Here is a 72,089-nt window from a genome sequence, read left to right on the forward strand (position 1 = left end):
CCGTTGGTGTGTGTTAGCTACCAGTGGTGTGTATTAGCTACAGGTGGGGTGTGTTAGCTACTGGTGGGGTGTGTTAGATACCGGTGGTGTGTGGGGTGTGTTAGCTACCGGTGGTGTGTGTTAGCTACCGGTGGTGTGTGTTAGCTACCGGTGGTGTGTGTTAGCTACCGGTGGTGTGTGTTAGCTACCGGTGGTGTGTGTTAGCTACCGGTGGTGTGTGTTAGCTACCGGTGGTGTGTGTTAGCTACCGGTGGTGTGTGTTAGTTACCGGTGGTGTGTGTTAGCTACCGGTGGTGTGTGTTAGCTACCGGTGGTGTGTGTTAGCTACCGGTGGTGTGTGTTAGCTACCGGTGGTGTGTGTTAGCTACCAGTGGTGTGTGTTAACTACCGGTGGTGTGTGTTAGCTACCGGTTGTGTGTGTTAGCTACCGGTGGTGTGTGTTAGTTACCGGTGGGGTGAGTAAAGGAGATAAGATGTTTTTTAATGGTGCTTTTGAAAATGGTGGTTGTGTCTGCAGTTCTAGAGTTTTCAGGCACAAGTTCCAGATTTTAGGCCCTTTTATGTACATTGAATTTTTGTGTAGATTTAGCCGGACACGGGGAATGTCAAAGAGATGTTTGTGTCTGGTGTTATGTCTATGGGTCCTGTCACAACTATCGAGAAAGTGTTTTAGGTCAGGATTAATATTGGAATTTGTGGTTCTGTAGATGTAGATGGCAGAGTAGTAAGTGTGGATGTTCTGAACAGTGAGTAAGTTTGGGTCTTTGAAGAGTGGGGGGGGGGTGTTGTCTAGCATTGGATTGCGTGATAATTCTTACTGCGGCTTTTTTTTGGGTTATTATTGGCTTTAGGTGTGTAATTGCTGCAGATCCCAAGGCACAAATGGGATATGTGAGGTAGGGATAGATGAGTGAATAGTATAGTGTGAGTAGTGCTGATTGTGGTACATAGTAACATATCTTAGAGAGGATCCCAACAGTGTTGGATACTTTTTTTGTTTTGTGTTAGATATGGGTGCTGAATTTCAGGTTGCTGTCGAGGTGTAGGCCCAGGAATTTGCCCTCGTTATGTTTAGCAATAACAGTGTTGTTGATCTTAATGTTTAATTGTGCAGTCTAACAGACTGCTAGCAGCAGGTCTAACAGACTGCTAGCAGCAGGTCTAACAGACTGCTAGCAGCAGATCTAACAGACTGCTAGGTTTCATACCTAGAAACTTCAAACACAAGATATTAGACACCATATTGACTCTAGTATAAGCCACTTACTAGACCGCCTTCCAGTTTTGGTCTCCAAATTATATAATAGATGAAAATAGACAGACGAGAACACAGAAGAGTTAAGCAGGTCGTCTCATCCCCCAGAAAAACCTTATGAAGAAATAATTGCTTCAACCTTTTCCTTCTTCAGAAACAGACACGAGATCTCATTCAGATCCTTAAAATTTTGAATGAGTCCGATACAGAGAAGAATGGTGAAGATCAGAAGGAGTTTGAGATAATCAGTCCCTCACTTGGAGTTGACTCCAGGTTGAGGGACTAACTACCTCAGACTGCTGATCTTAACTATTCATTGTATTGGACTGATGAAGCCACTGTGTGGCGAAACGTTTCCACAATAATTATCCCCAAGTGTTGTACATGTGTCTAATTTATCAACTTGTCGGTTCTCTGAACCATTTATATACATTCTCTTTTTAAAATTCTTTTGCCATTATTTTCGAATATGGTATCGTATATTTTCTCCCCCTTTTCACACATGCAGTGGCCAGAGGACGTGGAGGAGGAAGAGCCTTCTGCTTTTCTATCCTTGAATCATATACCTACATAAACGTTAATCCTTATTCTAGGCAGAAGTACAGGAGGGCGCTAATTTACAGTGTTGATGCTTTACAGCTTTTGGCTAATGCAACAGTTTTTAATTACGTATTGCCATTCTTTATATATTTAGACTTCGTACAGTTAATATATCCAGCACTCACTATATATTTAGACTTCGTACAGTTAATATATCCAGCACTCACTATATATTTAGACTTCGTACAGTTAATATATCCAGCACTCACTATATATTTAGACTTCCCACAGTTAATATATCCAGCACTCACTATATATTTAGACTTCCCACAGTTAATATATCCAGCACTCACTATATATTTAGACTTCGTACAGTTAATATATCCAGCACTCACTATATATTTAGACTTCCCACAGTTAATATATCCAGCACTCACTATATATTTAGACTTCCCACAGTTAATATATCCAGCACTCACTATATATTTAGACTTCGTACGGTTAATATATCCAGCACTCACTATATATTTAGACTTCGTACGGTTAATATATCCAGCACTCACTATATATTTAGACTTCGTACAGTTAATATATCCAGCACTCACTATATATTTAGACTTCGTACAGTTAATATATCCAGCACTCACTATATATTTAGACTTCGTACAGTTAATATATCCAGCACTCACTATATATTTAGACTTCGTACAGTTAATATATCCAGCACTCACTATAAACTAAGGAAGAAAATATTTTAAGGTAAGGAATGTGTGTACTGTATATGCATTTTTTAAGGCCTAGTTTTATTGCTGGCTTAATATATGATAGTTTAAACACATTTTCATCCTTTTATATGCTTTGGAAAATGAAAAAAATACTTAGTTTCACTTTACAGCCATCTTCACTTTACAATAGTAGTCTGGAACCAAACCTGCTGTATAAGCGGGGCCCTGCTGTAGGTAGTTCTCAGCAGATATTCTCGGTGTGATCTTCCAAATCCTGTGCAGTTTATTCTTCCCATGTTCGTACTGTAATGTACACACCGATCAAACGTGCCAGCAGGAATGTGCGAGTACCGTGTTCCCAGTTCTGACCAGAGAATGGTAAGATAGGGAAGGAAGAAGGATAGGTAAGGATGGAAATATGGAAAAAGGGTGTGTGTCCCTACCACTTAACCACCACACCTTACCTTCATCAACTCGTCCTCAAACGTACTCATCCCTTCCTTCCATCCACCTCGCACTTGTACACTTGCTCTCTGTCTTGCTTTATACTAAATGACCGAACTATCTCAACAGTCCCTCTGTTCTCTCCAATTTCGTAACTCTACACCATCTTCTTACTTCATTACTCCCTTTCCTCTGCTTAATATTCGTACTGCACATTCATCTCTCATACATCTGTACTGCCTGCAGCCTCCTCACTGTAACATTCTCGTATACCTCAGTGCAAGCACACACAGGCACTGTACACACACCGGTGCAGAAGCGGGGCCAGGGGCTATGAATCGACCCCTGCAACCACAATTAGGTGAGTACACACACACACACACACACACACACACACACACACACACACACACACACAGGTTAAGGGAAATCGGCCTGACGACACTGGAGGACAGGAGGGTCAGGGGAGACATGACAACGACATATAAAATACTACGCGGAATAGACAAGGTGGACAAAGACGGATGTTCCAGAGAGGGGACACAGAAACAAGAGGTCACAATTGGAAGTTGAAGACTCAGATGAGTCAAAGGGATGTCAGGAAGTATTTCTTCAGTCATAGAGTTGACAGGCAGTGGAATAGCCTAGAAAGTGACGTAGTGGAGGCGGGAACCATACATAGTTTGAAGACGAGGTTTGATAAAGCTCACGGAGCAGGGAGAGAGAGGACCCAGTAGCAACCAGTGAAGAGGCGGGGCCAGGAGCTAAGACTCGACCCCTGCAACCACAGATAGGTGAGTACACACAGGGAAATCGACCTGACGCCACTAGAGGACAGGAGAGATATGGGGGATGTGATAATGACATAAGATACTGAAGTGGACAGACAGGATGTTCCAGAGATGGGACACAGCAACAAGGGGTCACAATTGGAAGTTAAAGACTCAAATAAGTCACAGGGATGTTAGGAAGTACTTCTTCAGTCATAGAGTTGTCAAGAAGTGGAATAGTCTGGAAAGTGATGTAGTGGAGGCAGGATCCATACATAGCTTTAAGAAGAGGTATGATAAAGCTCATGGAGCAGGGAGAGAGTGACCTAGTAGCGACCAGTGAAGAGGCGGGGCCAGGAGCTATGAATCGACCCCTGCAGCCAGAATTAGATGATTACACATACACTTCAGGAGCTGAGTCTCGACCCCTGCAACCACAAATACATGAGTACACACACACACCTTTCTTAAATTCATTTTTTCTCTGCCTTTCTTGTAATTCTTAATAATAGTTTGCTATTTACTTTATCCAATATCCTCATTTGCCTTTCCCTTCTATTATAACATTTTCTCTTATCCCTTTTCCCTTATACATCTCAACTCTTCATGCTAGCTCTCCATCCTCGTCTTTTCTCTCTTACCTCCAGGATAAATGCACAAACCATTCCAAAACAAATCTAGTTGTATTTTGCTTCTCAGTTTTGTCTCATCCATCCTTGCTGCTCTGTTCCCTTTTGAACTCATCACTCGCTCACCCACCTCTCCTGGCCTTGCTTAATGACTGTAATATAATGTGCTAAATTTAATACTGTCCATCTTTATCTTGGGGCAGTTTAAATGTTACTGTTGCTGAGAAGCGTTTTAAGTTTCGTAATGTTTATTTTTTTAAGTTATTGCAACAATAAATGCGCACTCGATGTTATATGCACAACAGATATTTTGAATTATAGTATCTGCAACATTTCGTAGATGTTTCTCTTTAGTTAGGTACGATAACTGCTGCATTTTAGTTCATGCCGACCTATATAACATTTTAGTTCATGCCGCTCTATATAACATTATATGACAAAGTATTGGAACACCGTTATGATATAGAATGGTGGTGTTTTGAGCTATTTTCCATTGGCATAATTTTCTTTGTCATGATACCTAAGATATCTTCCGGACACTTTCTTCCTGCACTCCTTCTCACGTTCGTCATGAACCAATGCCAAGTTTTTTTTTTATTTTCATTAATGCTGCTGGCGTGATAACATTGTCTTATTACTCACGAAATCATAATACTACGATTGCAAACAAACTAGGGAACAGGTGGGGCTTGAACCCATGACAAGTGAGTCCTGATACTCCAGGGCAGTGCGTAAGCCACTGGGCCAGCTGGCTACAATAAGATTCGTCCAACTAGGTATATTCCTATGGTGTAGAAATATACCTAGTTGGACGAATCTTATTGTGGCTAGCTGGTCCAGTGGCTAACGCGACGGTCTGGAGTTTTGAGACTCTCTGACCGCGGGTTCAATCCCGCCCGTGGTATGGTTTATACAAATACCACTTCGATATCTCCAGTGTTCGACTCAACCTGAGTAAAAAGTCATCGTGCATAAAAGGCCCCAAAATTTGAAACTCTGCAAGAAGATTCCGAAGGTTCCCTATCTACCATCTGCTTCAGAAGTGAACTGTAGACATGAATCCAAATGTACTCCTGTTAAGCCTTTGGGGCCTAGTTCCTAGCCCATATAAGTCAAGCTACAGTATGTATGTATGTATGTATATTATATATATATATATATATATATATATATATATATATATATATATATATATATATATATATATATATATATAATCGTGCCGAATATGTAAAACTGGTCAATTAGCAAGAACTCATTTAAAATTAAGTCCTTTCTAAAATATTCTCTCTTATACGTTTAAAGATATATTTTTTTCATTAATGTTGATGTAAAAATTTATAATTTTGCACCAAAAGGAACTTAGAAAACTTACCTAACCTTATTATAACAAGCGCAATTTATTTTAGCCTAACCCAACTAAATATATTTTAGATTTGTTTAAAATAAATTAATACTAAACAATACTAAACAAACACAGTGAAATATATTTTTTTCGTTAGGTTCAGAATGATTTTGGCGAAATTACTGCATACACAAATTTCCACTTGTCCTATATGGCAAGATGTGCATTGCTATTTAAGCCAAGATGGCAAGTTCTGAATTATTCGGCACGACATATATATATATATATATATATATATATATATATATATATATATATATATATATATATATATATATATATATATATATATATATATATATATATGCAAAACAACCACTCTGAAAGAATAGAGAAATTCCAAGCGCTTTCGTGACTACTCACATTATCAAGGAACTATGAAAGTAAAGCATCCAAGGAAGCTATATAAGGGGTCTGGCCGGCACCTCACTATCAGATCCCACAACGGTTTAAACACCTGACGCGCGCCGACCCAACTTGGATAGGTCCTTGGCACAACTCACCCCACAAACTATTCTACCCAAGAAATAAGAAATTTTAAAGATTATTTGTCAAGTGTATTATTAAATTCTTCCCAAATTCTATTAATTATAAATGGATCCAATTTATATAAACCAAAGGAAATATTCATATTATTGTCAAAACTGCTTTTTATGAAACAAGATTCAATTATATTCCTGTTGACCATGGACTTGCTTGATACGACTTTCTCAACTTTTTGAAAATCAATTGGATGGTTAAAATCTCTTACATGAATAAATAGAGCATTGGAATCTTGTCCAGTTCTAATGCTATATTTATGTTGTTTTAATCTTAGTTCGAGATTTTTACCAGTTTGACCGTAATAAACTTTATCGCAAATTTTACAAGGAATCTTATAGACACATCCATCAGCATTTTGGGGGGAATTCTTTATCAAAAGTTTTTTTACTGTATCAAGATTTTTGAATACAACTTTAATATTAAAAGTCTTAAGAAGAGAAGGCATATCAACCAAGTTTTCATGGTAAGGGAGAACCAACATATTTTTAGTTGAATAAGGCTGGTTGTCCCTTTTTGGATTGTAAAAAGTATTTCTAGCAACTTTAAAAGATTTATCAATTACATTTCTTGGGTATTTTAAATCATTACCTATTTCATAAATTTTGGATATTTCCTCATCTATGAACTCAGGACTACAAATTCGTAAAGCTCTCAGAAACATTGATGAGAAAACAGACAGTTTGACTCTATCTTGATGCGAGGAATAATAGTGGACATAGGAACAGTTATTAGTAGGTTTTCTGTCAATTTTAAATTTGAATTCATTATTACCCTTAATAATTAAAACATCTAGAAAAGGCAATGAGTTATTTTCTTCAAACTCAACAGTAAAGTTTATTGAATGGGCTAAGCTATTTAATTTTCCAAGGAAATGGTGTATATCTACATTTTTGGGCATAAGACACAAAATATCATCAACATATCTGAACCATTTAGCTCTATTAGGGAGGATTGTGTTAAGTAACCTTGTTTCAAAAAATTCCATGTATAGGTTACTAAGAACAGGTGAAAGAGGATTTCCCATTGCCATACCAAACTTCTGAGTGTAAAATTTATCATTAAATACAAATTTTGCATCAACAATGCAAAGTTTAATAAGTTTAATGATAGTAGGAACTGGCAATGGTAAATCATAGTTAACGAGTTCTTCAGATAAGAAACTTAATAAATAATAGATATACACCATTTCCTTGGAAAATTAAATAGCTTAGCCCATTCAATGAACTTTACTGTTGAGTTTGAAGAAAATAACTCATTAAATATATTTTAGATTTGTTTAAAATAAATTAATACTAAACAATACTAAACAAACACAGTGAAATATATATTTTTCGTTAGGTTCAGAATGATTTTGGCGAAATTATTGCATACACAAATTTCCACTTGTCCTATATGGCAAGATGTGCGTTGCTATTTAAGCCAAGATGGCAAGTTCTGAATTATTCGGCACGACATATATATATATATATATATATATATATATATATATATAAATATATATATATATACATGTATATCTTTTATATAATAAACCTATGCTATCCAACCTACATAAAAGAACTGTTAAAGACAACTAAATAGTTTTAGTAGTTATAGACTAGCTAGTTAGGAGAGTTGTAAAGTGTTGTAAATGACCACCACCATGAAAATCTGTGTAGTGTACAGAAAGGGTAACTGACGATGTCATGCCTAGATTGCATGCAATCTTTGTGGTAAATGGTCCCATGGGTCGTGAAGGAACTTTAAGCCAATGGCCACTTTTGATATAAAATCAGAGAAATGTTTTTGGGTCTGCCCAACGAGATAAACCTGTATGAGGTAATTGCCTCTATATTAAATGACAAGAACGCCAATAAAATATCCTTCTTGAAAGACATGTCAGCCTGGTATGACAGCTGGGAAAATAAAATGGGTGGGTTGGACGGGGCTATCTTGGAAAACAGTGCTCCAGAGAGTAGTAGTGTTGTCCTGGAGGATAGTGAACCAAATGGAGATAGTGGCCCTAGTGACGAAAAAAATAAAGACAACATTATTCAATTTTCAGAGGTACAAAATAGCGATACAGCTGGAGATGGAACAAAAGGGGATGATGCCTCAGGGAACAGTGTTGACACAGTAACAGTATAAGCTGGCTGAAGCACTGATGTCCATACAGGAGCGGTAGGTAGAGAGGAAACAGGAAAGAATACACCAGCAGCAAATGCAGCCACAAAAAGTCCTTGCAAACAGAATTCCAATCCATGCATTATAATTCCATGTCTTGGGTATCTGCAGGCATGGTATATCTGGTAAAACAGGTGGGACATGCGCCTTTGGCCATCCCAAAAAATGCCGCACCCACATGACAACAGGAGGGTAAAACTCCCCTTCCTGTAACTTATGTCACCCCAAAATGTATCACTCGTCACTCCATGAAAGAAAATTCTACATGGTATACTGCCAGGCACATCATCTAAAGGGGACAAGAAGACACAGACCAGCCAAACTATGGGAAACAAAATAGGGGAGCCATAACCTCTCCAGAGAAGGAGGCTTTTTAGTGCCAGGAAGGAAATGACAGAAATCTTACACAAACTGAAAATGGAAAACACTTCTGGAGCAGATGCACAGTCATTGGCCTCCACTCAAGAACAACAGATATTAGAGCCAACAAATAATCCCTCCCCCAAATTCTACCAATATAATGACATTTGTCTTTGCAAAAATACAGGGTCTAAAGCCATCAACAAACAAAAATTCCTTACATCAAGGGACTGCTCACAAAGTCAAATGCAATGTTTCAGGTTTCACAGAGACCCACATAAAGGATCATTTTGACAATGAAATATGGATCCCAGGTTATAACCTATTCAGATGCGACAGACTAAACAGGCAACAAGGGGGGGGGGGGTTAAACACCTCAAATGATGTTTAAGTTTTGGCAGTAAGATTGAAAACCAAAACCTTGTCATTGTGGTGGTATACAAGCCTCCAGAGGCAACTTCCCAGCAATTCCAAGAACAGCTTTTGAAAATTGATCACTGTCTGGAAAATATCCCAACTCCTGCCATCTTGCTACTGGAAGATTTCAACTTGAGACACCTGAAATGGAGGAGTGTAGCAGATAATATTTTAGCAGAGATCACCCAAGGAGGCAGCTCAGATGAAAATACACACACACACACACACACACACAAACACACACACACACACACACACACACACACACACACACACACACACACACACACACACACACACACGCACGCACGCACGCGCTCTTTTCAATCTCTGCACCAAATTCATCTTAAACCAACAAATATTAGAGCCTGCAAGACTAGAAACTATGCTGGACCTCATCTTCACTAACAACGACGATCTGATAGGTACTATAACCTATTGAAGACATACTCAGATCACAACATAATAGAGGTACAGACATGTATGCACAGGGCTCCTGACCAGGAAAATGTGATCACTCATGAGGGTGTCTTCACAAAAATTCAACTTAAATAACTAAAACATACAATGGGAACAAGTCAGCCATGTTCTAAATGAAACAAGCTGGGAAGATATTGTAAACAACACGGATCCGAACCTTTGCCTAGAAAAAAAAATTTACTCTGTGGTTCTTAAGATCTGCTCAAGACACATTCCATTAAGAAAAAGAAAGAGATGTTCACTAGAAAGAGGGAGATGCTCCCTCTACAGACAAAGGCAAAGTATCACAGAGCTGCTCAGAGGGGCCAATATATCTGAAATACGACGGGAGGCACTGGTCAGTGAAATAGCAAATATCGAATTAAGCTGAAGGAATCTTACAGGAGACAAGAATCGCAGGAAGAACTTCAAATCACAAAAGAAATTGAAAAAAAAAAACAATACTATTATTTTTATGCCAAATCTAAGGAAAAACAACATCCAATATTGGGCCCCTGCTTAGGCGAGATGGGACATACACAGATGACAGCCAAGAAATGAGTGAGATACTGAAGTCCCAATACGACTCTGTATTCAGTGAGCCGTTACCCAGACTAAGGGTCGACAATCCAAATGAATTCTTCATGAATGAGACCCAAAATCTGGTCATCTCAAAAATCTCTGATATTATCCTAACACCATATGACTTTGAAAAGGCAATAAATGACAAGCCCATGCACTCTGCCCCAGGCCCAGACTCGTGGAACTCCGTGTTCACCAAGAACTGCAAGAAGTCCCTGTCACGTGCCTTCAGCATTCTATGGAGAAGGAGCATGGACACAGGGGTCATTAAAAACAATAGACATAGCCCCACTCTACAATGGTGGCAGTAAAGCAGTTGCAAAGAACTACAAACCGATAGCACTAACATCCCATATCATAAAAATCTTTGAGAGGGTTCTAAGAAGCAAGATCACCAACCACCTAGACACATCAATTACACAACCCAGGGCAACAGAGGTTTAGAGCAGGTCACTCCTGCCTGTCCCAGCTACTGGACCACTATGACAAGGTCCTGGATGCTGTAGATAAACAGAATGCAGATGTAGTTTGCACACTCTTTGCAAATGCCTTCGACAAGTGTGACCACTGTGTAATAGGGCACAAAATATGTGATAAAGTTGGTAGATGGATGTATAACTTTCTGACAAATAGAACACAAAGAGTAATAATTAACAGAGTAAAGTCCGAGGCAGCTACAGTGAAAAGCTCTTTCACAAGACACAGTACTCCCATCCTCATCCTTATATCTGACATAGAGATGTCTCCGTGTCTTCGTTTGCGGATGACACCTGAATTGTCATAACAGAGACCTCCATCGAAGACACGGCAAGTCTCCAAGCAGACATCAACCAAATCTTCCAATTGGCCACTCAAAACAATATGAAGATCAATGAAGAGAAATTTCAGCTATTCAGATATGGAAAACTTGAGGAAATTTGAACTGTATCAGTTCAAATTCTAACCATACAGTAGAGCAAAAAAGTAATGTGAAGGACCTGGGAGTGATAATTTCGGAGGATCTTACCTTCAAAGACCACAACACTGTATCTACCGTATCTGCTAGGAAAATGATAAGATGGATAAGGAGAACCTTCAAAACTAGGGACGCCAAGCCCATGATGATTCTATTCAAATCGTTTGTTCGCTCTAGACAGGAATACTTCTGTACACTAACTGCCCCCTTCAAGGTAAGGGAAATTGCTGACCTGGAGAGTGTACAAAGAACTTTCACGGCACACGTAAGTACGATAAGGCTCCTAAATCACTGAGAACGGTTGAAGGCCCTTGATCTGTGTTCCCTGGAGCGCAGGCGAGAGATACATGATAATATACACTTGGAGAATCCTAAAAGGATCAGTACCAAACTTGCACACGATAATTACTGCCTATGAAAGCAAAGAACATAACCTTTAGATAATTATATGGTCCATGGTCTCCAGACCATGGAGCTGAACTGTTCTCCAGGCTGAGAGACTGACCACCTCAAATACTTTTACTCCAAGTTTGATGGACTGATTACATCATCTTTATTTCACTACTACTGATCCTTGTTTATTTGCCTACTGTGTAGGCGAAACGTTTTATCAATAAAGATACCTAACTGTTGCACAAATGTCTTAATCCTCAACTTGTCGGTATTTTATACAATCTCCAACATATCACATGTGTAGCCCCACATGTAGATGAACATGTGTAGTCCCACACCACCTCTTTACGCCTGCTAGATCATTCCATCTGGTCGCTTTTGGCTGCCGTGGTATCTGCATAGTTGAGGCGGTTCTGTTACTGTTGGCATCCAACGTTTGCGGGATACCAGTCATCATGGATTCTTCCTCTTCCGTCAGTGCGATAAACCATCATGGACAAAATGATAATGACCAAGGAATATTCAGTGGAGCTCTACTGTAAGGAAGCACTTGAAGTGCCCTAGTTATAATACGTATAAGACGTGAAGATATCCTGATCACCTTACTGAAGTTCCCTAGCTCAGCCTGCCAGTCCTTATGACACCCATCCTGTGCGATGGAATGTACAGTACAGAGTGATGTAATGTACAGTACAGAGTGATGGAATGTACAGTACAGAGTGATGGAATGTACAGTACAGAGTGATGGAATGTACAGTACAGAGTGATGGAATGTACAGTACAGAGTGATGGAATGTACAATCATCCTGTGTGGTGTATACCATCATACTGAGTGATGGAGTATACAATCATACTGTGTGATGGAGTATACAATCATACTGAGTGATGGAGTATACAATCATACTGTGTGATGGAGTATACAATCATACTGTGTGATGGAGTATACAATCATACTGTGTGATGGAGTATACAATCATACTGTGTGATGGAGTATACAATCATACTGTGTGGTGTATATAATCATCCTGTGTGGCATATACAATCATACTGTGTGATGGAGTATGCAGTCATACTGTGTGATGGAGTATGCAGTCATACTGTGTGGTGTATATAATCATCCTGTGTGGCATATACAATCATACTGTGTGATGGAGTATACAATCATACTGTGTGATGGAGTATACAATCATACTGTGTGGTGTATATAATCATCCTGTGTGGCATATACAATCATACTGTGTGATGGAGTATGCAGTCATACTGTGTGATGGAGTATGCAGTCATACTGTGTGGTGTATATAATCATCCTGTGTGGCATATACAATCATACTGTGTGATGGAGTATACAATCATACTGTGTGATGGAGTATACAATCATACTGTGTGGTGTATATAATCATCCTGTGTGGCATATACAATCATACTGTGTGATGGAGTATGCAGTCATACTGTGTGATGGAGTATGCAATCATACTGTGTGGAGTATACAATCATACTGTGTGATGGAGTATACAATCATACTGTGTGATGGAGTATACAATCATACTGTGTGATGGAGTATACAATCATACTGTGTGAAGGAGTACAGAATCATACTGTCATGTGGGTTCGATAATGTGGATGGGGTAAAAACACTCACGTAGGCTGGTTAGTACGTATAATTATAACGGAAAGTATGGGAAGCACCATCAGCCGTCCTGCCTTTCTTTGCTCTCTATCTCAGACTGACCCACCAGTGCCTAGAGGGTGAGAAGTGTTCAAAAACATGCTATGGTGAGCAGCAACGTGAATAGTGATTCACACAGACGGTTGGTAGTGAGTCATACTACTGGTAACTGGTTACTGGTAACTGGTTACTGGTAACTGGTACTACTGAGAGCTCGGTGATGCTAACGTATATCGTCCTGACATACAGCTAATACAAACTAGAGACGGCAGGTGTACGGTTGGGCAGATTCTATACAATGTCGAAGTACACAACAATTGAACATTATAACATACATAAGTAGAATATGTATTGGAACGGAAGCTTACGTAATTGACTATAATGAAATTTACTGTAATGAAACTGTAATGCATTACAAGGTATAATATAGCACAACTCATCGAATGAGACTCAACATTGGGATTACACAATAGAAGTGATAAAAAAAAATTTTGATCGATCGATCTGTATTCATGTAAAAATTCTTGAATACTGATAAGTTGATACTGTAATTATTCATCTATACAGGTTATTTACATTTAACCCCAACTCTGCTCGTGTGAGATTGACATATGAAGAATGGGTGTCATCTCTGGGAGGATCAAACTCTGTTGCACTGGCTAACTCATGCTGTATTTGAGGCAAATCTGAATTGGTAGTTACAAATGATACTTGAGGATTTCTCAATACCTGTCGTGTACTTAGGGAATAACGGCATTCAGGTTGATCGTCTGACTGAGTATCAGAGGAAGAGAGTACAGGATCAGGAGGATTGTCAGAGTCTGTCACATTAGTCTGTGTTGGAACATCATTATCATCACATACTAACTTCATATGATCTAAATGCGATTCTTTATACCGACCAGTACTAATTTCTCTAACCTTATACTTATTACCAGTGATATGTTCAACTACTCGATAAGGACCAACAAACTTTTGATCAAGCTTAGGCATTGCAGACGTTTTGTTAAAGTTAGTCAGCATAACTCTGGATTTCTTCAGTATTTCTTCAGCCACAGAGTTGTTAGGAAGTGGAATAGTCTGCCAAGTGATGTAGTGGAGGCAGGAACCATACATAGTTTTAAGACAAGGTATGATAAACCTCATAGAGCAGGGGGAGAGAGGACCTAATAGCGATCAGTGAAGAGGCAGGGCCAGGAGCTGAGTCTTGACCCCTGCAACCACAATTATGTGAGTACAAACATACACGCACATGTAGTTTGGCACAAAATTCAGTGTCAAGGGGCCCCTTCAAATTGCTTCTTTTGGGCCCCTGACAACAGTGGTAGGGGCCCCACAAGTTGCGTACACAACAAAGGTTACAACGTTGTTGTCATGGAAACCTCACTAAGCAAATCAACGACGTAGAACGGGGGCGTTGACCCCCGGAACTCTCTCCAGGTAAACTCCTGTAGTGTACTGCGACCTTATTGTTAGTGTAAACACCTGTAGTGTGCTGCGACCTTATTGTTAGTGTAAACACCTGTAGTGTGCTGCGACCTTATTGTTAGTGTAAACACCTGTAGCGTGCTGCGACCTTATTGTTAGTGTAAACACCTGTAGCGTGCTGCGATCTTATTGTTAGTGTAAACAGCTGTAGTGTACTGCGACCTTATTGTTAGTGTAAACACCTGTAGCGTGCTGCGATCTTATTGTTAGTGTAAACAGCTGTAGCGTGCTGCGACCTTATTGTTAGTGTAAACACCTGTAGTGTACTGCGACCTTATTGTTAGTGTAAACACCTGTAGTGTGCTGCGACCTTATTGTTAGTGTAAACACCTGTAGTGTGCTGCGACCTTATTGTTAGTGTAAACACCTGTAGCGTGCTGCGAACTTATTGTTAGTGTAAACACCTGTAGCGTGCTGCGACCTTATTGTTAGTGTAAACACCTGTAGTGTACTGCGACCTTATTGTTAGTGTAAACACCTGTAGTGTGCTGCGACCTTATTGTTAGTGTAAACACCTGTAGTGTACTGCGACCTTATTGTTAGTGTAAACACCTGTAGTGTGCTGCGATCTTATTGTTAGTGTAAACACCTGTAGTGTACTGCGACCTTATTGTTAGTGTAAACACCTGTAGTGTACTGCGACCTTATTGTTAGTGTAAACACCTGTAGCGTGCTGCGACCTTATTGTTAGTGTAAACACCTGTAGTGTGCTGCGACCTTATTGTTAGTGTAAACACCTGTAGTGTACTGCGACCTTATTGTTAGTGTAAACACCTGTAGTGTGCTGCGACCTTATTGTTAGTGTAAACACCTGTAGCGTGCTGCGACCTTATTGTTAGTGTAAACACCTGTAGTGTACTGCGACCTTATTGTTAGTGTAAACACCTGTAGTGTGCTGCGACCTTATTGTTAGTGTAAACACCTGTAGTGTGCTGCGATCTTATTGTTAGTGTAAACACCTGTAGCGTGCTGCGATCTTATTGTTAGTGTAAACACCTGTAGCGTGCTGCGATCTTATTGTTAGTGTAAACAGCTGTAGCGTGCTGCGACCTTATTGTTAGTGTAAACACCTGTAAACACTACCACAGGTGGTAGTTACATTGTGGGAACAACCACAGGTGGTAGTTACATTGTGGGAACAACCACAGGTGGTAGTTACATTGTGGGAACAACCACAGGTGGTAGTTACATTGTGGGAACAACCACAGGTGGTAGTTACATTGTGGGAACAACCACAGGTGGTAGTTACGTTGTGGGAACAACCACGGGTGGTAGTTACATTGTGGGAACAACCACAGGTGGTAGTTACATTGTGGGAACAACCACGGGTGGCAGTTACATTGTGGGAACAACCACGGGTGGTAGTTACATTGTGGGAACAACCACAGGTGGTAGTTACGTTGTGGGAACAACCACGGGTGGTAGTTACATTGTGGGAACAACCACGGGTGGCAGTTACATTGTGGGAACAACCACGGGTGGTAGTTACATTGTGGGAACAACCACGGGTGGCAGTTACATTGTGGGAACAACCACAGGTGGTAGTTACATTGTGGGAACAACCACAGGTGGTAGTTACATTGTGGGAACAACCACAGGTGGTAGTTACATTGTGGGAACAACCACAGGTGGTAGTTACATTGTGGAAACAACCACAGGTGGTAGTTACATTGTGGAAACAACCACTGATGGTAGTTACATTGTGGGAACAACCACGGGTGGTAGTTACATTGTGGGAACAACCACTGATGGTAGTTACATTGTGGGAACAACCACAGGTGGTAGTTACATTGTGGGAACAACCACTGATGGTAGTTACATTGTGGGAACAACCACAGGTGGTAGTTACATTGTGGGAACAACCACAGGTGGTAGTTACATTGTGGGAACAACCACAGGTGGTAGTTACATTGTGGGAACAACCACAGGTGGTAGTTACATTGTGGGAACAACCACAGGTGGTAGTTACGTTCTGGGGACAACCACGGGTGGTAGTTACATTGTGGGAAAAACCACAGGTGGTAGTTACGTTGTGGGAACAACCACGGGTGGCAGTTACATTGTGGGAACAACCACAGGTGGTAGTTACGTTGTGGGAACAACCACGGGTGGCAGTTACATTGTGGGAACAACCACGGGTGGTAGTTACATTGTGGGAACAACCACGGGTGGCAGTTACATTGTGGGAACAACCACAGGTGGTAGTTACATTGTGGGAACAACCACAGGTGGTAGTTACATTGTGGGAACAAACACAAGTGGTAGTTACATTGTGGGAATATAACTTGTTATATGCCAGCAGACAGGCTGGCTGGGTTGCATGGCGAAGAGAGACTCACTGATGGAAATGCCAGTCATTTCGTATATTCCTCTGCTTGTATTTTATTTTTCTTTCCGGTCCCCTCATTCTGTTGTCTCATATATTTCTTGAGGCAGGAGTCCCCTCTCCTGGTTCCTGTGTGAGATCGATCTCTTACCTCTCCTCTATGGAATCAATCTGTGGGGGAGCCTTAACATGGATAAGGTTTCTGGTACAGGGCTCAGCTGTGGGCTTCCTCTTCATCTCTCAGCCTTGTACGGCTGCCACTCTGAACCCTGTGCCTGGCGGCGCTCCCTCTGGACCACACGTAGGGAGCTTCAGCATATTTTTCGACATGCGAATTGTAAATATGATTGCTGCAGTAGGAGGGAAGGTCAGTGTGGTGAGGCAATAACTTATTGGTAGAGGCGCTGCTAATCATTAGTGGTGGTGGTGCTACAGTTGTGGTAATATGTAGGTATTTTTCTCACGTATGTTGTGTAGTGACTGACTCCTTGTTTACATTGCTGAAAGCTGTTTTATATATATGATACCTCTACACATGCCGTCGATGTTTATATAATTCTCAACAAAGGTTTTGGTTTGATGTCCATCCTGCCTCCTGAGTTGACTTTCTCATTTGGTTTTGTCCCTCTGCCCTCCTACCTCTTGAGCTTGTTCTAATAACCTCTCATTGGCTGGGTGTATCTCCATTATCTGCTTGCTCAACAAATCTGTTTGCTTGTTGAAGTCTTCTTGTGTTATCTTGTAGTTCTGTTTTGCTTTTATTACGTCTGTGTCATTCACAGACATTTCCATATAGAAGTCTGTTTTCATTAATAGGTCATTTTCGTATGGATCACAACAGTATGGGACCGAAAATTTACCTTTGCAGTACGCCACTTCTTACTTCTCTCCATCACTGTGGCGTGTGTTCAGTATGTGGAGTTTTGTTGGTGCCCGGGGCATGTTGGCGACTTAATTAAGAAACAGACGAACAGATGCCACTCTGTAGCAGACTAGCCCACCAGGTAGCTCAATATTACACCAGTGACTGGTTCACCAGGTGGGTCAGTATTACACCAGCGACTGTGGATCACCAGGTGGGTCACTATTACACCACTGACTGTGGTTCACCAGGTGGGTCACTATTACACCAGCGACTGTGGTTCACCAGGTGGGTCAGTATTACACCAGCGACTGTGGATCACCACGTGTGCCAGTATTACACCAATGACTGTGGTTCACGTGTCAATATTACACCAGTGACTGTGGTTCACCAGGTGGGTCAGTATTACACCAGCGACTGTGGATCACCACGTGTGCCAGTATTACACCAATGACTGTGGTTCACGTGTCAATATTACACCAGTGACTGTGGTTCACCAGTTGGTTCAGTATTACCCCAGTTACTGTGGTTCACCAGGTTTGTCAACACTACGCCCGTGACTCTGGTTCACCAGGTGGGTCAGTATTACACCAGGGACTGTGGTTCACCAGGTGGGTCAGTATTACATAAGTGACTGGTTCACCAGGTGGGTCAGTATTACACCAGGGGCTGTGGATCACCACGTGTGCCAGTATTACACCAGTGACTGTGGTTCACCAGGTGGGTCAGTATTATGTCAATGACTGTGGTTCACCAGGTGGGTCAGTATTACATCAGTGACTGTGGTTCACCAGGTGGGTCAGTATTATGGCAATGACTGTGGTTCACCAGGTGGGTCACTATTACACTAGGAACTGTGGTTCACCGGGTGGCTCGGTATTACACCAGTGACTGTGGTTCACCTGGTGGGTCAGTATTATGTCAATGACTGTGATTCACCAGGTGGGTAAGTATTACACCAGTGACTGGTTCACCAGGTGGATCAGTATTACACCATTGACTGTGGTTCACCAGGTGGGTCAGTATTACACCAGTGACTGTGGTTCACCAGATAGATCAGTGTTACGCCACTGACTTTCGTTCAAGAGGTGGGTCAGTATTTCACGAGGGACTGTGGTTTACCACGTTTGTCAGTATTACACCAGTGACTGTGGTTCATCAGGTGCGTTAGTATTACACCAGGGACTGTGGTTCACCACGTGGGTCAGTATTACACCAGTGACTGTGGTTCACCAGGTGTGTCAGTATTACACCAGTGACTCTGGTTCACCAGGTGGGTCAGTATTGCACCAGTGACTTCGGTTCACCAGGTAGATCAGTATTACACCACTGACTTTGGTCCACCAGGTGGGTCATTATTTCACTAGGGACTGTGATTCACCACGTGAAAGTATTACAGCAGTGACTGCGGTTCACCAGGTGGGTCAGTATTGCACCAGTGACTGTGGTTCACAAGGTGGGTCAGTATTACACCAGTGACTGTGGTTTACCAAGTTGGTCATTATTACACCAGTTACTGTGGTTCACCAGGTGCGTCACTATTATACCAGTGGCTGTGGTTCACCAGGTGGGTCAGTATTACACCAATGACTGTGGTTCACCTGGTGGGTCAGTGTTACAACAGGAACTGTGGTTCACCAGGTGGGTCAGTATTACACCAGGGACTGTGGTTCACCAGGTGGGTCAATATTACGCTAGTGACTGTGGTTCACCAGGTGGGCCAGTATTACACCAGTGACTGTGGTTCACTAGATGGGTCAGTATTACACCAGTGACTGTGGTTCACCAGGTGGGCCAGTATTGCACCAGTGACTGTGGTTCACTAGATGGGTCAGTATTGCACCAGTGACTGTGGTTCACCAGGTGTGTCAATATTACACCAGTGACTGTGGTTCACCAGGTTGGTCAGTTTTACACCAGTGACTGTGGTTCACCAGGTGTATCAATATTGCACCAGGGACTGTGGTTCACCAGGTGGGTCAGTATTACACCAGTTACTGTGGTTCACCAGGTTTGTCAACACTACGCCCGTGACTCTGGTTCGAAAGGTGTGTCAGTATTATTCCAGTGACTGTGGTTCACCAGGTGTGTCAGTGTTATACCAGGGACTGTGGTTCACCAGGTGGGTCAGTATTACGCCAGTGACTGTGGTTCACCAGGTGGGTCAGTGTTACACCAGTGACTGTGGTTCACCAGGTGTCAGTGTTACTCCAGTGACTGTTGTTCTCAAGGTTGGTCAGTATTAGAGCAGTGACTGTGGTTCACCAGATGTCAGTATTGCACCAGTAACTGTGGTTCACCATGTGGGTCCATATTAAACCAGTGACTGTGGTTCACCAGGTGGGTCAGTATTACACCAGTGACTGGTTCACCAGGAGGGTCAGTATTACACCAGTGACTGGTTCACCAGGTGGATCAGAATTACACCAGTGACTATGGTTCACCAGGTGGGTCAGTGTTACACCAGTGACTGTGGTTCACCAGGTGGGTCAGTATTACACCAGGGACTGTGGTTCACCAGGTTAGTCACTATTACACCAGTGACTGTGGTTCACCAGGTATTACAGCAGTGACTGTGGTTCAACAGGTGGATCAGTATTACACCAGTGACTGTGGTTCACCAGGTGTGTCAGTATTACACCAGTGACTGTGGTTCACCATGTGTGTCAGTATTACAGCAGTGGCTGTGTTTCACCAGGTGTCAATATTACACCATTGACTGTGGTTCACCATGTTTGTCAACACTACGCCCGTGACTGGTTCAAAAGGTGTGTCAATTTTACACAAGGGACTGTGGTTCACCAGTGGGTTAGTATTACTCCAGTTACTGTGGCTCACCAGGTGTGTCAGTATTACACTAGTGACTGTGGTTCACCAGGTGGGTCAGTAGTACACCAGTGACTGTGGTTCACCAGGTGTGCCAGTATTACACCAGGGACTGTGGTTCACCATGTTTGTCAACATTACGCCCGTGACTCTGGTTCAAAAGGTGTGTCAATTTTACACCAGGGACTGTGGTTCACCTGTTGGGTCAGTATTATACCAGGGATTGTGGTTCACCAGTGGGTTAGTATTACATCAGTTACTGTAGTTCACCAGGTGTGTCAGTATTGCAATTGGGACTTTTGTTCACCAGGTGGGTCAGTGTTACACCAGTGACTGTAGTTCACCTGGTGGGTCAGTATTAAACCAGTGACTGTGGTTCACCTGGTGGGTGAGTATTACAACAGGGACTGTGGTTCACCACGTCCGCCAGTATTACACCAATGACTGTGGTTCACCTGTTGGGTCAGTATTATACCAGGGATTGTGGTTCACCAGGTGGGTCAGTATTTCACCAGGGACGGTGGTTCACCAGGTGGGTCAGCATTACACCAGTGACTGGTTCACCAGGTGGGTCAGTATTACACCAGTGACTGTGGTTCACCAGGTGGGTCAGTATTACACCAGTGACTGTGGTTCACCAGGTGGGTCAGTATTACACCAGTGACTGTGGTTCACCAGGTGGGTCAGTATTACACCAGTGACTGTGGTTCACCAGGTGGGTCAGTATTACACCAGTGAAGGTTGTTCACCAGGTGTGTCAATATTACAGCAGTGACTGTGGTTCAACAGGTGGATCAGTATTACACCAGTGACTGTGGTTCACCAGGTGTCAGTATTACACCAGTGACTGTGGTTCACCATGTGTGTCAGTATTACAGCAGTGGCTGTGTTTCACCAGGTGTCAATATTACACCATTGACTGTGGTTCACCATGTTTGTCAACACTACGCCCGTGACTGGTTCAAAAGGTGTGTCAATTTTACCCCAGGGACTGTGGTTCACCAGTGGGTTAGTATTACTCCAGTTACAGTGGCTCACCAGGTGTGTCAGTATTACACTAGTGACTGTGGTTCACCAGGTGGGTCAGTAGTACACCAGTGACTGTGGTTCACCAGGTGTGCCAGTATTACACCAGGGACTGTGGTTCACCATGTTTGTCAACACTACGCCCGTGACTCTGGTTCAAAAGGTGTGTCAATTTTACACCAGGGACTGTGGTTCACCAGTGGGTTAGTATTACACTAGTTGCTGTGGTTCACCGGGTGGGTCAGTATTACACCAGTGACTGTGGTTCACCAGGTGGGTCAGTATTGCAATTGGGACTGTTGTTCACCAGGTGGGTCAGTGTTACACCAGTGACTGTAGTTCACCTGGTGGGTCAGTGTTACAACAGGAACTGTGGTTCACCATGTCCGTCAGTATTACACCAGTGACTATGGTTCACCCGGTGGTTCAGTGTTACACCAGTGACTGTGGTTCACCAGGTGAGTCAGTATTACACCAGGGACTGTGATTCACCAGGTGGGTCAATATTACTCCAGTGACTGGTTCACCAGGTGGGCCAGTATTACACCAGTGACTGTGGTTCACTAGATGGGTCAGTATTACACCAGTGACTGTGGTTCACCAGGTGGGCCAGTATTGCACCAGTGACTGTGGTTCATTAGGTGGGTCAGTATTGCACCAGTGACTGTGGTTCACCAGGTGGGTCAGTATTACACCAGTGAAGGTTGTTCACCAGGTGTGTCAATATTACACCAGTGACTGGTTCACCAGGTAGCTCAGCATTACACCAGGGACTATGGTTCACCTGTTGGGTCAGTATTATACCAGGGATTGTGGTTCACGAGGTGGGTCAGTATTACACCAGGGACAGTGGTTCACCAGGTGGGTCTCTATTACACCATGGACTGTGGTTCACCATGTTTGTCAACACTACGCCCGTGACTCTGGTTCAAAAGGTGTGTCAATTTTACACCAGGGACTGTGGTTCACCAGTGGGTTAGTATTACACCAGTTACTGTGGTTCACAAGGTGGGTCAGTATTACACCAGTGACTGTGGTTCACCAGGTGTGTCAGTATTACACCAGTGACTGTGGTTCACCAGGTGGGTCAGTATTATGCCAATGACTGTGGTTCACCAGTGGGTTAGTATTACACCAGTTACTGTGGTTCACTAGGTGTGTCAGTATTACACCAGTGACTGTGGTTCACCAGGTGTGTCAGTATTACACCAGGGACTGTGGTTCACCAGGTGGGTCAGTATTATGTCAATGACTGTGGTTCACCAGTGGGTTAGTATTACACCAGTTACTGTGGTTCACTAGGTGTGTCAGTATTACACCAGTGACTGTGGTTCACCAGGTGGGTCAGTAGTACACCAGTGACTGTGGTTCACCAGGTGTGTCAGTATTACACCAGGGACTGTGGTTCACCATGTTTGTCAACACTACGCCCGTGACTCTGGTTCAAAAGGTGTGTCAATTTTACACCAGGGACTGTGGTTCACCAGTGGGTTAGTATTACACCAGTTACTGTGGTTCACCGGGTGGGTCAGTATTACACCAGTGACTGTGGTTCACCAGGTGGGTCAGTATTGCAATTGGGACTGTGGTTCACCAGGTGGGTCAGTATTACACCAGTGACTGTAGTTCACCTGGTGGGTCAGTATTAAACCAGTGACTGTGGTTCACCTTGTGGGTCAGTGTTACAACAGGAACTGTGGTTCACCATGTCCGTCAGTATTACACCAGTGACTGTGGTTCACCAGGTGGGTCAGTATTACACCAGTGACTGTGGTTCACCCGGTGGTTCAGTATTACACCAGTGACTGTGGTTCACCAGGTGGGTCAGTATTACACCAGGGACTGTGGTTCACCCGGTGGTTCAGTATTACACCAGTGACTGTGGTTCACCAGGTGGGTCAGTATTACACCAGGGACTGTGGTTCACCAGGTGGGTCAATATTATGCCTGTGACTGTGGTTCACCATTTGGGCCAGTATTACACCAGTGACTGTGGTTCACTAGGTGGGTCAGTATTGCACCAGTGACTGTGGTTCACCAGATGGGTCAGTATTACACCAGTGTCGTTGATTCACCAGGTGGGTCAGTATTACACCAGTGACTGGTTCACCAGGTGTGTTAATATTACACCAGTGACTGTGGTTCACTAGGTGGTTCAGTATTACACCCATGACTGTGGTTCACTAGGTGCGTCAGTATTACACCAGTGACTGTGGTTCGCCAGGTGGTTCAGTATTACATCAGGGACTGTGGTTCACCAGGTGGGTCAGTATTACACCAGGGACTGTGGTTCACTAGGTGGGTCAGTATTACACCAGTGTCTGTGGTTCACCTGGTGTGTCAATATTACACCAGTGACTGTGGTTCACCAGGTGGGCCAGTATTACACCAGTGACTGTGGTTCACTAGGTGGGTCAGTATTGCACCAGTGACTGTGGTTCACCAGGTGGTTCAGTATTACACCAGTGACTGTGGTTCACTAGATGGGTCAGTATTACACCTGTGACTTTTTTTTTTGCAGTCAGTTAATCTGTACTCTCCTACCAAGTCTTCCTCTGCTGTCTCATCTGTGTTGGTGACTCCACTCAGTCATGCTGTGTTGCTGACTCCACTCAGTCATGCTGTGTTGCTGACTCGACTCAGTTATACTGTGTTGCTGACTCCACTCAGTTATGCTGCGTTGCTGATTCCAGTCATTCTGTGTTGCTGACTCCAGTCATACTGTGTTGTGTCTCCCTCTCTTCTTTATCGCTCCTCTTTTCTGCCATTCTGTCTTACTCTGCCCCAGGGCCAGACTCATGGAACTCTGTCTTCATTAAGAACTGCAAGAAGCCCCTATCACATGCTTTTGGCATCCTATGGAGAGGGAGCATGGACACTGGGGTCATCCCACAGTTACTAAAAACAACATACATAGCCAGATGCTGTCGAGCCGCAGCAAGCAGCAGCAAGGCTGCTCCTATATCTTGCCGTCCCCTGGGCCTATCCGAACTCCAGTGATTGCCAAATTTGCAAGTACTGCTGCAACAACATGCAAGGAACCTATAGTGACATAAAAACTGACGGTGACGACAACGAAATGGACTAAATATGACAAAAGAGGGACCGGCATTCAAGTACCAGACCTGCTGCCAGACGTGAACCAGACATGAGACGTTTTCCACTACAATGAAATAACTGACCTCCATATCAACTGCACCAGTGTTTAACGGGAAGACAACATGGCAGAAAACCTGATCAACTAAATCTCCAAGGAAATGACAGGTCTGTAGGACTTTTTTCTTCAGTGCCAAACGAGGGAAAGAATTGAGCATTTAAACATGGCTGACCGGCATCCAAACAGCCGCTACTGCCAGACGTACAACTAGCGAAGTGAAATTCTCATCTTTACTGACGTTCATCTGTTGACAGTAGCATAATATCTGTACCACCATCATATCATCTGTACCAGTGCTAACGAGAGGGAAACACAGGAGACATCGTCAAATCAACAGTAGAAAACTCCAAGGTTATAGGTCGGATATCCCTCAGTGCCAGTCGTGGGAAAGAAGTGAATAGTTAAACAGTCAAGGTTAATGTTTTAGTAGCTGACCTATATTCAGCTGACCAGTGTACAGTGAGAGAATCATAGCAGAAAACGGCAAATATATCTATAAACTCAAGGAAAGTCAGGTTGTATATGGCGTTACTCCCCTCAGTGTTTTAAAAATGGCTGAGTCAGCAGAACAGGTCAGGCAGTCAACAACACCACACAACCCCCGATAAATGGAATTGAGGGGGATTTGGAAGGATAAAACCATTGATTAAACCTTTCTGATCTACCAGAATGGAAAGGAGTTAGAAGTTAATTGGGGAAGCCAGACTGTGAAGTGAGATGGGAAGGGGAGTGTGTAATAAGGGATTAACTGTAAGGGGTTTGTGAAGTTAAGGGAAAAGTGAGCAGTGAAGAGGGTTTTGAAGAGGAAATTTTACTAGTAATTCAGTGGTGATTGCTAAAGCAGATACTAAGTGTACTAGGGACTGGAAAAGAGAAATAAATATTATTGTATATGAGTAAAAGAGCGAAGAGTGAAAATGGCAGGCATTAGGGGGGTACAGGCTGCCATAATTATATTTATATTTCTTCTTCAATTCCATGAAGAAAGAAATCAGTCATGGGGGCTGGAAAAGGTGAATGGAGTAACAGCGCCCTGGACAGTAAAAGCCCAACAGTTGCCATCCTACCAGAAAAGTAAATGTCACTATCACTGCAAGGTATGGCAACACCGCATACCCAAACAAAAACAGTGGCACACAGCTCTTATTGTAGCGCTCTTAAGTGGTGATATCCAAATTAATCCAGGACCTCAAACTATTGTGCAGAGGCAAAACAGACAGATAAATGACATCGATAATGACGGTCTAGTAGCTAGGAATGATAACCTTAACTCCATATGTAATGCATACATAGGTCAATGTGAGACACAGCCATTATTATCTCAAACACTACCAAACAGGTGCATACACTGTACTAAAGTACGCATGAAAAACAGAAAAGACACCTTATGTAAAATGTGTAAGGGGTGGGTGCATGATGGATGTATGTACAATTATAACAACGGTGCCAGAATTCATTTTGTGTGTAACAAATGCACTTTGGCACAGTTACCCTTTAGCAGTGATGACATTGATTTACCTAATTTTAATACAAATGACCCATTGCCATATATTGATGATTATGATTGTTTTATGAAAACAGGCCTTCACTTTATTCATGTCAATGCAAGATCACTTCTTCCTAAATTGGCAGAGATTAGGATTCTAGCTAACAAAATTAGGGCGGCAGTTATAACCATCTCTGAATCTTGGTTGGATGATACGGTGACTGACGACGAGGTCAAAATAGATGGTTACAATATAAAACGCTTAGATAGGAACAGAAAGGGTGGTGGAGTATGTGCCTACATTAGAAATGACTTAGCTTACAACCCAAGACCTGATTTAAATAACAATAAACTGGAGATTCTATGGTTTGAAGTGCTGCTTCCTAAGACCAAACCCATCTTAGTAGGAACTAGTTACCGCCCTCCTACCCAGGACCAGTTCTTAGAAGACTTTTCCAGAGTCTTGTCCGGAGATGAAAACAATTGCGAGACAATAATACTGGGCGACTTCAATATCTGTTTTCAGCAGCAAAATAACGGGCTATGCAAAAGGTATAAGCAAATTCTAGGATTAAATAGTTACACTCAACTAATTAATACTCCAACCCGGATCACACAGTTCTCAGCCACCCTAATTGAGCACATACTTTGTAACCGCGCTGAGAACATTAGTCAGTCAGGCGTCATTACCACAGGTCTTAGTGATCATTTCATCATTTACTGCACCAGGAAAATCACTAGGGATAGCATAGGCCTACACAGGACAATAAAAATGAGGTCAACTAGAAACTACAGCAAAGAAACACTGGTAAATAGGCTACACAATTGTGACTGGACAGAGATAACAAGTTGCACGGACGTAAACGATGCCTGGGAAAAATTCAAAACAATGTTCACTACCATCCTTGATAATATTGCACCAGTTAAAGAGGTTAGGATTAAACGAAGAACTGAACCCTGGATGAATACTTAGATATTAGATAATATGAAATTCAGAGACCAGCTGCTAAAAAGATTTAAAGCAAACAGACAGGATACTGCAGCACTAAGTGAATTCCAAAGGGTGAGGAACAGTGCAGAGACTTATAAAAGGAGCAAAGGCAAAGCACTACTGCTCAAAAATTGAAGAGTATAAGCATAACCCCAGAAAGCTCTGGCAACAACTAAAACAGTTGGGGTATATCCATAAGCCAGTAGATAGGCCTAACATAGTACTCACTATCGATAATGAGGTATGCCACGAAACATCTAAGGTGGCAAATTGCTTTAATTCATACTACACATCTGTTGCATCAACACTAGTAAGTAAACTACCAGCTGCATCAAATACCTTTAACACAGACTCTGATAAGTTTCAAACATACTATACCAATAAAGGGGTAACCCCAAACAGTTGTCAACTAGTAAGTGTATCTCATGACTTTATTCAAAAAGAACTAAGCAGGTTAAACCCAACTAAGAGCACAGGCCCTGATAACATCCCATCTAAGTTCCTAAAAGATGGTGCTTCTGAACTGTCAATCCCTATTGCTCACATAATCTATCAATCACCACTAATACCATACCGGAGGGGTTCAAGGAGGTCAGAGTTACTCCTATCTTCAAGAAAAATAGGTCTGATGTAAGCAACTATAGGTCTGTTAGTATACTCAGTATAATATCTAAAATTCTAGAGAGGGCGGTGTATTCTCAAGTAGTTAAGTACCTTAATGACAACAACATTCTCCATAGCTATCAATCGGGCTTTAGAAGATCCTACTCAACCGACACCTCCCTTATTAATCTGATGGATTACCTGAGAACTGAAATGTCAAAGGGGAACCTCATAGGTATGGTAACCTTAGACCTGCAAAAGGCCTTCGATACTGTCAACCACAATATATTATGTAATAAACTTCAAGCTATCGGTATAGGTTCTGTAGACTGGTTTAAGTCCTACCTTAGCAACAGGAGACAAATAGTCAAAATCAACAAAACAGAATCAGAACCCCTGCCGATAACATGTGGAGTTCCCCAAGGTAGTATTCTGGGTCCCTTATTATTCTTATGTTATGTCAATGATATGCCTATCAGTGTCAAGTGCAAACTCCTACTGTATGCAGATGACAGTGCCCTGTTAGTGTCAGGTAAAGATCCACAAGATATTGCTAATGTTTTAACACTGGAACTGGAGTCCTGCAGCAAATGGTTAGTAGACAAACTATCATTACACCTAGGGAAAACTGAAGCCATTCTCTTTGGCACGAAACATAAACTGAGAAGGGTAAATAATTTTAATGTTCAATGTAATGGGGAGCCCATCACTTTGGTTTCATCAGTAAAATATTTGGGAATCCCCTTTGACCCATGCATGTCAGGAGAATTGATAGGGAACAGTGTAGTAAAGAAAGCGAATGCCAGACTGAAGTTCCTGTATAGACAAGCACAGTGTCTACCTACTGAGGCTCGCAGGACCCTATGTCTAGCCCTTATACAATGCCATATGGATTACGCTTGCTCTTCTTGGTACTCTGCCTTGACAAAAAAACTGAAAGATAGACTGCAAATCACCCAGAACAAAATCGTAAGATTCATCCTGGGGCTGGGACCAAGAGAACATGTAGGCCAGGATGAATTACAGCAGTTGGATATGCTGAATGTTGAAGACAGAGTAAAACAACTGAAGATAAATCATGTTTATAAAATTGCTCACAAACAGTGTCCAGAATATCTTGCTGTCAATTTTGTCAAGGTTGGGAACCAAAGCAATCATAGTACTAGGGGGAGAGAGCACAACTTTGTAGTACCCACAAGCAGTGGCCAGGCTTCAAACACCTTATTTTGTACAGCAATAAAGGAATGGAACAGACTGCCCACACATGTCAAAGCCAGTCATAGCATGATCCAGTTCAAGAAGAGTGCCAAAAGGTGTCTGATGAATGTAGCTACAGAAAGGGAGGGGAATGATTTTCTATTTTTTAGCTAACATACGTGTAAATTTTACGTTATTCCTAGTATTGACCCTCGTGTAGTAGATAGTCTTTTTAGTATGATAATAAGATGTTATCTTCATTGTAGAATAATAAGAAAATATTATAACCTTTATATTATAATAATAAGGTAAAAGGACCCCAATGGAAATAAGTCACTCTGTCTGACTTTTTTGGATTATCCTAGGTTCTCTACACATATGCTGCTATGTATGATAATTCTATGTAACTGTATTTGTGTATACCTGAATAAACTTACTTACTAGCCCCACTCCACAAAGGGGGCAGTAAAGCAATAGCAAAGAACTACAGACCGGTAGCGCTAACATCCCATATCATAAAAATCTTTGAAAGGGTTCTAAGAAGCAAGATCGCCACCCATCTAGATACCCATCAATTACACAACCCAGGGCAGCATGGGTTTAGAACAGGTCGCTCCTGTCTGCACCAACTACTGGATCACTACGACATGGTCCTAGATGCACTAGAAGACAAAAAGAATGCAGATGTAATATTCACAGACTTTACAAAAAAGCCTTCGACAAGTGTGACCATGGAGTAATAGCGCAGAAAATGCGTGCTAAAGGAATAACAGGAAAAGTTGGTAGATGGATGTATAATTTCCTGACAAATAGAACACAGAGTCGTAGTCAACGGAGTAAAGTCTGAGGCGGCTACTGTGAAAGGCTCTGTTCACAAGGCACAGTACTCGCTCCCATCTTGTTCCTCATCCTCATATCTGACATAGACAAGGATGTAAGCCACAGCACCGTGTCTTCCTTTGCAGATGACACCCGAATCTGCATGAGTCTCTTCCATTGCAGACACTGCAAGGACATTGTATCAATTGCATCTGCTAGAAAAATGACAGGATGGATAATGAGAATCTTCAAAACTAGGGAGGCCAAGCCCATGATGACACCCTTCAGGTCGCTTGTTCAATCTATGCTGGAATATTGCTGCACACTAACAGCACCTTTCATGGCAGGTGAAATTTCGGACCTAGAAAATGTACAGAGAACCTTCACGACACATATAACTGCGATAAAACACCTCAGTTACTGGGAACACTTGAAGTTCCTCAGCCTGTACTCCCTAGAACGCAGGCGAGAGAGATACATGATTATATACACTTGGAAACTCCTAGAAGGATTACTACCAAACTTGCCGACGAAAATCACTCCCTATAAAAGCAAAAGACTCGGAAGACGATGCAACATCCCCCCAATGAAAAGTAGAGGTGTCACTAGAACGTTAAGAGACAACACAGTAAGTGTCAGGGGCCCAAGACTGCTCAGCTGCCTCCCAGCATACATAAGGGGGATTACCAATAGACCACTGTCTATTTTCAAGCAGGCACTGGATAAGCACTTAGTCGGTACCTAACCAGCCGGGCTGTGGTTCATATGTTGGATTGCGTGCAGCCAGCAGTAACAGCCTGGTTGATCAGGCCCTGATCCACCATGAGGCCTGGTCACAGACCGGGCCGCGGGGGCGTTGAGCCCCGGAACTGTCTCCAGGTAAACTCCGGTACTGTTTTAGTTTCTCTCTCTCATAGATATATTTTGTTGCTTTACAAAGCAATTTGTATATGTGTGTGTTAGAGAGGAGATAGAAGAGGGAAGAGAGAGAGAGAGAGGGAGGAAATAACGGGGGTCAAGCTGGGGAATTCAGCAATAAGCCAATTAGCGTGGTGGTGGGAGCGCTGGCCGCCATATCTCACCCACAATGTTGGTGATGAGTTCCTCATCCTCTCCTCTCATGCCCCCACTCTATTATTTGATACCTCTATCTATGTCGTTCTTGCTTTCTACCTTGCTTACTCTCGTTCTCATCATCATTCTGATCATAGCGTTCATCACTTAATGTTTCTCTCTCTCTGGGTTTTGTATACAAATATTTTTTACGTTCAAGAATGCATTTAATCTGTTTGCATTCAAGAATGCATTAAATCTTTTTGAATTCATTTTTCTCTTAATTTTCTCTGAAGTTGGGGACCTTTAAGTGACTGCTATATTTTTTCTTAATGTAACTTTTCAATTTTCTTTTACTCATAACTCGAGAACGCCTCATCGTACAGGCTTTAAATTTTCAACATTTCTGTGCGGTAACGAGGGCCAGATTCTTGAAACAATCAGCAGGTTCACGTGCCCAGGTTCACGTGCCCAGGTTCACGTGCCCCATAAGCAGAGTTGTTGAACTCATTCCCAGCATCCTGGAATGGCCGCAATAACTTCCAAAATTCTCAGTGGCAGAACTTCAAACATTGTAATAAGTTGTCGCAGATTTAATGTGTAAAATAATGTGAAAACTTATTGACAGTTAGTTTGAGTTTACTTTTTCTGAACGACTTGAGTGTTTAATGGCTAAGTATCTTAGAGCCAGGATAGTAGTAGTAACCATTAAGTTTTGTCTGTGTACAGGCGAATTTGTCAGTATAGTAAAATAATTAAAAAATTGAATTGTTAGAATCAGCCCCGTAACTAAAGAATGTCTCTTCAGATCGGCTTCAAATTTTTAGCACCAGTTTAATTTCCTGAACACGGCGTGATCTGTGCTCTTATTGGGTGTCATGCGTCCCAGTTGATGAATTTTATTGAATAAATAGTGATGTATTTAATAAGTGAAGAATGCTTTTTGTGATCGTCTTCAAAATATTAATGTTGATAATGATGCATTATAAGAATGATGCACTATAAGAATGATGATGCACTATAAGAATGATGATGCACTATAAGAATGATGCACTATAAGAATGATGCCACATAAGAATGATGATGCCACATAAGGATGATGCAACATAAGAATGATGCACTATAAGAATGATGATGCCACATAAGAATGATGCAACATAAGAATGATGCACTATAAGAATGATGATGCCACATAAGAATGATGCAACAAGAATGATACACTATAAGAATGATGATGCCACATAAGAATGATGCCACATAAGAATGATGCAACATAAGAATGATGCCACATAAGAATGATGCCACATAAGAATGATGAACTATAAGAATGATGCCACATAAGAATGATGCATTATAAGAATGATGCCACATAAGAATGATGCACTATAAGAATGATGCCACATAAGAATGATGCACTATAAGAATGATGATGCCACATAAGAATGATGCACTATAAGAATGATGATGCCACATAAGAATGATGCATTATAAGAATGATGATGCCACATAAGAATGATGCACTATAAGAATGATGCCACATAATGATGATGCACTATAAGAATGATGATGCCACATAAGAATGATGCACTATAAGAATGATGATGCCACATAATGATGATGCACTATAAGAATGAAGATGCCACATAAGAATGATGATGCACTATAAGAATGATGCACTATAAGAATGAAGATGCCACATAAGAATGATGATGCACTATAAGAATGATGCACTATAAGAATGATGCATTATAAGATATGATGATGCCACATAAGAATGATGCACTATAAGAATGATGATGCCACATAAGAATGATGCACTATAAGAATGATGCCACATAAGAATGATGCACTATAAGAATGATGATGCCACATAAGAATGATGCACTATAAGAATGATGATGCCACATAAGAATGATGCACTATAAGAATGATGCCACATAAGAATGATGCACTATAAGAATGATGATGCCACATAAGAATGATGCACTATAAGAATGATGATGCCACATAAGAATGATGCATTATAAGAATGATGATGCCACATAAGAATGATGCGCTATAAGAATGATGATGCCACATAAGAATGATGCACTATAAGAATGATGATGCCACATAAGAATGATGCATTATAAGAATGATGATGCCACATAAGAATGATGCCACATAAGAATGATGCACTATAAGAATGATGCCACATAAGAATGATGCATTATAAGAATGATGCCACATAAGAATGATGCACTATAAGAATGATGATGCCACATAAGAATGATGCCACATAAGAATGATGCACTATAAGAATGATGATGCCACATAAGAATGATGCGCTATAAGAATGATGATGCCACATAAGAATGATGATGCCACATAAGAATGATGCACTATAAGAATCATGATGCCACATAAGAATGATGCACTATAAGAATGATGATGCCACATAAGAATGATGCATTATAAGAATGATGATGCCACATAAGAATGATGCGCTATAAGAATGATGCCACATAAGAATGATGATGCCACATAAGAATGATGCACTATAAGAATGATGATGCCACATAAGAATGATGCACTATAAGAATGATGATGCCACATAAGAATGATGCATTATAAGAATGATGATGCCACATAAGAATGATGTGCTATAAGAATGATGATGCCACATAAGAATGATGCCACATAAGAATGATGCACTATAAGAATGATGCCACATAAGAATGATGCACTATAAGAATGATGATGCCACATAAGAATGATGCACTATAAGAATGATGATGCCACATAAGAATGATGCACTATAAGAATGATGCCACATAAGAATGATGCACTATAAGAATGATGATGCCACATAAGAATGCTGCACTATAAGAATGATGATGCCACATAAGAATGCTGCACTATAAGAATGATGCCACTTAAGAATGATGCACTATAAGAATGATGCCACATAAGAATGATGCACTATAAGAATGATGCATTATAAGAATGATGATGCCACATAAGAATGATGTGCTATAAGAATGATGATGCCACATAAGAATGATGATGCCACATAAGAATGATGCACTATAAGAATGATGATGCCACATAAGAATGATGCACTATAAGAATGATGCCACATAAGAATGATGCACTATAAGAATGATGATGCCACATAAGAATGATGCACTATAAGAATGATGCCACATAAGAATGATGCACTATAAGAATGATGATGCCACATAATGCTGCACTATAAGAATGATGCCACATAAGAATGCTGCACTATAAGAATGATGATGCCACTTAAGAATGATGCACTATAAGAATGATGATGCCACATAAGAATGATGCACTATAAGAATGATGATGCCACATAAGAATGCTGCACTATAAGAATGATGATGCCACATAAGAATGATGCACTATAAGAATGATGCCACATAAGAATGATGCACTATAAGAATGATGCCACATAAGAATGATGCACTATAAGAATGATGCCACATAAGAATGCTGCACTATAAGAATGATGATGCCACATAAGAATGATGCACTATAAGAATGATGATGCCACATAAGAATGATGCACTATAAGAATGATGATGCCACAGAATGATGCACTATAAGAATGATGCCACATAAGAATGATGCACTATAAGAATGATGATGCCACATAAGAATGATGCACTATAAGAATGATGATGCCACATAAGAATGATGCACTATAAGAATGATGATGCCACATAAGAATGATGCACTATAAGAATGATGATGCCACATAAGAATGATGCACTATAAGAATGATGATGCCACATAAGAATGATGCACTATAAGAATGATGATGCCACATAAGAATGATGCACTATAAGAATGATGATGCCACATAAGAATGATGCACTATAAGAATGATGATGCCACATAATGATGCACTATAAGAATGATGATGCCACATAAGAATGATGCACTATAAGAATGATGATGCCACATAAGAATGATGATGCCACATAAGAATGATGCACTATAAGAATGATGATGCCACATAAGAATGATGCACTATAAGAATGATGATGCCACATAAGAATGATGACACCACATAAGAATGATGCACTATAAGAATGATGATGCCACATAAGAATGATGCACTATAAGAATGATGATGCCACATAAGAATGATGCACTATAAGAATGATGATGCCACATAAGAATGATGCACTATAAGAATGATGATGCCACATAAGAATGATGATGCCACATAAGAATGATGCACTATAAGAATGATGATGCCACATAATGATGATGCCACATAAGAATGATGCACTATAAGAATGATGATGCCACATAAGAATGATGATGCCACATAAGAATGATGCACTATAAGAATGATGATGCCACATAAGAATGATGCACTATAAGAATGATGATGCCACATAAGAATGATGCACTATAAGAATGATGATGCCACATAAGAATGATGCACTATAAGAATGATGATGCCACATAAGAATGATGATGCCACATAATGATGCACTATAAGAATGATGATGCCACATAAGAATGATGCACTATAAGAATGATGATGCCACATAATGATGCACTCTAAGAATGATGATGCCACATAAGAATGATGCACTATAAGAATGATGATGCCACATAAGAATGATGCACTATAAGAATGATGATGCCACATAAGAATGGTGCACTATAAGAATGATGCACTATAAGAATGATGCCACATAAGAATGCTGCACTATAAGAATGATGATGCCACATAAGAATGATGCACTATAAGAATGATGATGCCACATAAGAATGATGCACTATAAGAATGATGATGCCACATAAGAATGATGCACTATAAGAATGATGATGCCACATAAGAATGATGCACTATAAGAATGATGATGCCACATAAGAATGATGCACTATAAGAATGATGATGCCACATAAGAATGATGCACTATAAGAATGATGATGCCACATAAGAATGATGCACTATAAGAATGATGCCACATAAGAATGCTGCACTATAAGAATGATAATGCCACATAATGATGCACTATAAGAATGATGATGCCACATAAGAATGCTGCACTATAAGAATGATGATGCCACATAAGAATGATGCACTATAAGAATGATGCCACATAATGATGCACTATAAGAATGATGATGCCACATAAGAATGATGCACTATAAGAATGATGATGCACTATAAGAATGATGATGCCACATAAGAATGATGCACTATAAGAATGATGATGCCACATAAGAATGATGATGCCACATAAGAATGATGCACTATAAGAATGATGATGCCACATAAGAATGATGCACTATAAGAATGATGATGCACTATAAGAATGATGCCACATAAGAATGATGCACTATAAGAATGATGATGCCACATAAGAATGATGCACTATAAGAATGATGATGCCACATAATGATGCACTATAAGAATGATGATGCCACATAAGAATGATGCACTATAAGAATGATGATGCACTATAAGAATGATGCCACATAAGAATGATGCACTATAAGAATGATGATGCCACATAAGAATGATGATGCCACATAAGAATGATGCACTATAAGAATGATGCCACATAAGAATGATGCAATATAAGAATGATGATGCCACATAAGAATGATGCACTATAAGAATGATGATGCCACATAAGAATGATGATGCCACATAATGATGCACTATAAGAATGATGATGCCACATAAGAATGATGATGCCACATAAGAATGATGCACTATAAGAATGATGATGCCACATAAGAATGATGATGCCACATAAGAATGATGCACTATGAGAATGATGATGCCACATAAGAATGATGCCACATAAGAATGATGATGCCACATAAGAATGATGCCACATAAGAATGATGCACTATAAGAATGATGATGCCACATAAGAATGATGATGCCACATAAGAATGAGCACTATAAGAATGATGCCACATAAGAATGATGCACTATAAGAATGATGATGCCACATAAGAATGATGCACCATAAGAATGATGATGCCACATAAGAATGATGCACTATAAGAATGATGATGCCACATAAGAATGATGCACTATAAGAATGATGATGCCACATAAGAATGATGCCACATAAGAATGATGCACTATAAGAATGATGATGCCACATAATGATGATGCAACATAAGAATGATGCACTATAAGAATGATGATGCCACATAAGAATGATGCATTATAAGAATGACGATGCCACATAAGAATGATGCCACATAAGAATGATGATGCAACATAAGAATGATGATGCCACATAAGAATGATGCAACATAAGAATGATGATGCCACATAAGAATGATGCACTATAAGAATGACGATGCCACATAAGAATGATGCCACATAAGAATGATGATGCCACATAAGAATGATGCACTATAAGAATGATGCCACATAAGAATGCTGCACTATAAGAATGATAATGCCACATAATGATGCACTATAAGAATGATGATGCCACATAAGAATGCTGCACTATAAGAATGATGATGCCACATAAGAATGATGCACTATAAGAATGATGCCACATAATGATGCACTATAAGAATGATGATGCCACATAAGAATGATGCACTATAAGAATGATGATGCACTATAAGAATGATGATGCCACATAAGAATGATGCACTATAAGAATGATGATGCCACATAAGAATGATGATGCCACATAAGAATGATGCACTATAAGAATGATGATGCCACATAAGAATGATGCACTATAAGAATGATGATGCACTATAAGAATGATGCCACATAAGAATGATGCACTATAAGAATGATGATGCCACATAAGAATGATGCACTATAAGAATGATGATGCCACATAATGATGCACTATAAGAATGATGATGCCACATAAGAATGATGCACTATAAGAATGATGATGCACTATAAGAATGATGCCACATAAGAATGATGCACTATAAGAATGATGATGCCACATAAGAATGATGATGCCACATAAGAATGATGCACTATAAGAATGATGCCACATAAGAATGATGCAATATAAGAATGATGATGCCACATAAGAATGATGCACTATAAGAATGATGATGCCACATAAGAATGATGATGCCACATAATGATGCACTATAAGAATGATGATGCCACATAAGAATGATGATGCCACATAAGAATGATGCACTATAAGAATGATGATGCCACATAAGAATGATGATGCCACATAAGAATGATGCACTATGAGAATGATGATGCCACATAAGAATGATGCCACATAAGAATGATGATGCCACATAAGAATGATGCCACATAAGAATGATGCACTATAAGAATGATGATGCCACATAAGAATGATGATGCCACATAAGAATGATGCACTATAAGAATGATGCCACATAAGAATGATGCACTATAAGAATGATGATGCCACATAAGAATGATGCACCATAAGAATGATGATGCCACATAAGAATGATGCACTATAAGAATGATGATGCCACATAAGAATGATGCACTATAAGAATGATGATGCCACATAAGAATGATGCCACATAAGAATGATGCACTATAAGAATGATGATGCCACATAATGATGATGCCACATAAGAATGATGATGCCACATAAGAATGATGCATTATAAGAATGACGATGCCACATAAGAATGATGCCACATAAGAATGATGATGCAACATAAGAATGATGATGCCACATAAGAATGATGCAACATAAGAATGATGATGCCACATAAGAATGATGCACTATAAGAATGACGATGCCACATAAGAATGATGCCACATAAGAATGATGATGCCACATAAGAATGATGATGCCACATAAGAATGATGCACTATAAGAATGATGCCACATAAGAATGATGCACTATAAGAATGATGCCACATAAGAATGATGCACTATAAGAATGATGCCACATAAGAATGATGCACTATAAGAATGATGCCACATAAGAATGATGCACTATAAGAATGATGATACCACATAAGAATGATGATGCCACATAAGAATGATGCACTATAAGAATGATGATGCCACATAAGAATGATGATGCCACATAAGTTGAGTCTGAGTAACTGCAGATTTTTAATTTTATTGAAACTGATAAAAAGAATGGAAACAATCAGATTTTTTACTGATTTTCTTAAAAATAAAATATTGTTTGTTTTAGGATTGTAGGGAATTTGAAATAAAATACAAGTATATAGAAGAAAAAAAAAAAATTTTTTTGTCATTTTTAAATTTTAATGAGGACAGACATTCCTATTTTTCTTTACATTGATCTTTTAGATAACAAGAGAATGCCTCATCAGTTTAGCTTCAAAGATGGTGTTTATTGAATTAAATTTTGGCTCTGTATAATCTTTCATTTTTATTGTAGGAGTTGGGATATTAATTTCCATGTGATGACTTGTGAATGCCTCTGCTGATTCACTTCAAATCTTCAGTACTGATATTTAACTTTATTACCAACTTATGCTGCACTCTGCACTGTTCCAGTGGTGTGTAATGAGGTATACTGGACTGTGGTTATACAGTACAGAAATACCTTTTTACGATCGTACAGATAGCTGGAGTTAGTTCCGGGGGTCAACGCCCCCGCGGCCCGGTCTGTGACCATGCCTCCTGGTGGATCAGAGCCTGATCAACCACACTGTTACTGCTGGCTGCATACAATCCAACGTACGAGCCACAGCCCGGCTGGTCAGGTACCGACTTTATGTGCTTGTCCAGTGCCAGCTTGAAGACTGCCAGGGGTCTATTGGTAATCCCCCTTATGTGTGCTGGGAGGCAGTTGAACAGTCTCGGGCCCCTGACACTTATTGTATGGTCTCTTAACGTGCTAGTGACACCCCTGCTTTTCAGTGGAGGGATGGTGCATCGTCTGCCAAGTCTTTTGCTTACGTAGTGAGTGATTTTCGTGTGCAAGTTCGGTACTAGTCCCTCTAGGATTTTCCAGGTGTATATAATCATGTATCTCTCCCTCCTGCGTTCCAGGGAATACAGGTTTAGGAACCTCAAGCGCTCCCAGTAATTGAGGTGTTTTATCTCCGTTATGCGCGCCGTGAAAGTTCTCTGTACATTTTCTAGGTCAGCAATTTCACCTGCCTTGAAAGGTGCTGTTAGTGTGCAGCAATATTCCAGCCTAGATAGAACAAGTGACCTGAAGAGTGTCATCATGGGCTTGGCATATCTAGTTTTGAAAGTTCTCATTATCCATCCTGTCATTTTTCTAGCAGATGCGATTGATACTTACGTACATCTGTTTTTTTTATTATTTTGTGCTGCTTGTCTTGTTTTCCTTCATTACCTTCTTCCTAGTAACTGTCTTTATTTGTTCCTGCTGAGGTGTCTGCTGTTTGGTCACCTCCTCCTCCTCCTCCTCCTCCTCCTCCTCCTCTTCCTCCTCTTCATTCTCGTCTTCCTCTTCCTTTATCGCTTTGTGTATTGATTGCGCTCAGCACTCCGGGCAGTGTGGCATGTGTGCTATTTGACGGATACCTTCCCTTTATTGCTGCTAGACTGATACCTTCCCTTTATTGCTGCTAGACTGATACCTTCTCTTTATTGCTGCTAGACTGATACCTTCCCTTTATTCCTGCTAGACTGATACCTTCCCTTTATTGCTGCTAGACTGATACCTTCCCTTTATTGCTGCTAGACTGATACCTTCCCTTTATTGCTGCTAGACTGATACCTTCCCTTTATTGCTGCTAGACTGATACCTTCCCTTTATTGCTGCTAGACTGATGCCTTCCCTTTATTGCTGCTAGACTGATACCTTCCCTTTATTGCTGCTAGACTGATACCTTCCCTTTATTGCTGCTAGACTGATATCTTCCCTTTATTGCTGCTAGACTGATACCTTCTCTTTATTGCTGCTAGACTGATACCTTCTCTTTATTGCTGCTAGACTGATACCTTCCCTTTATTGCTGCTAGACTGATACCTTCCCTTTATTGCTGCTAGACTGATACCTTCCCTTTATTGCTGCTACACTGATACCTTCTCTTTATTGCTGCTAGACTGATACCTTCACTTTATTGCTGCTAGACTGATACATTCCCTTTATTGCTGCTAGACTGATACCTTCCCATTATTGCTGTTAGACTGATATCTTCCCTTTATTGCTGCTAGACTGATACCTTCTCTTTATTGCTGCTAGACTGATACCTTCCCTTTATTGCTGTTAGACTGATACCTTCCCTTTATTGCTGCTAGACTGATGCCTTCCCTTTATTGCTGCTAGACTGATACCTTCCCTTTATTGCTGCTAGACTGATACCTTCCCTTTATTGCTGCTAGACTGATATCTTCCCTTTATTGCTGCTAGACTGATACCTTCTCTTTATTGCTGCTAGACTGATACCTTCCCTTTATTGCTGCTAGACTGATACCTTCCCTTTATTGCTGCTAGACTGATACGTTACCTTTATTGCTGCTAGACTGATACCTTCTCTTTATTGCTGCTAGACTGATACCTTCACTTTATTGCTGCTAGACTGATACCTTCACTTTATTGCTGCTAGACTGATACCTTCCCTTTATTGCTGCTAGACTGATACCTTCCCTTTATTGCTGCTAGACTGATACCTTCCCTTTATTGCTGCTAGACTGATACCTTCCCTTTATTGCTGCTAGACTGATACCTTCCCTTTATTGCTGCTAGACTGATACCTTCCCTTTATTGCTGCTAGACTGATGCCTTCCCTTTATTGCTACTAGACTGATACCTTCCCTTTATTGCTGCTAGACTGATACCTTCCCTTTATTGCTGCTAGACTGATACCTTCCCTTTATTGCTGCTACTGACTGATGATACCTTCCCTTTATATTGCTGCTAGACTGATACCTTCCCTTTATTGCTGCTAGACTGATACCTTCCCTTTATTGACTGATACCTTCCCTTTATTGCTGCTAGACTGATACCTTCCCTTTATTGCTGCTAGACTTCCCTCTCTTGCTGCTAGACTGATACCTTCCCTTTATTGCTGCTAGACTGATACCTTCCCTTTATTGCTGCTAGACTGATACCTTCCCTTTATTGCTGCTAGACTGATACCTTCCCTTTATTGCTGCTAGACTGATACCTTCCCTTTATTGCTGCTAGACTGATACCTTCCCTTTATTGCTGCTAGACTGATACCTTCCCTTTATTGCTGCTAGACTGATACCTTCCCTTTATTGCTGCTAGACTGATACCTTCCCTTTATTGCTGCTAGACTGATACCTTCCCTTTATTGCTGCTAGACTGATACCTTCCCTTTATTGCTGCTAGACTGATACCTTCCCTTTATTGCTGCTAGACTGATACCTTCCCTTTATTGCTGCTAGACTGATACCTTCCCTTTATTGCTGCTAGACTGATACCTTCCCTTTATTGCTGCTAGACTGATACCTTCCCTTTATTGCTGCTAGACTGATACCTTCCCTTTATTGCTGCTAGACTGATACCTTCCCTTTATTGCTGCTAGACTGATACCTTCCCTTTATTGCTGCTAGACTGATACCTTCCCTTTATTGCTGCTAGATACCTTCCCTTTATTGCTGCTAGACTGATACCTTCCCTTTATTGCTGCTAGACTGATACCTTCACTTTATTGCTGCTAGACTGATACCTTCCCTTTATTGCTGCTAGACTGATACCTTCCCTTTATTGCTGCTAGACTGATACCTTCCCTTTATTGCTGCTAGACTGATACCTTCTCTTTATTGCTGCTAGACTGATACCTTCACTTTATTGCTGCTAGACTGATACCTTCCCTTTATTGCTGCTAGACTGATACCTTCCCTTTATTGCTGTTAGACTGATACCTTCCCTTTATTGCTGCTAGACTGATACCTTCCCTTTATTGCTGCTAGACTGATACCTTCTCTTTATTGCTGCTAGACTGATACCTTCCCTTTATTGCTGCTAGACTGATACCTTCCCTTTATTGCTGCTAGACTGATACCTTCCCTTTATTGCTGCTAGACTGATACCTTCACTTTATTGCTGCTAGACTGATACCTTCACTTTATTGCTCCTAGAGTGATACCTTCCCTTTATTGCTGCTAGACTGATACCTTCCCTTTATTGCTGCTAGACTGATACCTTCCCTTTATTGCTGCTAGACTGATACCTTCCCTTTATTGCTGCTAGACTGATACCTTCCCTTTATTGCTGCTAGACTGATACCTTCCCTTTATTGCTGCTAGACTGATACCTTCCCTTTATTGCTGCTAGACTGATACCTTCCCTTTATTGCTGCTAGACTGATACCTTCCCTTTATTGCTGCTAGACTGATACCTTCCCTTTATTGCTGCTAGACTGATACCTTCCCTTTATTGCTGCTAGACTGATACCTTCCCTTTATTGCTGCTAGACTGGTACCTTCTTCACTTTATTGCTGCTAGACTGATACCTTCCCTTTATTGCTGCTAGACTGATACCTTCACTTTATTGCTGCTAGACTGATACCTTCCCTTTATTGCTGCTAGACTGATACCTTCACTTTATTGCTGCTAGACTGATACCTTCCCTTTATTGCTGCTAGACTGATACCTTCACTTTATTGCTGCTAGACTGATACCTTCCCTTTATTGCTGCTAGACTGATACCTTCCCTTTATTGCTGCTAGACTGATACCTTCCCTTTATTGCTGCTAGACTGATACCTTCCCTTTATTGCTGCTAGACTGATACCTTCCCTTTATTGCTGCTAGACTGATACCTTCCCTTTATTGCTGCTAGACTGATACCTTCCCTTTATTGCTGCTAGACTGATACCTTCCCTTTATTGCTGCTAGACTGATACCTTCCCTTTATTGCTGCTAGACTGATACCTTCCCTTTATTGCTGCTAGACTGATACCTTCCCTTTATTGCTGCTAGACTGATACCTTCCCTTTATTGCTGCTAGACTGATACCTTCCCTTTATTGCTGCTAGACTGATACCTTCCCTTTATTGCTGCTAGACTGATACCTTCCCTTTATTGCTGCTAGACTGATACCTTCCCTTTATTGCTGCTAGACTGATACCTTCCCTTTATTGCTGCTAGACTGATACCTTCCCTTTAATGCTGCTAGACTGATACATTCCCTTTATTGCTAGACTGATACCTTCCCTTTATTGCTGCTAGACTGATACCTTCCCTTTATTGCTGCTAGACTGATACCTTCCCTTTATTGCTGCTAGACTTCCTTCTCCTTTATTGCTGCTAGACTGATACCTTCCCTTTATTGCTGCTAGACTGATACCTTCCCTTTATTGCTGCTAGACTGGTACCTTCCCTTTATTGCTGCTAGACTGATACCTTCCCTTTATTTCTGCTAGACTGATACCTTCCCTTTATTGCTGCTAGACTGATACCTTCCCTTTATTGCTGCTAGACTGATACCTTACCTTTATTGCTGCTAGACTGATACCTTCCCTTTATTGCTGCTAGACTGATACCTTCCCTTTATTGCTGCTAGACTGATACCTTCCCTTTATTGCTGCTAGACTGATACCTTCCCTTTATTGCTGCTAGACTGATACCTTCCCTTTATTGCTACTAGACTGATACCTTCCCTTTATTGCTGCTAGACTGATACCTTACCCCTTTATTGCTGCTAGACTGATACCTTCCCTTTATTGCTACTAGACTGATACCTTCCCTTTATTGCTGCTAGACTGATACCTTCCCTTTATTGCTGCTAGACTGATACCTTCCCTTTATTGCTGCTAGACTGATACCTTCCCTTTATTGCTGCTAGACTGATACCTTCCCTTTATTGCTGCTAGACTGATACCTTCTCTTTATTGCTGTTATACTGATACCTTCCCTTTATTGCTGCTAGACTGATACCTTCCCTTTATTGCTGCTAGACTGATACCTAACCTTTATTGCTGCTAGACTGATACCTTCACTTTATTGCTGCTAGACTGATACCCTCCCTTTATTGCTGCTAGACTGATACCTTCCTTTATTGCTGCTAGACTGATACCTTCCCTTTATTGCTGCTAGACTGATACCTTCACTTTATTGCTGCTAGACTGATACCTTCCCTTTATTGCTGCTAGACTGATACCTTCCCTTTATTGCTGCTAGACTGATACCTTCCCTTTATTGCTGCTAGACTGATACCTTCCCTTTATTGCTGCTAGACTGATACCTTCCCTTTATTGCTGCTAGACTGATACCTTCACTTTATTGCTGCTAGACTGATACCTTCCCTTTATTGCTGCTAGACTGATACCTTCACTTTATTGCTGCTAGACTGATACTGATACCTTCTTTATTGCTGCTAGACTGATACCTTCCCTTTATTTCTGCTAGACTGATACCTTCCCTTTATTGCTGCTAGACTGGTACCTTCCCTTTATTGCTGCTAGACTGATACCTTACCTTTATTGCTGCTAGACTGATACCTTCACTTTATTGCTGCTAGACTGATACCCTCCCTTTATTGCTGCTAGACTGATACCTTACCTTTATTGCTGCTAGACTGATACCTTCCCTTTATTGCTGCTAGACTGATACCTTCTCTTTATTGCTGCTAGACTGATACCTTCACTTTATTGCTGCTAGACTGATACCTTCCCTTTATTGCTGCTAGACTGATACCTTCCCTTTATTGCTGCTAGACTGATACCTTCCCTTTATTGCTGCTAGACTGATACCTTCCCTTTATTGCTGCTAGACTGATACCTTCTCTTTATTGCTGCTAGACTGATACCTTCCCTTTATTGCTGCTAGACTGATACCTTCCATTTATTGCTGCTAGACTGATACCTTCCCTTTATTGCTGCTAGACTGATACCTTCTCTTTATTGCTGCTAGACTGATACCTTCACTTTATTGCTGCTAGACTGATACCTTCCCTTTATTGCTGCTAGACTGATACCTTCCCTTTATTGCTGTTAGACTGATACCTTCCCTTTATTGCTGCTAGACTGATACCTTCCCTTTATTGCTGCTAGACTGATACCTTCCCTTTATTGCTGCTAGACTGATACCTTCTCTTTATTGCTGCTAGACTGATACCTTCCCTTTATTGCTGCTAGACTGATACCTTCCCTTTATTGCTGCTAGACTGATACCTTCCCTTTATTGCTGCTAGACTGATACCTTCACTTTATTGCTGCTAGACTGATACCTTCCCTTTATTGCTGCTAGACTGATACCTTCCCTTTATTGCTGCTAGACTGATACCTTCCCTTTATTGCTGCTAGACTGATACCTTCCCTTTATTGCTGCTAGACTGATACCTTCCCTTTATTGCTGCTAGACTGATACCTTCCCTTTATTGCTGCTAGACTGATACCTTCCCTTTATTGCTGCTAGACTGATACCTTCCCTTTATTGCTGCTAGACTGATACCTTCCCTTTATTGCTGCTAGACTGATACCTTCCCTTTATTGCTGCTAGACTGATACCTTCCCTTTATTGCTGCTAGACTGATACCTTCTCTTTATTGCTGCTAGACTGATACCTTCCCTTTATTGCTGCTAGACTGATACCTTCCCTTTATTGCTGCTAGACTGATACCTTCACTTTATTGCTGCTAGACTGATACCCTCCCTTTATTGCTGCTAGACTGATACCTTACCTTTATTGCTGCTAGACTGATACCTTCCCTTTATTGCTGCTAGACTGATACCTTCTCTTTATTGCTGCTAGACTGATACCTTCACTTTATTGCTGCTAGACTGATACCTTCCCTTTATTGCTGCTAGACTGATACCTTCCCTTTATTGCTGCTAGACTGATACCTTCCCTTTATTGCTGCTAGACTGATATCTTCCCTTTATTGCTGCTAGACTGATACCTTCTCTTTATTGCTGCTAGACTGATACCTTCCCTTTATTGCTGCTAGACTGATACCTTCCATTTATTGCTGCTAGACTGATACCTTCCCTTTATTGCTGCTAGACTGATACCTTCTCTTTATTGCTGCTAGACTGATACCTTCACTTTATTGCTGCTAGACTGATACCTTCACTTTATTGCTGCTAGACTGATACCCTCCCTTTATTGCTGCTAGACTGATACCTTACCTTTATTGCTGCTAGACTGATACCTTCCCTTTATTGCTGCTAGACTGATACCTTCTCTTTATTGCTGCTAGACTGATACCTTCACTTTATTGCTGCTAGACTGATACCTTCCCTTTATTGCTGCTAGACTGATACCTTCCCTTTATTGCTGCTAGACTGATACCTTCCCTTTATTGCTGCTAGACTGATACCTTCTCTTTATTGCTGCTAGACTGATACCTTCTCTTTATTGCTGCTAGACTGATACCTTCCCTTTATTGCTGCTAGACTGATACCTTCCATTTATTGCTGCTAGACTGATACCTTCCCTTTATTGCTGCTAGACTGATACCTTCCCTTTATTGCTGCTAGACTAATACCTTCACTTTATTGCTGCTAGACTGATACCTTCACTTTATTGCTGCTAGACTGATACCTTCACTTTATTGCTGCTAGACTGATACCTTGCCTTTATTGCTGCTAGACTGATACCTTCACTTTATTGCTGCTAGACTGATACCTTCCCTTTATTGCTGCTAGACTGATACCTTCCCCTTATTGCTGCTAGACTGATACCTTCCCTTTATTGCTGCTAGACTGATACCTTCTCTTTATTGCTGCTAGACTGACACATTCACTTTATTGCTGCTAGACTGATACCTTCCCTTTATTGCTGCTAGACTGATACCTTCCCCTTATTGCTGCTAGACTGATACCTTCCCTTTATTGCTGCTAGACTGATACCTTCCCTTTATTGCTGCTAGACTGATACCTTCTCTTTATTGCTGCTAGACTGATACATTCACTTTATTGCTGCTAGACTGATACCTTCCCTTTATTGCTGCTAGAGTGATACCTTCACTTTATTGCTGATAGACTGATACCTTCCCTTTATTGCTGCTAGACTGATACCTTCACTTTATTGCTGCTAGACTGATACCTTCCCTTTATTGCTGCTAGACTGATACCTTCACTTTATTGCTGCTAGACTGATACCTTCTCTTTATTGCTGCTAGACTGATACCTTCACTTTATTGCTGCTAGACTGATACCTTCCCTTTATTGCTGCTAGACTGATACCTTCACTTTATTGCTGCTAGACTGATACCTTCCCTTTATTGCTGCTAGACTGGTACCTGCCCTTTATTGCTGCTAGACTGATACGTTACCTTTATTGCTGCTAGACTGATACCTTCACTTTATTGCTGCTAGACTGATACCCTCCCTTTATTGCTGCTAGACTGATACCTTACCTTTATTGCTACTAGACTGATACCTTCCCTTTATTGCTGCTAGACTGATACCTTCGCTTTATTGCTGCTAGACTGATACCTTCGCTTTATTGGTGCTAGACTGATACCTTCCCTTTATTGCTGCTAGACTGATACCTTCCCTTTATTGCTGCTAGACTGATACCTTCCCTATATTGCTGCTAGACTGATACCTTCCCTTTATTGCTGCTAGACTGATACCTTCACTTTATTGCTGCTAGACTGATACCTTCACTTTATTGCTGCTAGACTGATACCTTCCCTTTATTGCTGCTAGACTGATACCTTCACTTTATTGCTGCTTGACTGATACCTTCACTTTATTGCTGCTAGACTGATACCTTCACTTTATTGCTGCTAGACTGACACCTTCCCTTTATTGCTGCTAGACTGGTACCTTCCCTTTGTTGCTGCTAGACTGATACCTTCCCTTTATTGCTGCTAGACTGATACCTTCTTTTTATTGCTGCTAGACTGATACCTTCACTTTATTGCTGCTAGACTGATACCTTCACTTTATTGCTGCTAGAGTGATACCTTCCCTTTATTGCTGCTAGACTGATACCTTCACTTTATTGCTGCTAGACTGATACCTTCACTTTATTGCTGCTAGACTGATACCTTCCCTTTATTGCTGCTAGACTGGTACCTTCCCTTTGTTGCTGCTAGACTGATACCTTCCCTTTATTGCTGCTAGACTGATACCTTCTTTTTATTGCTGCTAGACTGATACCTTCCCTTTATTGCTGCTAGACTGATACCTTCACTTTATTGCTGCTAGACTGATACCTTCCCTTTATTGCTGCTAGACTGATACCTTCACTTTATTGCTGCTAGACTGATACCTTCCCTTTATTGCTGCTAGACTGATACCTTCCCCTTATTGCTGCTAGACTGATACCTTCACTTTATTACTGCTAGACTGATACCTTCACTTTATTGCTGCTAGACTGATACCTTCACTTTATTGCTGCTTGACTGATACCTTCCCTTTATTGCTGCTAGACTGATATCTTCACTTTATTGCCGCTAGACTGATACCTTCCTTTTATTGCTGCTAGACTGATACCTTACCTTTATTGCTGCTAGACTGATACCTTCACTTTATTGCTGCTAGACTGATACCTTCCCTTTATTGCTGCTAAATTGATACCTTCACTTTATTGCTGCTAGACTGATACCTTCTCTTTATTGCTGCTAGACTGATGCCTTACCTTTATTGCTTCTAGACTGATACCTTCACTTTATTGCTGCTAGAGTGATACCTGCACTTTATTGCTGCTAGACTGATACCTCCCCTTTATTGCTGCTAGACTGATACCTTCACTTTATTGCTGCTAGACTGACACCTTCCCTTTATTGCTGCTAGACTGATACCTTCACTTTATTGCTGCTAGACTGATACCTTCCCTTTATTGCTGCTAGACTGATACCTTACCTTTATTGCTGCTAGACTGATACCTTCCCTTTATTGCCGGTAGACTGATTGTGAGACCTTTATCCACTCTGCCTGAGGTATCCCAGCAAGTGAGCACGTCTCCTGTGTTATCCCAGTGCTTAACAGAATAAGGAATAGCATATGAAGGTACAAATAAAAATGGGAACTATGGCTATAGTTTACTTAATAACATAAAAGGGCTAGAATACGACATATCCTGATGGAAATTGACATAAAACAATTGACCTATGAGACTTATTACCAGGGGGAATGTAGATGTTATCAGTAACACGGACTGGTACTCACTCTTAATTCACTGACCAGCTGACCCGAGATTCCCAATGCGTGGTCCACTACACACGCAGCTGTCCAGAGCTCTCGCTCCCCGGACCTGTCTCCAACAACCTCTTGCACAGCTGTTCCCTGGCTTATATTCCTCTAAGCACCCCCTTCCCCATAAGGCGTTACGACCTGACGCTGAGGTCTGATGCCGTCACGAACAAAAGACCTCAGTCTTAAGCCGAAAAGGCGTGGCTGACAGACGTTTGCCAAGGCCAGGTGTGACCATATAATTAGTTAAATCAGGACTCCCCAGAGACCTTACAAGCCCAGCTGAACTACATCACATCCCCTTTTCTCACCCAATTTAAAATATCTGAGAACTAGGACAATTTGTCCTAAGTTATTAGACTATTTTAATCCTAACCCCTTAATTCTATTGCAATACAATAGAAAATAATATGAAATCTCACAGATCAGTAGAGTTAATAAATTGTAGCACAAGAAACGAATAACAATGACTTTCTGGTGCGAAACCTCCTTATCCGTCATGTCTCCTTAAAACTAAGTATCGGGCTCCAATGCCTTCTTGTACTTTACTAGAAATAAACTAGCTCCTGTAGTCAACCTCGCTAATTAACAATTGAGCCAAACCTCGTAAGGTTTTCCTGGCGTAGAAAACAGCCCCAGCGGGTATTATTCCCTCAAATACTTGGAACTGTACCATTACACGACCGCAATGTCGCATTTTTCTTGCACCCTACCGTGACCATTCGTGACAAGGCAGGAATCGCAACCAGGACCCATCATTATCCCATTTCTAAGAACTAAAAGAAAACCTCACATCCCTCACAAATGAATCCTCTTCTGACGGGAAGCCGATTGGTGTTTACAGTTCTCCACCTGAAAAGGAAATACATACTATCTCTACGGTGATCCCTCCCAGCAAGGAGCTAGCTCACATAATATACAACACATATGTCCCCACAGCTGACATAACATAGATCATCCCCTAGCAGTAGAGATACCATACTAATACCACTCTAATCATCATTTCCCAAGCTTCACTGGTTAGTAGTAAAGGAAGCGATTGGCTTTACTAGGGGAGAGGCTGTTGACCATATAATTAGTTTAATTAGGTCTCTCCAGAGACCTCACAAGCCCAGCTGAACTACATCACATGATACCTTCTCTTTATTGCTGCTAGACTGATACCTTCCCTTTATTACTGCTAGACTGATTCCGTCACTTTATTGCTGTCAAACTGTTACCTTCCCTTTATTGCTGCTATAATGATATCTTCACTTTATTGCTGTCAGACTGATACCTTCCCTTTATTGCTGCTATACTGATATCTTCTCTTTGTTGCTGCTAGACTGATGCCTTCACTTTATTGCTACTAGACTGATACCTTCTCTTTATTGCTGCTAGACTGATACATTTCCTTTATTGCTGCTGTACTGATACCTCTCCTTTATTGCAGCTAGACTGATACCTACCCTTTATTGCTGCTAGACTGATACCTTCACTTTATTGCTGCTAGACTGATACCTTCCCTTTATTGCTGCTAGACTGATACATTTCCTTTATTGTTGCTAGACTGATACCTTTCTTTTATTGCTGCTATACTGATACCTTCACTTTATTGCTGCTAGACTGATACCTTTCCTTTTTTGCTGCTAGACTAATACCTTCACTTTATTGCTGCTAGACTAATGCTTTCCCTTCGTTGCTGCTTGACTGATATTTTCACTTTATTGCTGCTAGACTGATACCTTCTCTTCATTGCTCGTAGACTGATACCTTCTCTTCATTGCTCGTAGACTGATACCTTACCTTTATTGCTGCTTGACTGATACCTTCCCTTTATTGCTCCTTGACTGATACCTTTACTGCTGCTAGGCTCATGCCCTCTCTATTGCTGCTAGACTGATACCTTCACTTTATTGCTGCTAGACTGATACCTTCACTTTATTGCTGCTAAACTAATACCTTCACTTTATTGTTGCTAGACTGATGCCTTCTCTTTATTGCTTTTAGGTTGATACCTTCTCTTTATTGCTGCCAGACTGATGCCTTCACTTTATTCCTGCTAGACTGATACTTTTCCTTTATTCCTCCTAGACTGATACCTTTCCTTTATTGCCGATAGACTGATACCCTCCCTTTATTGCTGCTAGACTGATACCTTCACTTTATTGCTGCTAGACTAATAGCTTCCCTTTATTGCTGCTAGACTGACACCTTCACATTATTGCTGCTAGACTGATACCTTCCCTTTATTGCTCCTAGACTTATACCTTCCCTTTATTGCTGCTAGACTGATATCTTCACTTTATTGCTGCTAGATTGATAGCTTTCCTTTATCGCTGCTATACTGATAGCTTCCCTTTATTGCTGCTAGACTGATATCTTCTCTTTGTTGCGGCTAGACTGATACCTTCACTTTATTGCTGCTAGACTGATACCTTACCTTTATTGCTGCCAGACTGATGCCTTCACTTTATTGCTGCTAGACTGATACCTTCACTTTATTGCTGTCAGACTTATACCTTTCCTTTTTTGCTGCTAGACTGATACCTTCACTTTATTGCTGGTAAGCTGTTACCTTCACTTAATTGTTGATGGACTGATACCTTACCTTTATTCCTGCTAGACTGATACCTTCACTTTATTGCTGTCAGACTTATACCTTTCCTATATTGCTGCTAGACTGATACCTTCCCTTTGTTGCTGTTAGACTGATACCTTCCCTTTATTGCTGCTAGACTGATACCTTCCCTTTATTGCTGTTATACTGATACCTTCCCTTTATTGCTACTAGACTGATACCTTCCCTTTATTGCTGCTAGACTGATGCCTTCACTTTATTGCTGATAGACTGATACCTTCACTTTATTGCTGCTAGACTGATATCTTCGTTTTTTTGCTGCTAGACTGATACCTTCCCTTTATTGCTACTAGACTTATACCTTCACTTTATTGCTGGTAGATTGATGCATGCCCTTTATTGCTGCTAGACTGATACCTTCACTTTATTGCTGTTAGACTGATATCTTCACTTTATTGCTGCTAGACTGATACCTTCTCTTTATTGCTTTTAGACTGATACCTTCCCTTTATTGCCGGTAGACTGATACCTTCTCTTTATTGCTTCTAGACTGATACCTTCAATTTATTGCTGCTAGACTGATACCTTCCCTTTATTGCCGGTAGACTGATACCTTCCGTTTATTGCTGCTAGACTGATACCTTCTCTTTATTGCTGCTAGACTGATACCTTCTCTTTATTGCTTCTAGACTGATACCTTCTCTTTACTGCTTCTAGACTGATACCTTCTCTTTATTGCTTCTAGACTGATACCTTCTCTTTATTGCTTTTAGACTGATACCGTCTCTTTATTGCTGCTGGACTAGTGCCTTCTTTTTATTGCTGCTAGACTGATACCTTCCCTTTATTGCTGCTAGACTGATACCTTCCCTTTATTGCTGCTAGACTGATACCTTCCCTTTATTGCTGCTAGACTGATACCTTCCCTTTATTGCTGCTAGACTGATACCTTCCCTTTATTGCTGCTAGACTGATACCTTCCCTTTATTGCTGCTAGACTGATACCTTCCCTTTATTGCTTCTAGACTGATACCTTCTCTGTATTGCTGCTTTATTGATATTTTGCGCTTTACTTTATGTAGTCATGTTTTACTTAGCACCGCTGTATCGAGTGATGGTTTGCTTCTAGTAAAACTTTGTCATGTTTCGCTCCGAGTAGAGCTTTACTAAACCACGGTACAGGTGAGGTTTGAGCTCTCGGCAAGTGAGTCTTAAAACTCCTGGCTTGTAAGCCACTGGGCCAGCTGGCTACAGTAATATTCATCCAACTAGGTATATTTGTACTATATAGGGAGGTCAGCATGACTCAAGAAATCGTAATGACACGATTGCAAATAAACCAGACCCCCGGCCGGGATTGAACCCGCGGTCATAGAGTCTTGAGACTCTATGACCGCGGGTTCAATCCCGGCCGGGGGTATGGTTTAGGGAGGTCAGCATGGGCCACCACTCGTACCACAAATGCAAGGTTTTACAGATGAATCTCCTTCCAGCGTGGTTGTAGCGAACTCTAGCTCAGGTCCCCCTCAAAGCCAGTATCATGACTCACGAAATCGTAATAACACGATTGCAATAATTGATCACTATACCTTTTAGTTCTGATATCTCTCTTTGAATGCAGCTGTCATGGCTGAACAATGGAAGAGCACAAGTATTTTGAATAGTGTCACCATTATTTTTCTTGTTTTCAATGTTCTCATTATCCATCTTGTCATTCTTCTGTTTTTTGCATCATTTAACATTATTCAGGTCTTTTAAAGTATGTTTCTTTCGTTTTATGAAATAGTCATCTTGTATTTTGTACGGTGTTCCTTTTTTTACTTTGTTAATTGCTGTTTTTGTATTGTATATGTAAGAAAATTTAATACTATTTGCCTGATTTTCCTGTTGGACCAGTTGACCTTATTTTATGTGTTATCGCTCCATGATCATATTTATCAAATGTCTTAGCGATGTCTGTGAAGGCCACTCTGCATTCTGGTTATTTTTAAAAGCATCCGTAATTTTATCATAATGGTTTAATTTACGTGTCAAAAATGATTCTTCCACTCTGATCCATGTTAACTTGCTCCGTGTAGATCAACTTTTTTTTCATAAAATTTGTTGTTCTAATATATTTACAAATCATTAGAATATTATGCTAATTCAGTCCTTAAACATATTGCCGTCCCTCATACTGGTTTCTAACACTGATAGTGTCCTCAGCTCTCACACTGAGGGTCCAGGGATTTTTCCTTACACCTGCTGCCCCTGTTCACCTAGCAGTAAGTAGGTACCTGAGTGTTAGTCGACTGGTGTGGGTCACATTCTAGGTGACAAGATTAACCTAAGTTGCACGAAATACTCTCAATAACTAGGAGATTTTATACAGTATGTACATGATGCCAGCTGGGCCTGTATCAGCTGTATCATGTACATGATGCCAGCTGGGCCTGGATCAGCTGTATCATGTACATGATGCCAGCTGGGCCTGTATCAGCTGTATCATGTACATGATGCCAGCTGGGCCTGTATCAGCTGTATCATGTACATGATGCCAGCTGGGCCTGTATCAGCTGTATCGTGTACATGATGCCAGCTGGGCCTGTATCAGCTGTATCATGTACATGATGCCAGCTGGGCCTGTATCAGCTGTATCATGTACATGATGCCAGCTGGGCCTGTATCAGCTGTATCGTGTACATGATGCCAGCTGGGCCTGTATCAGCTGTATCATGTACATGATGCCAGCTGGGCCTGTATCAGCTGTATCATGTACATGATGCCAGCTGGGCCTGTATCAGCTGTATCATGTACATGATGCCAGCTGGGCCTGTATCAGCTGTATCATGTACATGATGCCAGCTGGGCCTGTATCGGCTGTATCATGTACATGATGCCAGCTGGGCCTGTATCAGCTGTATCATGTACATGATGCCAGCTGGGCCTGTATCGGCTGTATCATGTACATGATGCCAGCTGGGCCTGTATCGGCTGTATCGTGTACATGATGCCAGCTGGGCCTGTATCAGCTGTATCATGTACATGATGCCAGCTGGGCCTGTATCAGCTGTATCATGTACATGATGCCAGCTGGGCCTGTATCAGCTGTATCATGTACATGATGCCAGCTGGGCCTGTATCGGCTGTATCGTGTACATGATGCCAGCTGGGCCTGTATCAGCTGTATCATGTACATGATGCCAGCTGGGCCTGTATCGGCTGTATCATGTACATGATGCCAGCTGAGCCTGTATCAGCTGTATCATGTACATGATGCCAGCTGGGCCTGTATCAGCTGTATCATGTACATGATGCCAGCTGGGCCTGTATCGGCTGTATCATGTACATGATGCCAGCTGGGCCTGTATCAGCTGTATCATGTACATGATGCCAGCTGGGCCTGTATCAGCTGTATCATGTACATGATGCCAGCTGGGCCTGTATCAGCTGTATCATGTACATGATGCCAGCTGGGCCTGTATCAGCTGTATCATGTACATGATGCCAGCTGGGCCTGTATCGGCTGTATCATGTACATGATGCCAGCTGGGCCTGTATCAGCTGTATCATGTACATGATGCCAGCTGGGCCTGTATCGGCTGTATCATGTACATGATGCCAGCTGGGCCTGTATCAGCTGTATCATGTACATGATGCCAGCTGGGCCTGTATCGGCTGTATCATGTACATGATGCCAGCTGGGCCTGTATCAGCTGTATCATGTACATGATGCCAGCTGGGCCTGTATCAGCTGTATCATGTACATGATGCCAGCTGGGCCTGTATCGGCTGTATCATGTACATGATGCCAGCTGGGCCTGTATCAGCTGTATCATGTACATGATGCCAGCTGGGCCTGTATCAGCTGTATCATGTACATGATGCCAGCTGGGCCTGTATCGGCTGTATCATGTACATGATGCCAGCTGGGCCTGTATCAGCTGTATCGTGTACATGATGCCAGCTGGGCCTGTATCAGCTGTATCGTGTACATGATGCCAGCTGGGCCTGTATCAGCTGTATCATGTACATGATGCCAGCTGGGCCTGTATCGGCTGTATCATGTACATGATGCCAGCTGGGCCTGTATCAGCTGTATCGTGTACATGATGCCAGCTGGGCCTGTATCAGCTGTATCGTGTACATGATGCCAGCTGGGCCTGTATCAGCTGTATCATGTACATGATGCCAGCTGGGCCTGTATCAGCTGTATCGTGTACATGATGCCAGCTGGGCCTGTATCAGCTGTATCATGTACATGATGCCAGCTGGGTCTGTATCAGCTGTATCGTGTACATGATGCCAGCTGGGCCTGTATCAGCTGTATCATGTACATGATGCCAGCTGGGCCTGTATCGGCTGTATCATGTACATGATGCCAGCTGGGCCTGTATCAGCTGTATCATGTACATGATGCCAGCTGGGCCTGTATCGGCTGTATCGTGTACATGATGCCAGCTGGGCCTGTATCAGCTGTATCGTGTACATGATGCCAGCTGGGCCTGTATCAGCTGTATCACGTGCGTGTTGAAATAATAATAATAATAATAATAGCTGTATACATGATGCCAGCTGGGCCTGTATATATATGTTGAAATAATAATAATAATAATAATAATAATAATAATATATATGTGGTGCCTAATAGGTAAAACTGGTCAGTTAGCAAGAACTTATTTAAAATTAAATCCTTTCTAAAATTTTCTCTTATACATGTAAAGATATATTTTTTTCATTAATGTTAATGTAAAAATCAATAATTTTATACCAAAAGATTCTTAGAAAACTTACCTAACCTTATTATAACAAGTGCAATATAATTTAGCCTAATTCAACTAAATATATTTTAGATAAGTTTAAAGTAATTTTATAATAAACAAACGCAGTGATAAATATTTTTTTTCGTTAAGTTCAGAATGATTTTTGCGAAATTATTGCATACACAAATTTTCGCTTGCCTTATTCGGCAAGAATTGCTATTTAAGCCAAAATTCCATTTTGTACCTATTTGGCACGAATAGGTACAAATAGTCATAATATTGAAAATAATAATAAATCTTTATTAATACAAGTTCATGTACAAGGTATACAGACCATAACTCACATCAGACTTACTGTATAAAAAGCCGCTTGTTATGCAGAGTATTTTTGGCAAATTAGGTTAATTTTGTCTCCAGTATGCAACCCACGCCAGTCGGCGAACACCCAGGTACCTATTTACGGCTAGGTGAACATGGACTGCAGGTGTCTTAAGGAAACACGCCGTAATGTTCCCACCCGTACCATAACAGGTGTGCAAACTTGACAAGAAACTAGAAGTCATTTTTATTATCCTGTTTTAAGGGAAACTGAATTAAGTTTCCAGTGGAGTGTGCTAAATGCTTGAGCACTTGTTGATAAGTGGGGCATAAGATGTCACTGTAGTTATAATTATATCTCGAACCACGGACTCAGTGTGCGAACTGAGTGCACTAAATGTGAGAGAGGTATGAAGTATTAACAGTAGAGTACACTGAGTGCACTAAATGTGAGAGAGATATGAAGTATTAACAGTAGAGTACACTGAGTGCACTAAATGTGAGAGAGGTATGAAGTATTAACAGTAGAGTACACAGAGAAAAACTAAAAATGTAGAGACATAGAGAAAACATTGTTTAATGTTATTACGTTACACAATACCAACACACCCGCCATCACTTTAAGGTGACCCCGAGGCTGGGTCACCTTAAAGTGATGGGGTGTGTGTGTGGTTTCTACCTTGAAGTATTAAGGGGCTATTCTCTGGGTGTAGTGCCACTCTCCCCACAGGGTGCCTGCCTCACTCAGAATTCAGCATTTCTTTCTGCATAAATTGTGGGATATTTACCCTTTCGTCTAAATTTGCTCACACTCCTGGCCAGGTTTAGAGTAGTTACATAATTCAAGTCAATTAAAGTTTCAGTTACTCAGAAAAAAACGAATTACAGTTACTCAACATTTTATATTAAATTCTTTTCTACAGTTAATTTAAATTTTACTAATGATAAAATCATTGTTAAATGTTCGACAGAATAAGTGTTTTAGTTCATAGTTTGTATCTAAACATAAATACTTAACACTGTACAAGAATTCCATTTGTTAGATTTTCACTCAAACAGATGGAGAACATGTACATAATATTTGTTACATTAAATCAAAGATACAAGATTACACAACTAAATTAACTTAGTTTTACATAATGTACTTTACTGTGTTTGAACTAAGATATAATGATTAATATTTTTTTCATTCACTACAATTTAAACAAGACAATTGCACCCAGAAGCTGAACAAAATTAGAATTGTTGCAACTATTTGTTGCAAAAGTTGCAGTTTGAGTTATTGCACAACGTGTAAATGAAAATAATGACTTTAGTAGTGCTCAGCGACTTATATAAATGCTCATAAATTTCTGGGTTGCACTTCATCAGAAGTTCGGGGATTGTTGCAGGTCTAAGTTACGCCCTACTGGCAGCAAAAAATTTTATGCTAACTAGTCTCTGGCGGCGCTGAAGTGGCTGCACAACCTACAATTTCTCTTGCTTGTTTCTTCAGAGGGAGAGTCTGTGGAAGAGAATCCCTCCAATAGACCAAGGGATTTACATCAAATGGAATACAGTCTTCTTGTGTATACTTAAAAAAATCTAGTTCAGTGAGTGATTTCTGTTCACTCCAGCTGTAGACGACATACATAAAAAAAAAAGTGGAACCTCGTAGGTGGATTTGGCTTACATGATTTATCCTTTTGGAGCATTTCACCGTTTCCTCAGAACAAACAACTTTATTTCTTTCTGCTGTATACAGAATGTAGTTTACATTTAATAAAATAATGTTAAGCACAAAAGAAAGGCATAGCATGCTGTGCATTTCGCACAGAAAAGTATGTTACCAACAACATTTGGCGATTCCAGGCGGTCACCCATCCAAGTACTAACCAAACCCAACGTTGCTATAACTTCGCTGATCTGATGAGAAGAGGTACTTTCATTGTGGTATGGCCGTTCTCAGATTGGCTTGCAGCAAGGATCCTGATCTCTTGAGACACCTGTTCTCTCTATTTTCTTCTGATGGAAGAACCTAAAAGAAGCTGATGCTGTTATGTCTGTAAGTCGTATCTAAAAATGGATGAAGTCGTTGCTTCACGTCTTCATGCAAGACTTTGAACAAAGTTTCACAGTAGGACAGGTCAGAATCAAGTAATTGTTGCATATACTGTTGTACACCAATAATTGCTAGTCCAGTTGTTGGAATGGTGACCATTGTGTCTCCTACTTGACCCATTGCCTCTTTAAATTGTCCAGTGCCAGCTTGAAGACTGCCAGGAGTCTGTTGGTAATCCCCCTTATGTGCGCTGGGAGGGAGTTGAACAGTCTCGGGCCCCTGACACTTATTGTATGGTCTCTTAACGTGCTAGTGACACCCCTGCTTTTCATTGGGGGGATGGTGCATCGTCTGCCAAGTCTTTTGCTTTCGTAGTGGGTGATTTTCGTGTGCAAGTTCGGTACTAGTCCCTCTAGGATTTTCCAGGTGTATATAATCATGTATCTCTCCCTCCTGCGTTCCAGGGAATACAGGTTTAGGAACCTCAAGCGCTCCCAATAATTGAGGTGTTTTATCTCCGTTATGCGCGCCGTGAAAGTTCTCTGTACATTTTCTAGGTCGGCAATTTCACCTGCCTTGAAAGGTGCTGTTAGTGTGCAGCAATATTCCAGCCTAGATAGAACAAGTGACCTGAAGAGTGTCATCATGGGCTTGGCCTCCCTAGTTTTGAAGGTTCTCATTATCCATCCTGTCATTTTTCTAGCAGATGCGATTGATACAATGTTATGGTCCTTGAAGGTGAGATCCTCCGACATGATCACTCCCAGGTCTTTGACGTTGGTTTTTCGCTCTATTTTGTGGCCAGAATTTGTTTTGTACTCTGATGAAGATTTAATTTCCTCATGTTTACCATATCTGAGTAATTGAAATTTCTCATCGTTGAACTTCATATTGTTTTCTGCAGCCCACTGAAAGATTTGGTTGATGTCTGCCTGGAGCTTTGCAGTGTCTGCAATGGAAGACACTGTCATGCAGATTCGGGTGTCATCTGCAAAGGAAGACACGGTGCTGTGGCTGACATCCTTGTCTATGTCGGATATAAGGATGAGGAACAAGATGGGAGCGAGTACTGTGCCTTGTGGAACAGAGCTTTTCACCGTAGCTGCCTCGGACTTTACTCTGTTGACGACTACTCTCTGTGTTCTGTTAGTGAGGAAATTATAGATCCATCGACCGACTTTTCCTGTTATTCCTTTAGCACGCATTTTGTGCGCTATTACGCCATGGTCACACTTGTCGAAGGCTTTTGCAAAGTCTGTATATATTACATCTGCATTCTTTTTGTCTTCTAGTGCATTTAGGACCTTGTCGTAGTGGTCCAATAGTTGAGACAGACAGGAGCGACCTGTTCTAAACCCATGTTGCCCTGGGTTGTGTAACTGATGGGTTTCTAGATGCGTGGTGATCTTGCTTCTTAGGACCCTTTCAAAGATTTTTATGATATGGGATGTTAGTGCTATTGGTCTGTAGTTCTTTGCTGTTGCTTTACTGCCCCCTTTGTGGAGTGGGGCTATGTCTGTTGTTTTTAGTAACTGTGGGACGACCCCCGTGTCCATGCTCCCTCTCCATAGGATGGAAAAGGCTCGTGATAGGGGCTTCTTGCAGTTCTTGATGAACACAGAGTTCCATGAGTCTGGCCCTGGGGCAGAGTGCATGGGCATGTCATTTATCGCCTGTTCGAAGTCATTTGGCGTCAGGATAACATCGGATAGGCTTGTGTTAATCAAATTTTGTGGCTCTCTCATAAAAAATTCATTTTGGATTAAGAAATGTCACAATTTTCTTTAGTGCTGCAATCTCTATTAAAGATATTTTCTTTTTTCTTTCTGCCACTTGGCAAATCTACAGCCTTGTTGACGTCTTCAGATCCTTTCAGAAGTGACTAGATCATCTTTAATTGTGAATTCCACTTTGTTACATTGTAGATTACAAATAAATACTTGTCTCTTGGAGGAATGATGCAGCAAAAGTTGAACTTTGGATTGATTTTACAAGAGATTTTTTTATATTGCTGTAGGTAGAAAAAAAAAATTAACCTCTAGATTAGTGAGACCATCGTTAATATGAAGCTGAGTGTGAACGAAGTAGTTCATACATTCTGACAAAAATTGAGATTATCATTATAATAAAAAAAGCACTAAACCTACAAGGGTCATACAGTGCCAGCAGGCAGGGAAAGATGCAGGGATAATGAGTAACAAGAGGGAGAAGGATGATTATTAGGTCATGGAATGCAGTGGGGTAGTGGATAGTGCAGGGGTAGAGGGTAGCAAAGAGATTGAGGTAGAAAGGGCCATAAGGAGTACTAGAGGCTTCATCAGAGTTTGTGCAGTAAATCAGTTGCTGTCAAAAAGTCAGTGAGAAAGTCTGGGTTAAAGGAGGGGGTCCATCAGCAAGAAGGGAAGATAAAGTAAGGGCAGTAGAGCAGTGACGATGTTGGAGGTAAATTCTGCATATTCGTTGACGGAGTGGGCAGTCCAACAGAATGTGGCTAACAGAAACTGGAACCTGACAATTCTCACGGAGTGGAACAGGGCACCTCTCCATGAGATACCTGTGGGTAAGACGAGTGTGGCCAATGTGAAGATGGGAGAGAGTAGTCTCCTAACCTCAACACTGATGATAAGAAGGCAGCCAGAAATCTGTACTCGGTTTAATAGAATGTAGTTTATTATAGAGCAGATCAGACCAAAGTTGTTGCCAACGTGTGCGAAGGTGGGTAGCAATTATAGCAAAATAGTCTGTGAATGGGACACCTATATATGAAACTGGTAGGTCATGTACTACTGACTGTGAAGCAGTGTCTATCTGCTCATTGCCCTGTACGTCAACATGACCAGGGACCAAATAAAAAAACAATATCTTCGTGCTTGCTAAAGATACGGCGTAACCAAAGCTGGATACGAAGAACCAGGGGATGAGATGTATCAAATTTTCGTATGGCCTGTAGACCACCAAGGGAGTCTGAAACGACTACAAATGGTGACACGGGCATAACTGCAATACAGATAAGTGCTACGAGAATGGCATGCAATTCAGCCATAAAAATGGTAGCTGGGAATAATAAATGCCCTCACATGACGCTGTCCAGAAACACTGCTGTGAATCAAATGCTGTCAGAAGACTTGGGACCATCGGTGTACACTGCAATGGCATGAGAATGAGATCAGAAGTGGTTAAAAAAGAGAGCGAGAAGCCACCATAGGCAGTTGGGCTTTCACGCATGGCAGTGGGAAAGAACAGATACAAACTGTCGGAACTTCCCAAGGAGGTAAGGAAAAGTGAGATGCAACATGAACAAAGAAAGGTGGTAACTGAAGAGAATACAAGAGTGAATGTAGGTGAAGAGAAAAGGGATAGAATAAACAGGGGTGACGAACAAATAATGAATGTCTACTAAGATCAGTGACTATCCTATATATGGAAGGATTGCTGAGGTCATGAGAGCAAACATAAAGGTAATCTTTGGTGATGGATGGAATAAAGGCTAGAGAGAGTTGCAGGAGTGGCCACTGAATATATCTGGTCACCATAATCAAGTTTCGATAAAATTAGGGCTGAATGTAGTCGAAGGAGAGTTCTACAGTCAGCCCCCATGAAAGATGAGCGAGGGTTTTAATGAGGTTCAGCCGGCTATGATAAGTTGCCTTCAGAAAGGTAATGTGAGGTTTCCAGGATACCCTACTGTCAAACGGAAGGCCGAGAAACCTGACCGTATCACGTTCTGGGATACGTGAGCCTTATATGTACATTGGATGATCAGAGATGATAGAACGTCTAGTGAAAGTAATTTGGTGAGTTTTAGTACTAGAAAATTTAAGCCTGTTAGTGGTGGCCCAATTGGAAACACAGTTGACAGCATGCTGGAGAGAAACTGCAATGAGGTGACAGCACCTGAACAAGTTATAGCGAAGTCATCAACATAGAGCGATGACCAAATATTTGATGGAAGAACAGTCTGGGCCAAGATATTATACCTAAAAGTTGTGTCATATGCCTTCTCAAGGTCAAAAAGATGACGATAACTGAGTAGTTATTGGCAAAGGCATTACCGACTTATGTATCTAAGCATAGTAAGGGATCAATGGTAGAATGACCCTTACGAAAGCCATATTGACTAATGGAGAGACTATTGTGCGTGTCTAAATACCACATCAAACGTCTGTTTACCAGACATTCCATCACCTTGCAAACTGCACTGGTAAGAGCAATGGTACGATAATGGGAGGCATCATGTCCTGTAGTACCTGGTTTGCAAAAAGCGAGAACAATGGCAGACTTCCACAGCTGGGGAAAAAACTGCTTGTGGCCAGATAAGATTGCAGAGGCTGATTGATGTAAATGCTGTGACATACAAATATGAATACAGTCAGGCCCAGCTGCTGAGAGTCTTGCCTACACTTCCAGAAGTGTAAAAGGCACATTATAAGATTCTTCTCAGATAGAAGACTTTAAGGAACGAAACGAGGTGTATAGATGAATCCCCCTGAGAGATATAGACAAGGTGATTACCAATTTCGGTGGCAGAGTCAAGAGGGTTTGCGATGTCAACACTAGCAACCCGAAGAACAGGAGCCGGGTCAGGAGAGCATTTACAACTCAGTTTCCATACTTTTTTCCAGACTGCATTCACAGAGGAAGCAGAAGTGATGGTAGATACATAATTCCTGCCAGTAAGTGCAATTAGTGTCATGGATGACACAGCGAGTGACCACTCTCTTCTGCTTAAAATCAAGGACTCTCTCTGTGGTTCTATTGTACCAGTACCTGCCCCACACAGCGCATTTCAAATGTACTGCCCGAGCACAAACAGGAGACCACCAAGGCATGCACTTCTGAGAATGCCTGCCTGAGGTTTGGGATACAGAATGTGTAGGTATGGTTAAAACTGAGGTTGAGAAGTGTTATAAAAGCTCATCAATGGAGGACAAAGAAGGAACCTCACTAAAAGCTATTAGATGCAAGTAAAGGTTTCAATTTCCTCGGTCAAATTGACAGCATGGGCTACGAGGAGGTGGTGAATGTGAAGGAGAAGTAAGGATAATTGAAAAATGATCGCTGTCATGCAAGCCCAGGAGGACAGACCAAGTGAAGTCTAGTACAGTTGAGGAAGAGCAGACCGAGAGATCGATGCAAGAGAGAGAATGAGTACGAGGGTCAAAATGGGTGGGAGTACCCATATTTAAAACATGGAGGGAGAGAGAAGCGAGAAAAGCCTTCAACTGAATGCCACAGGAGTTACAGTGACATTCCCCCCCAGAGGAAATGGTGTGCATTAAAATCGCCAAGTAACAGAAGTGGTGGCGGTAAGGAAAAAAACAGAAATGCAACATGTAGGATAGATAAAGCCCGAGAAGGAGAGAGATACAAAGAACAGATTGTATACCACTTATTCAAGTAGATACGGGCCGCAGTGTAATGCAGTGAAGTATGAACAAAGAAGGGAACTTTCATTACAGGTTCCATCAGGAAAAGGAACCGATGATTATAATAAATCATAGCCTGTGATGGGATGGATAACAGAGGAGTGTAATTTGGGTTCTTGTAAACAAACACAAACAGGGGAAAACTGGGAGAGCAACACCTGGAGCTCACCCCAGTTACCTCTGAGACTGTGAATATTCCACTGTAAATAAGCCATGATTTGCAGTGAAAAACATTCAAGAAATCTAAAGGAAGAGGTATCTACAGACTAGTAGGATTAGAAAAGTCCACATGTGGAGGCAGCGGAAAACTCTTTAAGCAGTGAAGGATTGGGACGCTGTGAAGAAAGAAGTTGTGTAGATGGAAAAGAGTGAAGAGGAGGATCAGGAGGTGGATTGATGTCCATCAATGGTCTAGTCTCCTCAAAATATGCTGAGATAGCTTTAAGTGTTTCAGAGGACAAGGATGTTGTATGTGGTACAACATTGGAGATGGAAGAAGGAGGATGAGTAAAGGTCGGGGTGATGATGGACTGTACCAAAGTAGGGGACAACGAAAGGGTAGAGGGAACTAGAGAAGAAGCTTGGGAGGGGACAGGAGAGGAAGCAGCCTGGGAGGGGGCAGAAGAGGAAGAAGCTTGGGATGGGACAGGGAAAGAAGGTACTGTTTGAGGAGGAGAATGAACCTCCACACTTGTAACAGAGCCAGTTAGAGGTGAAAAACTGGGTACATAGACTGGAAAGGAAAAATGTTCAGGTTGTAGAAGGGAAGGAGGGGTGAAAGATGGAGATGTTTTGAACTTTGGAGAAGGAGAGGGGCGATGAGGAGCAGGTATTGTACTAGGTCTTGTAGACACAGAAACTTGTGAGTGAGAAGAATTGGTGAGAACAGAATGAGGTGCTGAGGTAGGGAACTTTGAGTCCAGGACAGCAAAAGAATTAGACAGGGGCGACTGTGGAAGGGTTGACCATAGAGGAGGCTGAAGAAGTTGGGACCCCTGAGGTTGGGGCGACGTTTAGTAACTTGAGAATAAGAAATATGGGGGAAGCCTCCCTTGGAGGCATAGATGAGAGACTGCCATAGCATATGGGAGGCCTTCTGCCTCTTTGAGACAACAGATTTCATGCTCATTTAAGCAAACTTGGCAATGGAGAGAGTAAGATGGGTGAGCCTCATGACAATTAAGGCAAGAGGGAAGTAGACTACAAGATGTATTGGTATGGTCATCAGCACCACAGACTGGGCATTCAGCCATGGCCCTGCAATATTTTGCTGGATGACCAAAATGCCAGCAATTTCTACACTGTTGCAGTGTAGGGATCACCTTTCGAACTTGTAAATGGTGTTCAACACTGTATACAGAGGACAGAAGCTCACGGCAGTCAAAAGTTAAGTGAGCTACATTGCAAGGGTATCGTCTCCACCTGCAGGCAGGGAGGACATAAATGTCTACTTTGAGGATTGGGAGGTTTTGGAGTTCAAGGTTTTCCAGAATGACATCGCCACATGTCTGGAAATTATTTTTGACAATGGTATGGGGTAGAATGACAGTACCCCTACAAGAATTGAGGGAATGATGTTTTTTCAATAGTTACAGGAATAGTATTGATAGTTGTAAGGAGAGAAAGATCACAAGCTTGGTTAGCATTCTGGACAGTGATGAAGCGTGTACCGCTCTTGAGAGCATGAAAGGATATATCTCTACCAACATGGCATAGGAGCACCTTGCCAATACTATGGTTGGAAAGATAGGCAGTAGAGGAAGTCAGTCGTAGAGTAAAAAACTTAGTCCATTGTGTATTTTGAGACATAGTGTGTAAAGGGAGTGCGTGACGTGCTGGTCTTTTCTGAGGAGAATGAGAAAGAAGCGAAGAAGTGTCATCAGTTAATGGTCTTGGGACTGGTGGGCGATTCAAAAATTGCCGCACTGTAGAGGGAGAAGCCGGAAGCGTAGTCAAGGAGCGGAGGTCAGACGTATCAAAGGAGTCAGCTGGAACACCGATACCTGAAGCAGATGATGAAATGGCACCAGCAAGAGGTACAGGGGCATTAGAAATGTACAAAGAGTGGTCATACCCTACCCTTCATGCCAGTAAACCAGCAATCCAAGATAGGAATCTCACATCCACCGAGCCACCTCGGTGGACAAAAGAGAAGGCGGCTGAACACCCACCACAAAGCATACCTCCTTCGACCACCACTCCCTGGAATCTGACAGGCAGCCTCCAGAGATACACCCATCACCTGGAAGACACCCAAAGCCACCCCGCCGGAAACCGGAGAGGAATCGGGACACCTCCAGGTGATCCAGATTCCATGGCAAACTACACCACTGCCAAGGACCTCAACAGAATAGGATGGACCCCAGTACCCTTACCCCTACCTAGGAACTAGAGTGCCTGTGGGAAGAACCCCAAAGGCTGAAAGTAGGAAGGGAATAGGGGAGGGATGAGGAGGAGGAGGAAAGGGAAAAAGGGAGGATGGGATAGGGAAGGGGGGATTGGGGGTAATTAGGTTCATTCTGAGGAAGGAGATTTAAAGGTCTAATTCCTCAGACCAAGAGCCTATTCACCATGCCAAGGAGCCCCAACCCCCTTGAAGAGGACAAAAATTTAGTGCACTTTCCACATACATTTCCTCCTCAGTGATAACTGCCTCTTCCTGATACTAAGTTTCTGTGATGTGAAAACCAGGCAGATACACGACAGTCTTGATTGCTGATGAGGCATTGTATGCTACAACTTTCTTTACCTCTGATAGCATAACGGTCAACCAACTCCTTATATGCTCAGTTTCCAGGTCTTGTTTATAAAGTGAATTTTGTCCCAGAGAATGAATGACATTTTGTGATTGGTCCAAAGATCGTAGATAAACTTAGCTTAGACCTTGGAATCATTCTTTCATTACAGCCTCCATCTTTTAGTGTTTGCTGGAAGAAGTGTATCTCCAATTGTTGACAGTGCAGGAATCGCAAATCTTGGTTCTGCTTCTAGAATTTATTATTATAATCAAAACTAAGCACTGAACCAACAGGATCATACAACACTGCTTATTGAAGATAATCCTGGAGCAGAACTCTCCACAGTCACTTGTTTGCACAGAACTGCTTAATGCCTCAAATGACGTAGTGGAAGTTTTAGCAGTAAAGGTCGAGAACCAAAACCTAGTCATTGTGGTAGTCTACAAGCCTCCGGATGCAACATCCCAGCAATTCCAGGAACAGCTGTTAAAAATTGACCACTGTCTGGAAAATCTTCCAGCTCCTGCACCCAACATCTTGCTCCTGGGGGATTTCAACTTAAGGCACCTAAAATGGAGGAATATAGCAAATAATATTGTTGCAGTAATAGCACCAGGAGGCAGCTCTGATGAAAACTCACACTCACACGAGCTTTTAAATCTCTGCACAAAATTCAATTTAAACCAGCAAATAATAGAGCCTACTAGACTGGAGAATACACTAGACCTCATCTTCACTAACAATGATGATCTGATAAGAAATGTCACCATATCAAAAACAATATACTCAGATCACAACATAATTGAGGTTCAGACATGTATGCGTGGAGCCCCAGACCGACAAAATGAGACTAGTCACGAGGGAGCATTCACCAAATTCAACTTCAATAACAAAAACATAAAGTGGGACCAAGTAAACCAAGTCCTAACTGAGATAAGCTGGGAAGATATACTAAGCAACACAGACCCAAACTTATGCCTAGAACAGATTAACTCGGTGGCACTCGATGTATGCACAAGGCTTATTCCTCTAAGAAAAAGGAGGAGTAGATGTAAAATAGAAAGAGACAGGCGCTCCCTTTACAGGCGACGGAAAAGAATAACAGAGCGGCTAAAAGAGGTCAATATATCTGAAATGCGCAGGGAGACACTGGTCAGAGAAATAGCAAGCATCGAACTTAAGCTAAAAGAATCCTTTAGGAGTCAGGAATCGCGGGAAGAACTAAAAGCCATAAATGAAATCGAAAGAAACCCAAAGTATTTCTTCTCCTATGCCAAATCAAAATCGAGAACAACGTCCAGTATTGGGCCCCTACTTAAACAAGATGGGGCCTACACAGATGACAGCAAGGAAATGAGTGAGCTACTCAAGTCCCAATATGACTCAGTTTTTAGCAAGCCGCTAACCAGCCTGAGAGTCGAAGATCAAAATGAATTTTTTATGAGAGAGCCACAAAATTTGATTAACACAAGCCTATCCGATGTTATCCTGACGCCAAATGACTTCGAACAGGCGATAAATGACATGCCCATGCACTCTGCCCCAGGGCCAGACTCATGGAACTCTGTGTTCATCAAGAACTGCAAGAAGCCCCTATCACGAGCCTTTTCCATCCTATGGAGAGGGAACATGGACACGGGGGTCGTCCCTCAGTCACTAAAAACAACAGACATAGCCCCACTCCACAAAGGGGGCAGTAAAGCAACAGCAAAGAACTACAGACCAATAGCACTAACATCCCATATCATAAAAATCTTTGAAAGGGTCCTAAGAAGCAAGATCACCACCCATCTAGAAACCCATCAGTTACACAACCCAGGGCAACATGGGTTTAGAACAGGTCGCTCCTGTCTGTCTCAACTACTGGATCACTACGACAAGGTCCTAAATGCACTAGAAGACAAAAAGAATGCAGATGTAATATATACAGACTTTGCAAAAGCCTTCGACAAGTGTGACCATGGCGTAATAGCGCACAAAATGCGCGCTAAAGGAATAACAGGAAAAGTCGGTCGATGGATCTATAATTTCCTCACTAACAGAACACAGAGAGTAGTCGTCAACAGAGTAAAGTCCGAGGCAGCTATGGTGAAAAGCTCTGTTCCACAAGGCACAGTACTAGCTCCCATCTTGTTCCTCATCCTCATATCCGACATAGACAAGGATGTCAGCCACAGCACCGTGTCTTCCTTTGCGGATGACACCCGAATCTGCATGACAGTGTCTTCCATTGCAGACACTGCAAGGCTCCAGGCGGACATCAACCAAATCTTTCAGTGGGCTGCAGAAAACAATATGAAGTTCAACGATGAGAAATTTCAATTACTCAGATATGGTAAACATGAGGAAATTAAATCTTCATCAGAGTACAAAACAAATTCTGGCCACAAAATAGAGCGAAACACCAACGTCAAAGACCTGGGAGTGATTATGTCGGAGGATCTCACCTTCAAGGACCATAACATTGTATCAATCGCATCTGCTAGAAAAATGACAGGATGGATAATGAGAACCTTCAAAACTAGGGAGGCCAAGCCCATGATGACACTCTTCAGGTCACTTGTTCTATCTAGGCTGGAATATTGCTGCACTCTAACAGCACCTTTCAAGGCAGGTGAAATTGCCGACCTAGAAAATGTACAGAGAACTTTCACGGCGCGCATAACGGAGATAAAACACCTCAATTACTGGGAGCGCTTGAGGTTTCTAAACCTGTATTCCCTGGAACGCAGGAGGGAGAGATACATGATTATATACACCTGGAAAATCCTAGAGGGACTAGTACCGAACTTGCACACGAAAATCACTCACTACGAAAGCAAAAGACTTGGCAGACGATGCACCATCCCCCCAATGAAAAGCAGGGGTGTCACTAGCACGTTAAGAGACCATACAATAAGTGTCAGGGGCCCGAGACTGTTCAACTGCCTCCCAGCACACATAAGGGGGATTACCAACAGACCCCTGGCAGTCTTCAAGCTGGCACTGGACAAGCACCTAAAGTCAGTTCCTGATCAGCCGGGCTGTGGCTCGTACGTTGGTTTGCGTGCAGCCAGCAGCAACAGCCTGGTTGATCAGGCGCTGATCCACCAGGAGGCCTGGTCACAGACCGGGCCGCGGGGGCGTTGACCCCCGAAACTCTCTCCAGGTAAACTCCAGGTAAACAGCATTCAGTGGTATCTGGTCACATGCAATAGAATGCAGTTTATTTTTTGTTAAGGATCTTTAATCTCACATTTCAGCTGATTATAATCAAATAAAGCACTAAACCGAAAGGGTCATGCAGCACTGTGGGGCAGAAAATAGTGCCAGGCTATAAACAGCTAGGTGGAGAGGGGATCAGAAAAGGACTGCAAGGAACGCTAGGGGCTATGTGTCAAAGTTTGTATAGTAAAGCAGTTGCTGACAAAAAGTCAAAAAGTGATCATAAGTCAAAGCAGGGCCATCTACAAGAAGGGAAGATAAGGTAAGAGTGATAGGGCAGCAGCGTCGGTGGAGGTAAATCCTTCGAGCTCTCTGGTAAATGGGACAATCCACAAGAAAGTGAAGAACCAAAATAGGGACTCGACAAACCTCACAGAGATGAATAGTGTCACTCCATGAAATACCCATGAGTAAGGTGAGTATGGCCGATGCAGAGATGAGAGAGTGCAGTGTCCTGAGTATGGCAATAGTGGTAAAGATTGCCACAGACCCAAAAGCAGTTTAATAGAGTGTAATTTGTTATTGTGCATGTCTAACCACCGTTGTTGCCAACGGCTGCAAAGACAGGCATAGATGACAGTAAAATAATAATTGAATACCTCTATAGGAAACAGGAAGATCATGCACAGCTGACCGCACATCCTCATCCACCTGTTCAGTGCCTGTTCACAAACCTGTCCAGAGACCTAACAGAAAACAATGTCTTTGTTTTTGCTAGCTAAACGGTGCAGTCAGAGTTGAATATGGAAGACCAATGGATGAGGGAAATCAAATTGTTTAATGGCCTGTAAAGCGCTGAGGGATTCCGAAATAATCACAAATGTCAAAGAAGACATATGTGTAATATGGAGAAAAGCTATGAAGATGACATA

The sequence above is a fragment of the Cherax quadricarinatus genome, chromosome 10 (assembly GCF_038502225.1).
Source record: "Cherax quadricarinatus isolate ZL_2023a chromosome 10, ASM3850222v1, whole genome shotgun sequence".
Lineage (NCBI taxonomy): Eukaryota > Metazoa > Arthropoda > Malacostraca > Decapoda > Parastacidae > Cherax > Cherax quadricarinatus.